The sequence below is a fragment of the Trachypithecus francoisi genome, unplaced genomic scaffold (assembly GCF_009764315.1).
Source record: "Trachypithecus francoisi isolate TF-2019V2 unplaced genomic scaffold, Tfra_2.0 Contig00265, whole genome shotgun sequence".
NCBI classification, from domain to species: domain Eukaryota; kingdom Metazoa; phylum Chordata; class Mammalia; order Primates; family Cercopithecidae; genus Trachypithecus; species Trachypithecus francoisi.
Window position 1 is genome coordinate 28,275 of NW_022680534.1, and position 72,089 is coordinate 100,363.

The following is a 72,089-nucleotide window of genomic DNA, read 5'->3' on the forward strand; positions in this document are numbered from 1 at the left end:
CGGGAGGCTGAGGCAGGAAATCACCAAGAGGCAGAGGTTGTGCGGTGAGCCAAGATCCTGCCACTGCGGCCTGAGCAACAAAGCAAGGTTTCCTTGCTCCCTATTAAAAAAAAAAAAAAAAAAAAAAACAGAAGAAAGAGGAGAAGAAGAAGAAAAAAGTGGGGAAAAAAAGATCAAAGTGAACTGAAAATATATCAACTTTCTGCAGTTCACCTGACAAAAGACAAAAATCCATATACTGATGGAACTTACAATTTGGTTTTAGTAGGAAGTAGTGGCAACAACTATTGACTTTTTTTTTTAAAGCAAGAAGCATAAGGATTGTGGATTCATGTATATGAAGGTGCATAATATAAACTTAAAGGAGATTTGAGCAAATTTTTTGAAATGGCAAAGACAGCAAAATCTCTGAGGTTGTAGTATACACTGGGGTCCTGAACAAGAAAAAGAATGATAGAAGAAGATATGTAAAAGATAATAAGAATAAAGTTATAAATGTATTTTTGTTACATTATAAGGATCATGGTTTTAGCTTAGGAAAGGGGGAGGCTGGGATTGAATGCTAATGGGTAGAGTTTCTTTTTAAGGTGATGGCAATATTCTATGTATAAATAGTGTTGATGGTTCCCATAACTTTGGGAATACCCTGAAAATCACTAAATGTGTACTTCAAAATGGTTAATTTTACAGTATCTGAGATATAACTCACATAGTATAAGAGATAAAAGAGGAAGGTAGAGGATCACTAAAGAGGCTGAGTTGATCTCCTGAAAAATGTGGATGGCCTGCATCTGGGTGATAGCAGGAGGGATAGGGAAAAGTGGTTAGATTCTGCATGTGTCTTAAAAGTAAAACAAGCAGAATTTGAGGATTAATAGAAATTATGCGATGAGAAGAAAAGCATCAAGGATGACTTTAGAGGCCTTAGCAATAGGATGTAATTATTCTCAGGTGAAATGGGAAACATTTGGGGAAAGTTGTTTGGAAAGCGGATCAAAATTCAGTTTGTAGCTTTGAGTTCAAATTGCCTGTTAAACTTGAATATTGTGCAACAGACTCCTGTAAGATGGGGGCGTTGTTAAGAGATTGGCTGGAGATATAAATTTGGGACTTTTAATACCATTTAGAAATCCATTGTATAGGAAGAAATAACTAGGAGATTGAGAGTAAATGCATCAGGAATAATTCAAGTAAGAGGGAGATGAAGAAATAACTGTTTTGATCGGCCAGGTGTGGCGGCTTACACCTCCAATGCCAGCACTTTGGGAGCCTGAGGTGGGCAGAAGGCTTGAGCCCAGGAGCTTGAGACCAGACTGGGCAATATGAAGAGACCTTGTCTCTACAAAAATACCAAAATTAGCTAGGCCTGGTGGCCTGCAGTCACAGTCACCGGAGAGGTGGAAGTGGAAAGATAGCTTGAGCTTGGGAGGTTGAGGCTGCAGTGAGTCCTTGATTGCACCACTATACCCCAGCCTGCACAACAGCCTGCACAAAATATATTGAGATCAGACCCTGTCTCAATAAACAACAATAAGAAATTAAAAAAAAAAATCTTATTTGGCAAACAGGAAGTTAAATATAGTTCTTTTGGTGGACTGTTGGGGATGAAAGCCTGACTGGTTAACATAAGTGGAATTTTCAAATGAGAACATATTAATGTCAAAAATGTTCAACTGAAGTTTAAGGTAATATGACCTTTGAGAAACAACTGATTTCACTCTTGTGGGATAAAACCTGAGAAAGAATAAGAACTGATGGAAAGGAAAGCTAATAGAAATTCTCTGTGGAAATTAAAAGCAGAGAGAAAGCTGAGCACCATAATAGTTTTTGTTTTGAATTGTAAAATATGTTTTTTTTTTATACATGTGTGATAAGGAAATCAGGGCAATGACAAGGAGAATAAAATAAACTATGCTAAAGAAGAAAAGATCCATCACATGTATGGATTGGGTCCAGGAGGACATATTTTAAAATATAATGAAGGTTTTCTCTTTGAATAAATAAGTGCATACAGACAAAGGTGTGATTTAGATCAGAGTAACAAACAAAAGAAGTTGAGGAATTTAATATTCTGCCGCATAAAAGTTAAAGAATTGGAGGAATTATATTTATGATAAATTACGACAATTAAAGGAATGCAAAGAAAGTTCAAGAATTGAACATCTTATCAAATAAAATAGATAACTTCTTGCTTCTTCACTCCCACCTTTTTTAACTGCTACTTTTACTTTTCCCATGAATGTGTTTTTAAAAAACGACCAACATCTTCTGGGGAAATACTGTCCTTGTTTTTGGAAATTTGCATTACTTACTCATTTTATGTGTTTTCATTACATTAACAGCATTTTTAGTCAGAAAAAAGGTTTCTGAAAATATTTCTTTCTAATATTTACTAGATTTAAAAGTAGTGGTGCCTTTTATTTTCCTTCTTATTCATTTTCTTTTATATTGCTTCCCACACATAGTGACTAATTGACGTTCACAATATGTCAGTAATTTTTCTGGCATATCTCGGAGATAGGACTGTCATCTCAGTGTTAAGAGGCAGTTGATTTCTCATGGAAGTTTGATTGCCTACTTCTTTAAAACAATGTTTTCTGAAGAAATAGTATGTCAAGTTAGACATTGTAGTTCAATATTCCCTAAACCAGACATCAGTTTTTCTATTGTGATTAGTGATCCATATTTACCTGTTAATGTTTTCTATGAATAGTGAATTATAGAGAATCTTGTTTTCTTCTGTTTAAATTTGATACCGAACTATACCGGATTCACTGACAAGACAACTTTGAATTAGCAGCACGCTGAGAATGGACCCAGTGCTTGAAGAGACAGATGAAGAAAGCACAGGAGGAGTTTCTTCTTTGGAAGAAGAAATAGTCCTTGGCCAGAGACCTCATATAAGCTTTCCTTTTAGCATTCTCTTCTCAACTGTTCTCTACTGTGGTGAGGTTGCCTCTGCTTTATATATGTTTGAAAGTTATCGAAAAGGTAATGACAGATTCTGGATGTCATTTACCATCATCTTTATTATTGTGGGGGTAACTTTGGATCAAATTACCCTGATGTTTTTCAACAAAGACTTGAGGAGAAATAAGGCTGCATTACTTTTTTGGCACATTCTTCTTTTAGGACCCATTGTGAGGTAAGAGACACAAATATTTCTCATTCACTGCTTCCAACAAGTAAATTGAATATAAATAGATGGCTAACATAATTAAAGATGCCATAATTATCATTTCTCAAATGGAAATAGTTCCATGTTTAGTTTTATTTAGTTTTCACACTTTTGAAACTGTTCCTATTTAATTGTCATCAATTATAATGTAATGATGGTTTTTTAAAAATGCAAATGTGAATAAGTCAGTCATTTCTTCTATTCTTTTTATGCGTGTGTTGTATTCCAGTTGTTAGTATTTTTCTTATTCAGCCTAATGGGCATTTTAAATAGTCATGAGGACTAGAAATATAACCTTATATTAAGGAATGAGAGTAGAGTGAGTGAGAAGAGAGAAAGGCTTGAAAATAATCTCATAAATTTTATTTGTCAACTCAAGCAAATGTAACTTTTCAGTGGTAGATCCTCCAGATATCCTGAAATTTGTCACTGTGACTTGGAATATCAAAATGTAGCTTAGCAATTCATTTCCATATCACTTCATTCTGTTACTACACTGATTTGCATGAGTACTGTAAATTTTGTTATGTTAATCTGTCTTATAGTTCTAAACTGTTAGTTACTGTATATGAATAAACATAAAATCTGACAGGTAAATTCTTTCTTTTAAAACTTGCTTTTCTCTGAGTGTTTTAGGTAAACTCAAGTTTATTTTTCTGTGCGAATTTCAGAGCTAGGTGTTGATAACTTTTATGTTATCAAATTAAACTTATACATTAACTGTAGGAAATACTAACGTGCTATGAAAGAACACGTCTTCATGTTTATGGACTATATAGGAATTAATAATTATTTAAGATTGATGTCTCTTAAGTGTTTCTCTTTTTTTGGTGTGTTTCCTTTACTGAAGTTTTCATATCTTTTAGGATTCTTGCATCATGGATTTACCTTTTAGGTTAATGCTATGTAAAGTATATTTTCATTTTACTTTTTATTATTGTGAACTGTTTTTTTTTATTTTTTATTTATTTTTTATTTTATTATACTTTAAGTTCTAGGGTACATGTGCATAATGTGCAGGTTTGTTACATATGTATACATGTTGTATATGTACGTATGTATACATGTTGTATATGTATACATATGTATACATGTTAGTGTGCTGCACGCATCAACTCGTCAGCACCCATCAATTCATCATTTATATCGTGTATACCTCCCCAATGCAATCCCTCCCTCCTCCCCCCTCCCCATGATAGGCCCCAGTGTGTGATGTTCCCCTTCCCGAGTCCGAGTGATCTCATTGTTCAGTTCCCACCTATGAGTGAGAACATGTGGTGTTTGGTTTTCTCTTCTTGTGATAGTTTGCTAAGAATGATGGTTTCCAGCTGCATCCGTGTCCCTACAAAGATCGCAAACTCATCCTTTTTTATGGTTGCTTAGTATTCCATGGTGTATATGTGCCACATTTTCTTAATCCAGTCTGTCACAGATGGACATTTGGGTTGATTCCAAGTCTTTGCTATTGTGAATAGTGCCGCAATAAGCATACGTGTGCATGTGTCTTGGTAGTAGAGTAATTTATAATCCTTTGGGTATATACCCAGTAGTGGGATGGCTGGGTCATATGGTACATCTAGTTCTAGATCCTTGAGGAATCGCCATACTGTTTTCCATAATGGTTGAACTAGTTTACAATCCCACCAACAGTGTAAAAGTGTTCCTATTTCTCCACATCCTCTCCAACACCTGTTGTTTCCTGACTTTTGAATGATTGCCATTCTAACTGATGTGAGATGGTATCTCATTGTGGTTTTGATTTACATTTCTCTGATGGCAAGTGATGATGAGCATTTTTTCATGTGTCTGTTGGCTGTATGAATGTCTTCTTTTGAGAAATGTCTGTTCATATCCTTTCCCCACTGTTCGACGGGGTTGTTTGTTTTTTTCTTGTATATTTGTGTGAGTTCTTTGTAGATTCTGGATATTAGCCCTTTGTCAGATGAGTAGATTGCAAAAATTTTCTCCCATTCTGTAGCTTGCCTGTTCACTCTGGTGGTAGTTTCTTTTGCTGTGCAGAAGCTCTGTAGTTTAATTAGATCCCATTTGTCAATTTTGGCTTTTGCTGCCGTTGCTTTTGGTGTTTTAGACATGAAGTCCTTGCCCATGCCTATGTCCTGAATGGTACCACCTAGATTTTCTTCTAGGTTTTTATGGTATTAGGTCTAACATTTAAGTCTCTAATCCATCTTGAATTAATCTTCGTATAAGGGGTAAGGAAAGGATCCAGTTTCAGCTTTCTACTTATGGCTAGCCAATTTTCCCAGCACCATTTATTGAATAGGAAATCCTTTCCCCATTTCTTGTTTCTCTCAGGTTTGTCAAAGATCAGATGGCTGTAGATGTGTGGTCCTATCATTGGTAGCTTGATGGGAATGGCATTGAATCTATAAATAACCTTGGGCAGTATGGCCATTTTCACGATATTGATTCTTCCTATCCATGAGCATGGTATGTTCTTCCATTTGTTTGTGTCCTCTTTGATTTCACTGAGCAGTGGTTTGTAGTTCTCCTTGAAGAGGTCCTTTACATCCCTTTGTAAGTTGGATTCCTAGGTATTTTATTCTCTTTGAAGCAATCGTGAATGGAAGTTCATTCCTGATTTGGCTCTCTGCTTGTCTGTTACTGGTGTATAAGAATGCTTGTGATTTTTGCACATTAATTTTGTATCCTGAGACTTTGCTGAAGTTGCATATCAGCTTAAGGAGATTTTGGGCTGAGACGATGGGGTTTTCTAAATATACAATCATGTCATCTGCAAACAGGGACAATTTGACTTCTTCTTTTCCTAACTGGATATCCTTGATTTCTTTCTCTTGCCTGATTGCCCTAGCCAGAAATTCCAACACTATGTTGAATAGGAGTGGTGAGAGAGGGCATCCCTGTCTTGTGCCAGTTTTCAAGGGGAATTTTTCCAGTTTTGGCCCATTCAGTATGATATTAGCTGTGGGTTTGTCATAAAGAGCTCTTATTATTTTGAGGTACGTTCCATCAATACCGAATTGATTGAGCGTTTTTAGCATGAAGGGCTGTTGAATTTTGTCAAAAGCCTTTTCTGCATCTCTTGAGATAATCATGTGGTTCTTGTCTTTGGTTCTGTTTATATGCTGGATTACATTTATTGATTTGTGAATGTTGAACCAGCCTTGCATCCCAGGGATGAAGCCCACTTGATCATGGTGGATAAGCTTTTTGATGTGCTGCTGAATCCGGTTTGCCAGTATTTTATTGAGGATTTTTGCATCGATGTTCATCAGGGATATTGGTCTAAAATTCTCTTTTTTTGTTGTCTCTGCCAGGCTTTGGTATCAGGATGATGTTGGCCTCATAAAATGAGTTAGGGAGGATTCCCTCTTTTTCTATTGATTGGAATAGTTTCAGAAGGACTGGTACCAGCTCCTCCTTGTACCTCTGGTAGAATTCAGCTGTGAATCCATCTGGTCCTGGACTTTTTTTGGTGGGTAGGCTATTAATTGTTGCCTCAATTTCAGAGTCTGCTATTGGTCTATTCAGGGATTCAACTTCTTCCTGGTTTAGTCTTGGGAGAATGTAAGTGTCCAGGAAATTATCCATTTCTTCCAGATTTTCTAGTTGATTTGCGTAGAGGCGTTTATAGTATTCTCTGATGGTTGTTTGTATTTCTGTGGGGTCAGTGGTGATATCCCCTTTATCATTTTTCATTGCATCTATTTGATTCCTCTCTCTTTTCTTCTTTATTAGTCTTGCTAGCGGTCTGTCAATTTTGTTGATCTTTTCAAAAAACCAACTCCTGGATTCATTGATTTTTTGGAGGGTTTTTTGTGTCTCTATCTCCTTCAGTTCTGCTCTGATCTTAGTTATTCCTTGCCTTCTGCTAGCTTTTGAATGTGTTTGCTCTTGCCTCTCTAGTTCTTTTAATTGTGATGTTAGAGTGTCAATGTTAGATCTTTCCAGCTTTCTCTTGTGGGCATTTAGTGCTATAAATTTCCCTCTACACACTGCTTTAAATGTGTCCCAGAGATTCTGGTATGTTGTATCTTTGTTCTCATTGGTTTCCAAGAACATCTTGATTTCTGCTTTCATTTCCTTATGTACCCAGTAGTCATTCAGGAGCAGGTTGTTCAGTTTCCATGTAGTTGAGCGGTTTTGATTGAATTTCTTAGTCCTGAGTTCTAGTTTGATTGCACTGTGGTCTGAGAGACTGTTTGTTATAATTTCTGTCCTTGACATTTGCTGAGGAGTGCTTTACTTCCAATTATGTGGTCAATTTTGGAATAAGTGCGATGTGGTGCTGAGAAGAATGTATATTCTGTTGATTTGGCGTGGAGAGTTCTATAGATGTCTATTAGGTCCGCTTGTGCAGAGATGGGTTCAATTCCTGGATATCCTTGTTAACTTTCTGTCTGGTTGATCTGTCTAATGTTGACAGTGGAATGTTGAAGTCTCCCATTATTATTGTATGGGAGTCTAAGTCTCTTTGTAGGTCTCTAAGGACTTGCTTTATGAATCTGGGTGCTCCTGTATTGGGTGCATATATATTTAGGAGAGTTAGCTCTTCCTGTTGAATTGATCCCTTTACCATTATGTAATGGCCTTCTTTGTCTCTTTTGATCTTTGATGCTTTGAAGTCTGTTTTATCAGAGACTAGGATTGCAACCCCTGCTTTTTTTTGTTCTCCATTTGCTTGGTAGATCTTCCTCCATCCCTTTATTTTGAGCCTATGTATGTCTCTGCATGTGAGATGTGTCTCCTGAATACTGCAGACTGATGGGTCTTGACTCTTTATCCAGTTTGCCAGTCTGTGTCTTTTAATTGGAGCATTTAGTCATTTACATTTAAGGTTAATATTGTTATGTGTGAAATTGATCCTGTCATTGTGATATTAACTGGTTATTTTGCTCGTTAGTTGATGCAGTTTCTTCCTAGCCTCGATGGTCTTTACATTTTGGCATGTTTTTGCAATGGCTGGTACCGGTTGTTCCTTTCCATGTTTAGGTCTTCCTTCAGGGTCTCTTGTAAGGCAGGCCTGGTGGTGACAAAATCTCTAAGCATTTGCTTATCTGTAAAGGATTTTATTTCTCCTTCACTGATGAAACTTAGTTTGGCTGGATAGGAAATTCTGGGTTGAAAATTCTTTTCTTTAAGAACGTTGAATATTGGCCCCCATTCTCTTCTAGCTTGTAGAGTTTCTGCCGAGAGATCTGCTGTTTGTCTGATGGGCTTCCCTTTGTGGGTAACCCGACCTTTCTCTCTGGCTGCCCTGAAGATTTTTTCCTTCATTTCAACTTTGAAATGAATCTGGCAATTATGTGTCTTGGAGTTGCACTTCTGGAGGAGTATCTTTGTGGCGTTCTCTGTATTTCCTGAATTTGAATGTTGGCCTGCCCTACTAGGTTGGGGAAGTTCTCCTGGATGATATCCTGAAGAGTGCTTTCCAACTTGGTTCCATTTTCCCCCTCACTTTCAGGCACCCCAATCAGACGTAGATTTGGTCTTTTTACATAATCCCATACTTCTTGCAGGCTTTGTTCATTTCTTTTTCTTCTTTTTTCTTTTGGTTTCCCTTCTCGCTTCATTTCATTCATTTGGTCCTCAATCGCTGATACTCTTTCTTCCAGTTGATCGAGTCGGTTACTGAAGCTTGTGCATTTGTCACGTATTTCTCGTGTCATGGTTTTCATCTCTGTCATTTCCTTTATGATCTTCTCTGCATTAATTAGTCTAGCTGTCAATTCTTCCACTCTTTTTTCAAGATTTTTAGTTTCTTTGCGCTGGGTACGTAATTCCTCCTTTAGCTCTGAGAGGTTTGATGGACTGAAGCCTTCTTCTCTCATCTCGTCAAAGTCATTCTCTGACCAGCTTTGATCCGTTGCTGGTGATGGGCTGTGCTCCTTTGCAGGGGGAGATGCGCTCTTATTTTTTGAATTTCTAACTTTTCTGCCCTGCTTCTTCCCCATCTTTGTGGTTTTAGCTGTCTCTGGTCTTTGATGATGGTGACGTACTGATGGGGTTTTGGTGTAGGTGTCCTTCCTGTTTGATAGTTTTCCTTCTGACAGTCAAAAGGACTGTCTGTTGGTCTGTTGGAGATTGCTTGAGGTCCACTCCAGACCCTGTATGCCTGGGTATCAGCAGCAGAGGTTGCCGACGATAGAATATTGCTGAACAGCGAGTGTACCTGTCTGATTCTTCCTTTGGAAGCTTCCTCTCAGGGGTGTACTCCACCCTGTGAGGTGTGGGGTGTCAGACGGCCCCTAGTGGGGGATGTCTCCCAGCTAGGCTACTCAGGGGTCAGGGACCCACCTGAGCAGGCAGTCTGTCCGTTCTCAGATCTCAACCTCTGCGTTGGGAGATCCACGGCTCTCCCCAAAGCTGTCAGACAGAGTCGTTCGCGTCTGCACCGGCCCCTGCTGCTTCCCCTATTGGTCTTCAGCTGTGGGCTGTCCCCAGAGGTGGAGTCTACCGAGAGAGGCAGGCTTCCTTGAGCTGCTGTGAGCTCCACCCAGTTCGAGTTTCCCAGCGGCTTTGTTTACCTACTTAAGCCTCAGCAATGGCGGGCGCCCCTCCCCCAGCCTCGCTGCTGCCTTGCGGATAGATCGCCGCAGACTGCTCTGTTAGCAGTGAGGGAGGCTCCGTGGGTGTGGGACCCTCCCAGCCAGGTGTGGGATATATTCTCCTGGTGTGCCTGTTTGCTTAAAGCGCAGTATTGGGGTGGGAGTTACCCGATTTTCCAGGTGTTGTGTGTCTCAGTTCCCCTGGCTAGGAAAACGGATTCCCTTCCCCCTTGCGCTTCCAGGTGAGGCGATGCCTTGCCCTGCTTCAGCTCTCGCTGGTCAGGCTCCAGCAGCTGACCAGTACCGATTGTCCGGTACTCTCTAGTGAGATGACCCCAGTACCTCAGTTGAAAATGCAGAAATCACCAGTCTTCTGTGTCACTCGCGCTGGGAGTTGGAGACTGGAGCTGTTCCTATTCGGTTATCTTGCTCCGCCCCTGTGAACTGTTTTGTTATTGATTTAAAACTTAGCTGTATGCTGGGCGTGGTGACTTACACCTGTAATCCCAGCTCTTTCAGAGGCCAAGGCGGGTGGATCACTTCAAGTCAGGAGTAGTGTTCAGTCTGATCAACATGGTGAAACACTGTCTCTGCTAAATTAAAAAAAAAAAAAAAGCTGGGCATGGTGGTGTATGCCTGTAATCTCAGCTACTTGAGAGGCTGAAAACTGGAGAATCTTTCGAAACCAGGAGGTAGAGGTTGCACTGCAGCCTGGGCAACCGAGCAAAACTCTGTCTAAAAAAAACAAAAAACAAAAACAACCTTAACTATATTCCATCAAAAAATGTGATCTGCATTATAAAATGGAAATATATGCTTACATATGAATTATATAAACATATAAATTAAAAAATAAAAATACATAAAGGGAAACTTAAATTATTACCACATCCGATGTCAGCTGTTATAAAGGTTTTTCACATGAGCTAAATTAGAAAGTATTGCCTAATTGACTCTCTTTTCTTTTCTTTTTTTTTTTTTTTTGAGATGAAGTATCATTCTTTTTCACCCAGGCTGGAGCGCATTGGCACAATCTTGACTCACTGCAACATCTGCCTACAAAGCTCAAGAGATTCTCCTGTCTTAGCCTTCCAAGTAGCTGGAATTATAGGTGCCTGCGACCATGCCCAACTAATTTTTATATTTTCATTAGAGATAGGGTTTTTCAGGTTGGCCAGACCGGTTTCCAACTCCTGACCTCAAGTGAGGAATTGCCAGACTGTCAGACTGACATTTGAGAAACTCTCGGGCTGTTTATGGAAGTAGCTGTACTTTCTTACCCTTACTTCCCACCAGCAATAAGTAGCGGTTCTTATTTTCCACATCCTTCTCCACTCCTGCTATCTTTTTAATCATAGCTCCTATTGTGAATGAATAAAATGTCATTGTGATTTTGGTTTCCATTTCATTTTTGAATGGTCCTGGAAGACTTGCTGAAAATCAACTGACAGTAAATATGAGTGTGTATTTTGGAGTGTCATATCTGTCCCATTGATCTATGTATTAATCCTTATTACCAGACAGTTTGATGAATAATGTTTTGTAGTAAGTTTTTAAGTAGAAAGTATGAACTAACAAATTAATTAAGTTGATATTATTATTTTTGCAAAATTGTTTGGCCATGTGGAGTCCTTTGTATTTCCAAAAAGATCAGTTGTTTGTTTCTGCCAAATATTATTAATGATAATAACAACAATAAAAGGCAATGGATTTTGATATGGAATGAATTGAATCTGTAGATAAGTTTGGGGAGTATTGTCATCTTAACAATATTAAGTTTTCCAACCCATGGTCCTGTGATATATTTCCATTTACTTAGGTCTTTAGCTTCTTTTGCTGATGTTTGCTAGTTTTAAATGTATGGGTCTTGCATTTATTTGTTAAAGTTATTTCTAACTATTTTCTTTGTTAGATTATTATAAATAAGGTTTTTTTAAAGCATCATTCTCAATTGTTCATTGCTAGTATGTAGAAACACAATTTGTTTTTGCATACAGATGTTGCATACTGAAACTATGCTGAAACTATTTGCTAGCTTTAATGTTTTTTGTGTGGATTCCTTCAGATTCTCTAGACACAAATTATGTTATCTTGAATAGAGGTAGTTTCACACCTCCTTTTAAAAATCTGTTTGCCTTTTACTTCTTCCCCGGTAACCCAACAACTAATTATTTTGCTTAGAACCTCCAGTACCATATTGCAAATTAGTTTACATGTTTCACTTCTTTCTGATATAAGGGAGAAAGTTTTCAGTCTTTGGTTGATGAAAAGAGTTAAACTCCATAAGATATTTTGAAGGGATTTATTCTGAGCTAGATATGAGTGACCATGGGCTACGATACAGTTCCCAGGAAGTCCTGAGTACATGTGCCCAGTGTGGTCAGTGTACAGCTTGGTTTTATACATTTTAAGGAGGCATGAGACATCAATCAGATAAATTAAGAAATACATTGGTATGTTCCAGAAAGGCTTGACAGCTCAAAGTAGTGGGGTGGTTGGGTGGATTCTAGGCTGTATGTAAATGTAAACATTTTCTGTTTGACAACTGGGTGAGTTAGTCTAAACAGCTGGGATGATAGAAAGGAAATAGGTTAAGATAAAATAGAGTGGAGACCAAGATTCTTGTGAAGTCTTATAACGGCTGCCCTTAGAGTATATATGACAAATGCATTCTATTCACACCTTTCAAAAGCGCTAGAGTTTCAGTTAATCTCTTCAGGATTTGGAGGATCCAGAAGTAAGAGATCTAGGGAAGTTAACAAAGATTCGGTACAGATCCAAATTTTCCCCCCGCAGGACAGCCTTGTAGGGCCATTTCAAAATATGCAGGTAAAATGTTTTGGGGTAAAATATTATTGCTCTCTTCTTTATTTTGTTTTGTTATGCCTGAGTCAGACTGGAAAGTAAGTCACGATATATAGGGTTAATTAAAACCCATCTGATGAGAATTTATGGTTTGTAGGGCATTAGTACCCAGACCCCTTATATGTGAATTTGGGCAAGATTACAAAATGAGAGCTTAGTCCTCATTTTTGTCATGAAATATTGTACTAACTTCTTTTTTCTTAATTGATGTTCTTTGCTAATCTGAGAGAGTATGGTTTGTTGATTGTTTTTATTGTGAGATGTCTTGGATTTTGCAAAATGATTTTTTTCTGCCTATTGAGATGATCCTGTGATTTTTGTTCATTATTCTGCTAATGTGATATATTTCACTGATTTTTATATGTAGAATCCGTTATAGGAAAGTGAACCTGATCCAGACCCCAAGAGAGGGTTGTTGGATCTTGTGCAAGAACGAATTCAAGGCAAGTCCTCAGCGTGAAGGAAAGCAAGTGTATTAAGAAAGTAAAGGAATGAAAGAATGGCTACTCCATAGACAGAGCAGCCCGAAGGCTGCTGGTTGCCCAGTTGAGGGTTATTTCTTGATGGTATGCTAAACAAAGAGTGGGTTATTCATGCCTCCCGTTTTTAGCCCATAGAGGGTAACTTCCTGATGTGGCCATGGCATTTGTAAACTGTCATGGCACTGGTGGGAATGCAGCAGTGAGGATGACCAGAGGTCACTCTTGTGGCCATTTTGGTTTTCATGCATTTCAGCTGGTTCCTTTGCCGCAACCTGTTTTATTGTCAAGTTCATTATGACCCATAGTTTTCATTACACACATTTTAGAACATATTTGTCATATATTCTCTAAGGGTAGCTGTTTGGACAAACGGAGGCAAGATGGCGCAGTTCCGGGTACTTCACCGTCAACTTTCCTGCACCCGGGAAAGACACGGGTCGACTATGCAGGCGCAACCCCACCTCTGACGGAGAAAAACCGGAACCCGCCTAGCCACGCCTACCGCCCTGCCCCTGACCCGCCCATATCCCGCCCGCTGCCCTCCCACTCCCGGGCCCAGGACATAAAAGCCGCTCCCGGTGGGCGCTCGGTGTGAACTTCCTTGGCCCCTCCTTGTCCGCGGGACCCAGGAACCTCGTCCGAGAACGCCGGCGTGAAGTTCTTCTGCCCCTCCTCCGGCACGGGACCCAGGAACCTTGCCCGAGAATGCCGGTGCGAACTTCCTTGGCCCCTGCTCCTGTGCAGACCTAGGATCCTCGCCCGAGAACGCCAGAGTGACTTCGTCGGCCTCCACCGCCAGAGACCGGTGAACCTCGCTCCCTCCTTCACATTGGCTTGTGGATAAAGTTTTTTGGCCTTGCCTACTTGCCTTTTCTCTGGCATTTGCTCTGGGGGTCGCATTAAAGCAAATCAGCTGGTGCCGAAACCAGGAGGAGACCCCTCCTCAGGCCCCCCAAGGTCCGAGGAGCCTCCTCCTTCCATGCCCCAGGCGGACCAGGACCTGGACATCACTTTCCCCACCTCCAAGTCTCCTACGGGTGAGTACCTTCTGCCTCCCTCTCATATCCCTTGGCCAGGTTCCTGTGCAGGCCCAAGGCTTTTTTTTCCGGTCACCAGGTGACCCAGGGAAGTTCCCAAAGGCAGAGACGTCTGCCCAAAGGAACTCCATTCCGTTCCGTGGGAGACCCATCCAGGACGGAGACGTCCGCCTGGAGGTAATCTCCTTTCCGGCTCCAGGAGCCTCTCACTGGTCTCTGGTGGTTCCAAAGGACGCTTTGTAGCCAGGTAGAGTTCGGTTTCCGTTTCCGCCTATTGGCGAGAGGAAGGCAATGGGAAACCCCCAATCAAAAATACCTAGAGACTCCCCTTTAGAGTGTCTTCTAAAAAACCTCAAAACTTTGCAATTAGAACAAGATCTCGGGCAAAAGCGACTGGTGTTCCTCTCCACTGTGGCGTGGCCACAATATAAATTAGACAATCAGTCTCAATGGCCGCCTGAGGGCACTCTAGACCGTAACATTTTAACCGACCTCAGTACTTTTTGTCAACGCTTAGGCAAGTGGTCCGAAATTAATTATATACAAGGATTTTGGGCCTTGCATTCTCGTACGGACCTGTGTGGCCGGTGTTCCTTGGCTCAAGTCATGTTGGCTAGGGACGCAGGCCTAACAAAGTCTGAAAAAGAGGAGTCATCTTTCCTGTCTGAGTTGCCCGAAGACCTTACTTCCCCTCCCTCCCTTCCACTCCCGCCGTATACCCCACCTCACCCTCCCACTTCAGCCCCACCTCCTCTTTTGGCTCCACCTCCCCCTCCCACTCTCACGGTTGTTCCGCCTCCCTCCTCAGCCCCCCGCCACCATTGTTGAGGCTACACTTCCCTCCGACCCCTCAGCACTTCCGCCTGGTCATCTTAGTTCGCCTATCTCTGCCCATAACCGCTCTAAAGATTGCCTAACTGCCCCTGCTCTTACTCCCACCCTATCCAACCCCCCTGTGGTATTAGCACCCTTGTGTGAGGTGGCCGGAGCAGAGGGCGTAGTTGGAGTTCATGTTCCCTTTTCATTAGCAGATCTTTCAAAGATTGAAAGACGCCTAGGAGATTTTTCTGCCAACCCTACAATTTATACCAAAGAATTTAGATACCTTTGCCAGGCCTACGATTTAACCTGGCATGATCCCCAGGTTATTCTTACCTCTACTCTAAACCCTGAGGAGCGAGAGCGCATCCTAGTGGCCGCCAGGCAGCATGCCAACCAATTACACTTAACAGACCCTGCGTTCCCACTAGGGGAACAAGCAGTCCCCTTTATAGACCCAGACTGGACCTATCAAGTAGGCCAGCCAGGCCGCCGAAGATGAGATATGATGACTCAATGTCTTCCGGCTGGTATGCAGGTGGCCTCAAATAAGGTAGTAAATTTCAATAAACTAAAAGAAATTATTCAAGGTTCAGATGAAAACCCAGCCACATTTTTAAACAGACTAACTGAGGCTTTAATTCAATACGCAAGGTTAGACCCAGCTTCCCCAGCCGGGGCCACTATTCTAGCATCATATTTTATTTCACAATCGGCCTCGGATATTCGGAAAAAACTCCAAAAGGCAGAGGATGGACCTCAAACTCCTATTCAAGACCTAGTCAAGTCGGCCTTCAAGGTCTATAATTCAAGGGAGGAAACGGCAGAGGCCCAACGACAGGCCCGCCTAAAGCAGAAGGTACAGCTCCAGACTCAAGCCTTAGTTGCTGCTTTGCAGCCTAGCCGTAACCGAAAACTGGAGAGCAAAACGCCTGGAGGCTCAAAGACAATAAAAGGGGCTTGCTATAAATGCGGTAACCCAGGGCAATGGGCTAATAGATGTCCCCAGAGTCCCCAACCATCTGAACAGGTGCGGCCATGCTACAAGTGCGGAGCAGCTGGACACTGGGCTAAAAAGTGTCCTAACCCTCGTCTGCCAACAACTCCTTGTCCAGCATGCCATGAAGAAGGACACTGGAAGTCTGACTGCCCCACCCTGAAAACGGGCATGGCGCCTCAACGTGATGTCCCTTCTCAGGACCCTGGGAGCTCCTTCCAGCTCTTACATCTGGAGGACGACTGAAGGTGCCGGGACTCGGGGACCCTCATCACCCTCGCCGAGCCGCGGGTAACTCTCTTGGTAGTGGGTAAGACAATTAATTTTTTAATCGACAGCGAGGCTAACTACTCTGTTTTGCCATCTTTCGAAGGGCCTAGACTTCCCTCCAATATTTCTGTTGTAGGAGTCAATGGCTCCCCGTCCAGCCCTCGATAAACCCCACCCCTTAATTGCTGCCTGGCCAGCAACTATTTTGCACACTCGTTCCTCATTATCCCCTCATGCCCCACTCCCCTCCTGGGCCAAGATGTCTTAAGTCAACTGAAAGCCTGTATCTCCATCCCTACTACCGCCCCCACCCTACCCGCCATCTGCTTGTAGTATTGACTACCTCAAATGACTCCAACAATCCTACTAACCCTTTCCCCAATTTCCCCATTCCTATCGACCCCCAAGTGTGGGACACCTCCACTCCTGTCGTGGCGGAACATCATCCACCAATACTTATAAAACTTAAGAAACCATCTCAGTTTCCAACCCGTCCACAGTTCTTTCTCTCTCCACAGCACTTACGAGGACTAAAACCAATCATTACTAGGTTATTCAGCCAACACATCCTCATCCCCATTCATTCTCCCTGTAACACCCCAATCCTACCTGCAAAGAAGGCAGATGGAACTTTTTGGTTAGTGCAGGATCTTCGTCTTATCAACGAAGCTGTTTGTCCCACCCATCTGGTAGTTCCCAACACCTATACCCTTCTTTCTCTCATTCCACCTAATACAACACACTTTACTGTACTGGATCTAAAAGATGCATTTTTCACTATTCCCCTGCACCCAGATTGTCAGTTTCTTTTTGCTTTTACATGGGAAGACCCAGACACCCATACCTCCACCCAACTGACATGGACAGTGCTTCCCCAAGGGTTCCGAGACAGCCCCTATTTCTTTGGGCAGGCCCTAGCAAAAGACTTAGCCTCCTGTCCTCTTACCAGTAGTAAAATTCTCCAATATGTAGATGACCTTTTACTCTGTAGTCTCACAGAACAGGACTCTCTTTTAGACACTGCGATCCTCCTTAATCATCTAGGATCCAAAGGTTACCGAATATCCAAACACAAAGCTCAACTCGCACAACAATGTGTCATATCTTTAGGTATTGAGGTCACTCCTATGACGCGCTTACTTACTACAGACCGCTTAACTCTAATACAAAATCTTTCTCCTCCTCAAGACGCTAAGGAAATTCAATCCTTCCTAGGCCTAGTAGGATTTTTCAGACACTGGATTCCTAATTTCGGAATCTTGGCTAAGCCTCTATATGCAGCTGTCAAGGAGACTCCCCAAGGACCTTTGTCTAACCCAAAGTTAATCTATAAACATTTCACTCACCTGAAAAACTGCCTTCTCTCACATCCTACTCTCTCACTCCCAGACTTCGAATGCCCCTTCCAGCTTTTCACAGATGAAAGACAAAAAGTTGCAGTGGGTCTTTTAGCCCAATCTATAGGTGCCACCTACCGCCCCATGGCATATCTATCTAAACAATTAGACCCCACCGTACAATGGTGGCAGCGCTGTCTTCAGGCCCTAGCAGCAGCAGCCTGTCTAACCCAAGAAGCAAAGAAACTCATTAGGGTTGGTAACCTAACAGTCTTCTCTACTCACTGCCTTCAAGATCTTATTGCCCACAGAAGTATTAGCCATCTAACCCCATCCAGACTCCAACTCTTTCACCTCCTATTCATAGAGGACTCCACCATTGCCCTAGGAGTCTGTTCCTCTCTGAATCCAGCAACCCTACTTCCTGACCCTCTCAAGCAATCTAGTACTGAACACTCCTGTCCAGAACTTTTAGAAGCCCAACCACCTAGTCACTTACATTTACATGACCAGCCATTGGAAGGCTCACAGTTAACCCTATTTGTAGATGGCAGTTCTTTTATAAATTCTCTAGGAAACAGACAGGCAGGATACGCGGTAGTTACATCTCCTGCTGTCCTAGAAGCTAAGCCTTTACCACAAGGAACAACATCACAGCAGGCAGAACTTATCGCACTAACTAGGGCTCTCCTCCTATCCAGAGGAAAAACGGTAAACATATACACAGACTCCAAGTATGCCTTCTTGATTGCACACACCCACTCTGTCATCTGGAAAGAGAGAGGGTTCCTAACCACCAGTGGTATCCCTATAGTCAACAAAAGACAGATACTCAAACTGCTAGACGCTTTATCAGCACCTTCCAGAGCAGCCGTCATACACTGTAAAGGTCATCAGACTCCATCTAACTCGGTGGCGGCTGGCAATAACTTTGCCGACACTACTGCCAAGTCGGTAGCCGGATTCTCCACTCCCACGCTTCCCTCTATTTCATTTCTCTCTCCTCAATATACCCCTACTTATACCCAAGAGGAAAAGACAAACAATTACAAGATTCAACAGCCAAACTAGCTGCAGACAATTGGATTTACCTCAATAATAAATTAGTTATTCCTGAAATCAACTCCACACCATTCTAAAAGACATACATAATTCCCTACACATAGGACCCAAAGCTTTATATAACCTCCTAAGCCCCCTCATTCACTGCCCCACACTCATGAAACACCTAATTATAATCAACCAACAGTGTTCCACATGTCTCAAGTCAAACCCTCAAGGCGGATTGTGCAACCCCCATCCAAGCCATCAGCTCAGAGGGCACCAACCAGGCGAAGATTGGCAAATTGACTTTACCCACATGCCAAGGCATAAAAAATTCAAATATCTCTTAACCCTCATTGATACTTTTTCAGGATGGATAGAAGCCTATCCTACTACAGGAGAAACCGCCAATATAGTTGCCTCCATACTCACTGAACACATTATTCCTAGGTCTGACCTCCCACTCACTCTTCAGTCTGACAATGGCCCAGCATTCATCTCCAAGGTAGTCCAACAGGTGGCAGCCCTCCTACACATCACCTGGAGACTCCACATCCCTTATAGACTTCAGTCTTCTGGTAAAGTAGAGAAGGCCAACGGGCTCATTAAGCAGCAACTCACCAAACTCTCCTTCGAGACTCAATAATCGTGGGTAACTCTCCTTCCCCTGGCCCTAACCCGGCTGCGAGCAGCCCCACGGAGTCCAACAGGCCTCAGTCCGTTTGAATTAGTTTACAGCCGGCCCCTCACCATCCAGCAGTTGCCCGCCCTTTCTTCCCCACTGGCAACTTATCTCCCATACCTCACCCTCTTGAGACAACTCCTGAGACAACATGCAGAACTAGCACACCCCTCTCCAACAGACACCTATAGCCCACATCTCTCTCTCAGCCCAGGAGACCAAGTATACTTAAAAGATATCCAAGCCAAAGATCTTCAGCCTAGGTGGAAAGGCCCCTATACTGTCCTCCTATCCACATACACAGCAGCCAAACTTCTAGGACACACGCACTGGGTCCATATATCACAATTAAAAAAGGCCCCCACAGAAGACAATCTGTGGACATCTACTAGACTTACCCCTACCCATCTCAAATTCACCAAACTCTCCCAACCACCACACGTTCCCTGACCCCTTGCACTTATCCCGATTTCTCGCCATACTCTATATAAACATAACAGAATTCCAATATCTTACCCCAGATGCCTACTTGCCTCCAGATAATAGCCCATCACAGTGGTTCTCCCGCTTACCTTTATAGAACATCGTCAGTGGCAAGGTGTACCCTGTGATTACACTGAAGATGAAGTACTATTTCATACTTATATTACTACCTTTTTCTTGCATTTCAATCTCTATTACTAACCTAACTTTCATATGGAGATTCTCTATAGTTGAAACTTGGTCACACAAAAATAAACAGCACTCACAGCTACAAGACACTGCTGACTGCCCCTCTTCAGGCTGCCAACCCCATGTTACTATAAATTTCACCGTATCGTGTTGCAGTGCGGCCGGAGCTAAGGCTCTCTGCTTCCTGCATGATCAGACACATTACAATTGTAAGACTTACTGGAAACAAAGGAGATAGGATGCCCTTATATTTATTGTAAGATCCATTATGCAACCTTGAGACAGACGAAACCCACTGCTCTTTTCACCATTGCGAATCAACGAACCCCCCTTCAATACCAATTAAATATCAAAGAACCATGGGACCCCTGATGGGCAGACGGAGTCAAAGGTGGACTCTACACAGGCTACACAATCCTTAGTTCATATCCCATGGCTACTCTCCTGATAAAAAGAACACTTGTCCAGCAAAAATCCATTCCTCAAATCATACAAGCCCTGCAGAATTTAACCTTAGCCATACAAGCACAAGAACAGGCCTTACAAGATCAATTACACTCCTCCAATAAGGACCCCTTCTCATGGTTAAAACTAGTCCATCAAGGGTTAAACCTAACACAGGCAGCCAACCTAACAAATCTCTCCCACTGTTTCCTCTGTGCGGCCCTTGAAAGAGCCCCTTTAGTGGCAGTCCCTTTACTGCTTTCAAGGCTACAACTAACTCCATAGGCACCTCTCAAAAACCGTTCTTACTCCAAGTCCCACTATACCAAAGCCCAGAAAGTCCAATCCTTCCTTTCTGCTACTCTACCCCAAACACCTCCTCATGTAACTATACCCAGCCACCCGCTAAGACCCACACGGCTCCCATCGGAGGTTATTTCTGGTGCAGCAAAACCCTCTTCAAGGTCCTTAAGCACACATCCGTTGGTCAATCCCTTTGTGTCCCAGTGCCCCTAGTACCTAGTTTAACCTTATATAGCAAAGCAGAAGTAGCTGAATTCGTCATATAATTTAACCATCCTCCTAATGATCTCCAAAAATGGGCTGTCTTCCTTCCGCAGTCATCAGAGTCTCCCTGGCTGCCTCCTTAGTGGCATCAGGGCTTGGAACTGGGGCACTTGCCCACTCGGTACAGTCTACCCAATCTCTAGCAGCTCAAATCCGAGAGGCCATAGAGGCTTCAGCTGAAAGCCTGGTCTCTCTGCAGTGTCAAATTACCCCAGTGGCCCAGGTAGCAGCACAAAATAGGTGAGCATTAGATTTACTTACTGCCAAAAAAGGAGGAACATGTCTCTTCTTAGGAGAAGAATGCTGCTATTACGTAAATGAGTCAGGCCTGGTAGACACTAACATCCAAACCCTAAACAGGATTAAAGCAGAATTAGAAACCTACAATACCCCCTTCACCCCTGGACCACCGGTATGGCTGCTGCCCGTAATACAGCAGATGCTCCCGTTCCTAATTCCCATACTAATCCTCTGTTTTGTCTTATGTCTCGCTCCTGTTTTAATCAAATTTCTCCGAGCCAAAGTTCAAGAGATCATGCGCGTCACCTTCAACCAGATGCTTCTTCATCCATACGTCCAAATACCAACCGTAGACCCCAACCTCAATGACGTCCCTTAACAGCAGGAAGTACCAGACAGACCACGGTGCCCCTTATCACTATTATCAATAAAAGGTTGGACTGTTTGGACAAACGGAGGCAAGATGGCGCAGTTCCGGGTACTTCACCGTCAACTTTCCCGTGTCTGGGAAAGATACGGGTCGACTGCACAGGCGCAACCCGACCTCCGACAGAGAAAAACCGGAACTCGCCTAGCCATGCCTACCGCCCCGCCCCCGACCCGCCTATGTCCCGCCCACTGCCCTCCCACTCCCGGGCCCAGGACATAAAAGCCGCTCCCGGCGGGCGCGTGGTGCGAACTTCCTTGGCCCCTCCTCGTCCGCGGGACCCTGGAACCTTGTCCGAGAATGCCGGTGCAAACTTCCTCAGCCCCTCCTCTTGTGCGGGACCCAGGAAGCTCGCCTGAGAACACCGGTGCGAGCTTCCTTGGCCCCTGCTCCTGTGCCGACCTAGGATCCTCGCCCGAGAATGCCGGAGTGACTTCGTCGGCCTCCACCGCCAGAGACCGGTGAACCTCCCTCCCTCCTTCACATTGGCTTGTAAATAAAGTTTTTTGCGTTGCCTACTTGCCTTTTCTCTGGCATTTGCTCTGGGGGGTCGCATTAAAGCAAATCAGTAGCCATTATAAGACCTCCTTTTTATCCTGTAACTTAGAATGCCTTAAATATCTGGGAATGCAGCTCCGTATGTTTCACATTCATTTTTCCTAGCTCCTGTTTAAGATGGAGTTGCTCTAGTTCACATGCCTCTGACAAATCTCTTCTTGTCACGGGAATAAGTCCTATTTAGTTGTTGCGTGTTATTGTTTTTTATATGTTGATGAGTGTGGCTTTCCAGTGTGGTGTTGAGAACGCTTTTGTCTGTGGTTCATGAAGGATATTGGTCTGCAGTTTATTCTAGTTTTTTTCTCATTTTTGACATGCTATAGCATTTTTATTAGATTGTATTATATTTATGCCTTAAGACAACAAAACAAGTATATGCAAAAGTGGAAAGGTAATTTATGAAAATATAATGATTGTTAAATTCCGGTCTACTATAAGAGGAAAATTGTCATGTATATGTCAATTGAGGACACTACCAACCTTAAGATGGATTGACTTGGAAGTCCCTGATTAACATAACTTTACAGCTTAACATCCTCTCGAAGATCTCCACAAGTTTTTAGAAAGTCTTATTTTCATGGTCACCTTTTTAACTTATGTGACTATTTTATTTCAGCAAAGATGTCTTAATGTCTTATTTTAATGTCAAAAAAGTAAAGAAAAGGATGAAGGAAAAATCTTTTTTTGTTTTTCACAAGCATCACCTTTGGTGTCAGTTAATGAGTTTGTAGAAAGACTGGGATGATTGCTGGGTTCAGTGGCTCATGACTATAATCCCAGCACTCTGGGAGTACCAGCCGGGCAGATCACAAAGTCAAGAGATCAAGACCATCCTGGCCAACATGGTGAAAACCTGTCTCTACTAGAAATACAAAAATTAGCTGGGTTTGGTGGCACCCACCTGTAGTCCCAGATACTTGGAAGGCTGAGGCAGGAGAGTCACTTGAACCCAGGAGGGAGAGGTTGCAGCGAGCCAATATCATGCCATTGTACTCCATCCTGGCAACAGAGCAAACTCTTTCTAAGAAAGAAAGAAAGAAAAAGAAAGAAAGAAAGAAAGAAGAAAAAGAAAGAAAGAAGAAAAGAAAAGAAAGAAGAAAGAAAGAAAGAAAGAAAGAAAGAAAGAAAGAAAGAAAGAAAAGAAAGAAAGAAAGAAAGAAAGAAAGAAAGAAAGAAAAGAAAAGAAAAGAAAAGGAAAAAAGAAAGAAAGAAAGACTGGAACGGTTTACATGAATTATCTGTATCTGTTAGGATTAAATAATAGACATTCTACCTATAAATGTTCTTAGTTATCTTCTTTCTTTCTTTTACTCCTTATCTTTTATTTTTCCTTTTTGAAGCTAAGACAATTCAATCAAGCATCTATAAATTTTTCCTTCCCCAAACCCTGATAAAATTCCTCAGATAAGACAATGAAAGATAAGGGATAGCTCGAGAAAAACTGTTTTCTATTTGGTCAGAAGCAAAAATAATGTAGAGATAATAAATGATAGTGATACTTAGAGGCCAAAAGTATCTAAAATGTATAGTGATATGATTTTCTATTTAATTTATCATACATTTCATAATTGCTAAGAAAGAGCTAGCAATTATGTTAATAGGGTCTAATGGAATGCAATGGTCATTGGATTGTGTGTTAAGAGAGAGGTACAATAATAGTAGACAATGACAGAGGAGACTTTGGAGATATTGAAAATATCCTGTTTGTTTAAAGAAAGATGTTACTTAACAATAATGATTTTAAAAAATTTTAACAATGTATGCTTTCTGAAAACTGCCATTTGTATTGTAAGAGAGAAAATGGGATCCAGACCATAAAATTCTATAGTAACATATTTTTCTTTTAGATTTTTGCTAGATTTGTTCATTTTTGCAAGTTATTGGGTGTATAGAAGCTTAAAATTAATACATTTTTTCTGACAAAATATTATTTTGCACTGACCTTTATTATGCTGATGATGCTGTTTTTGCATTGACATGTTTCTTCTGATTTGATAAAAGCACAAACAACCTTTTCTGCCTTTTCTGTTGTTTGTATTATGTTTTGTTTCTTTTTTCATTTTGCTGATTGCTTTTGTTTCTTGTTCTTATGCTTTAACTGTAACTCTCTAACACCTGACAACTTGTAGTTCTGAACACGTAAGTTTAGTCTATTTGCCCGCATTGCGTTATTTTAAAACTTGCACTTACTTATACATTTATTTTTTTGAGATGACATCTTACTGTGTTGTGCAGATTGGAGGGCAGTGGTGTAATCTCAGCTAACTGCAATTTCTGCCACCCAGGCTCAAGCGATGACACTCCTGCCTCAGCAATATCTGGGACTACAAGCATGCACCGCCACTCCAAGCTAATTTTTGTATTTTTTTAGGGGAGACAGTGTTGCACCATGTAGCCCAGGCTGGTCTCCAACTCCTGAGCTCAAGAGATCCACCCCTCCTCGGCCTCCCAAAGTGCTGGGATTCCAGGCATGAGTCACCGAATCTAGCCACACTTATTTAATTTTATTCTTTATAAGTCTTTTCTGCTTAGGATATATAAGACTTCTTTTACCTGAGAATTCACAATTGTAACAATTTGAAATTCTTTTTCTAATCATTATTTTAAAAATACTGCCACTTCCTGTGTTCTTCTAAAATTCTGATCAGAAGTGCAAGCTTTGTCACTCTTAAATGCCCTATAATCTCCATCACATATTAGATGCTTCTTTCTCTCTTTGCTACATTTTTTTGTACTTTTGTTAAAGTATTTATTTTTCAGTTATCTAATTAGCTTTCAACTATTTAATTTACCCAGTGATTTTTATATTTTGTTTTCTAGAGATTTTGTTGGTTCTCTTAAACACTTGTTCATCATTGAGAAGCATTCTTTTTTCATACTTCTGAAGTAATCTAGTATTTCTGCAAAAAGTAAATATTTTTGATTTGGTAAATTTTACATAGGAAATATGTTGGGGTCATTTTTCACTTCTTATTCATGGAATCTTGTTTTTATTCATGTTTTGTGATTTCTTATAAAGATCTGCTTATTTCCCATAGATTTTTACTTGTGGAAGTTCTTTGAGGACTACTTTGAAGTTAAACTCCACTATAGATCATATCTGTGTATGTTTTTGTCACTTACCTGGGACTGCTTTAAGCATTCACTGGGTGTTTTTAGGCTGCTGACTTAAAATCATGCTAAATGAGCTAAATTTCATCACTAGAGAAAAATCATAAACCAAAATATGTTCCAATGGAAATTTGCGGTCCTTTGAGGCAGTTGACATTTGTATAATGGGAAGAACACCTAAAAACACTGATGTCTTTAAAAAGTTGTCAGAAGAGTATGCTTCTGGAGAAATAACTTTTGTATGTGTCAGAATGCAAATGCATCGGAAAAAGTTTTGGATATAATTTAATCAAACTGACCTTGAGAAAGTGAATTGAATTGTGTATGAATGAAGGAGTTTTTACTTTTTCATCTGTTGTTTAAATTTTTTTTTTCAGGCTGCAGTTATACAATATTTCAAGTTGAAAATGAGGAGAAGAACTTCCATAAATAATAAGATTAGAAACTGTTAGAAACTTATTTTTTATCCAGTGTGATTAAGTTAATGTTTGCCATTTGATGGTATCATTTCAAAATTAAGAGTTCCTATACTGATAAACTTTCAAACATTTCTAGGTGTCTGACACCAATAAATGTTAATTTCGGATGTTACTTCATGTTAACAGGTGTTCACAGGCCATTATAAATTACCACAAATTGTTGAAAAATCTTAAACAGGAGAAGGAAGAGAGTCAAGATAGCATCACAAAGAGAAACACGATGCTGGAAAGGGAGATTGCACTCTCAGTCCGGGATAATTTCATGCAGCAGAAGGCTTTCAAGTGCATGTCAGTGATTCAGGCTTTTCTTGGTTCTGCTCCACAATTAATTTTTCAGATATACATCACTCTCACTATAAGAGAATGGCCTTTTGGTAGAGGTAAGTCGAGTTATTTGGTGCTGAAAGACAGACAAAGGACAGTAAGGTGAAATAATACAATAGAATTTGAGAAGTTGAAATACGTAATCCCAAATTACAGTTGCACTCAATTTTTTATAAGACTGAATTTCTATGAATGTATTTGGTTAGCAGCTTATAAAAAGATGCTGTTGGAATCCATAGAAATTTTACATATATAAAAGTTAGCATCAATTTATTTTATTGATCCTGCAGAGTTAAATTAAGCATGATATAATATTTAGATAAGAAGTAGAGGAATAAGTTTCTATCTAAAACATATTTTTGTTATAATCTGCCTTTTATAAACAGCATTGCTTTTTTTTTTTTTTTTTTTTCCCTGCTCACTGTAAGCTCGCCTTCCAGGTTTACACCATTCTCCTGCCCTAGCCTCCGGAGTAGCTGGGACTATAGGCTCCCGCAACCACGCCCAGCTAATTTTTTCGTATTTTTAGTAGAGACGGGGTTTCACTGTGTTAGCCAGGATGGTCTCGATTTCCTGACCTCGTGTAAAAAATCCCAAAGTGCTGGGATTACAGGCATGAGCCACTGCGCCCAGCCAAACAGCTTTGCTTTTAATAGAAATAGCAACTGCATGAAAATTAGAATGTGCCTAAGACCATAAAATTTTATAAAAGTCACCAGGCAAATAGTTCTGTATCTGTTATTTTAAATTTTTACCTTAGATACAGGGAGTATATGTACAGTATATGTACAAGTTTGTTACATGGGAATATTGTGTGAGATGCTGAGGCTTGGAGTGTGGATCACATCACCCATGTAGTAAGCATAGTACACAATAGGGAGTTTGTTTTTTAGCGCACTCGGTCCTTCCCTCCACCCACTAGTGGTCCACAATATCTGTTATTTCCATATTTATGTTCAGGAGTGCTGAATGTTCAGCTTCTGCTTATGAGTAAGCACATCTATTTGCTTTTCTATTTCTGCACTGATTTGCTTAGGACAGTGGCCTCAACCTGCATTTATGTTGATGCAAATGACATGATTTATTTATTTTGTATGGCTGCACGGTATTCCACATACACATACATGGAATACAATGAAACCATCCGAAAAAAATCAATCATTTTCCTTACCCGGTGTACCACTGATGGGCACCTGAGTTGATCCCATGTCTTTGTTATCGTGAATAGTGCAGCAGTGAGCATATGACTGCATGTGCCTTGGACATATAATGATTTATATTCCTTTGGGTACATACACAATAATGGGATTGCTGGGTTGAAATGGTAGCTCTATATTAAGTTCTTTGAGAAACTTCCAGACTGCTTTCCACAGTGGCTGACGTAACTTACACTTCTATCAGCAGTGTGTAAGCATTCCCTTATCTCAGCATCCTTATCCAGCATGTATTGGTTTTTGACATTTTAATAGTAGCCATTTTTGTGGATATGAGATACTGTCTCATTGTGGTTTTGATTTGCATTTCTCTGACGAATACTGATGCTGAATTTGTGGAAGTTTTTGTTGTTGCTGTTTTTTGAGATGGAGTTTCACTCTTGTTGCCAAGGCTGGAGTGCCCTGGCATGATTTTGGCCCACTGCAATCTCCACCTCCCAGATTCAAGTGATTCTCCTGCTTCAGCTTCCCAAGTAGCTGTGATTACAGGCATGTACCAACATGCCCAGCTAATTGTTACATTTGTAGTAGAGACAAGGTTTTGCTATATTGGCCAGGCTGGTCTTGAACTCCTGACCTCAGGTTATCCACCCACCTGGGCCTCCCAAAGTGCCAGGATTACAGGGGTGAGCCACCGTACATGGGCTGATGCTGAACAGCTTTTCATATGCTTGTTGGCCACTTGTACGTCTTCTTTTGTGAAGCGTCTGTTCATTTTCTTTTACCTGTTTTTTTAATAGAGTTATTTGTTTTGTGCTTGTTGGTTTGTTTAGGTTCTTTGTAGATTCTGGATCTTAAGCCTTTGTTGGATGCATAGTTTGAAAATATCTTCTCCCATTGTGTAGGTTGTCCGTTTGCTCTGTTTACAGTTTCTTTTGCTGTGCAGATAACCTTTGGTTAAATTAGGTCCCAATTTTCTATTTTTATTTTTGATGCAAAATTGCATTTGGGGACTTACCTAAATTTTTTTTGCCACTATCGATGTTTGAAAGAATACTTCCTAGGTTGTTTTCCACGATTTTTGTAGTTTGAGGTCTTAGATTTAAACATTTCATCCATTTTGAGTTAATTTTTGTATATGGTGAAAGTTAATTCACCATATATTGGTTCAGTTTAATTCTTCTACCTATGGCTAGCCAGTTATCCTAGAATCATTTATTTAAAAGGGAATCCTTTTCCTATTGCCTGTTTCATTGGCCTTATCAAAGATCAGATGATTGTAGGTATGTGGCTTTATACCCGGGTTCCCTGACCTGTATTCTTGGTCTCTGTGTCTGTTTTGCACCAGTGCCAAGCTGTTTTTGCTACTGCAGCTTTTAAGTGTAGTTTGAAGTCAGATAGTATAACATCACTGTCTTTGCTATTTTTGCTTATGAATGGTTTGACTAATTCAGCTTTTTGTTGTTGCTGTTCTATATGAACTTTATAATAATATTTTTTCTAATTTTGTGAAGAATGGTGCTGACAGTTTGACAGGGATAGCATTAAATAATTTGAGCTTCTGCCCATTCAGTATGATGTTGGCTATGGGTTTGTTAGAGGAGACTTATTATGTTGATGCTTAATCTGTTGAGTTTGTCATGAAGAGATGTTTGATTTTATCAATCCCTTTTTCTGTTTTGGCTTTTACCTTTGATTATGTGGTGATCACATTTATTGATTTGGATATGTTGAGCCATTCCAGGAATAAAGCCTACTGTGATTGTGGTGTACCAGCTTTTTGATGCACTGTGATCCAGGTTGCTGATATTTTGTTGAGGATTTTTGCATCTGTTTTCATGAGGGATATTGGTCAGAAGTTTTCTTGTGTCTCTGCCAGGTTTGGGTATCAGGCTGATGCTGGCCTCATAGAATGAGATGGGTAAAAGGCCCCTCCACCATTTGTTTGAATAATTATAATAGCATTGTTATGAGTTCTTTCTACATCAGGAAAAAATTGGCTATGAATTCATCTGCTCCAGGGATTTTTTAAAAAGTTATTGATAGGTTCTTAATTACCTAAACAACTTAAGGCATAGATATTGGCCTATTCAGAGTTTCAATCTCTTCTTGATCTAGTCTTGGGAGATTAGGTGCTTCCAGGAATTTATCTATTTCCTCCAGATTTTCTGATTTGTGTGCATAGAGTTGTTCATAGTTGTCTCTGAGGATCTTTTGTATTTCTGTGGAATAGGTCATATACTGCCTATGTTGTCTTTATTGTGCGTCTTTGGATTTTGTTGTCCCTTCTTTTTTTTTTTGAGACTGAGTTTTTTCTGTCACCAGGGCTGCAGTTGAGTGGCATGATCTTGGATCACCGACACTTCTGCCTCCCAGGTTCAAGCAATTCTCATGCCTCAGTCTACTGAGTGTGTGGGATTACAGGCATGCACCACCATGCCTGGCTAATTTTCGTATTTTTAGTACAGACAGGGTTTTACCATGTTGGCCAAGCTGGTCTCAAACTCTTCACCTCTGGTGATCCACCCACTTCAACCTCTCAACGTACTGGGATTAGAGGTGAGTGATCATGTGCACCCTGTTGGTTTTTTTGTTTGTTTGTTTGTTTGTCTTGGTTAATTTAGATGGTAGACTATCCATTTATTTATTTATTTTATTTTCAAAGGTCAACTCTTGGTTTGGTTAAGTGATCTTTTATATGTATTTTGCATCTCAGTTTCATTAAGTTCTTTAGTTTTAGTTATTTTCTTCTGGATTCAATGTTTGTTCCCCCTCCCTCCGAGCTCTTTTAGGTGCAAAGTTAGATTGTTAATTTGAGATTTTTCTAACTTTTTGATGAAGACATTTTAGGGCTATAAACTTTCCACTTAACCCTGCTTTGGCTGCATCCCAGAGATGTGGGAAAGTTTTTCCTATTTTCATTTATTTCAAAGAATTATTGTAATTTCTGCCTTAATTTTGATGTTCACATAGGAGTTATTCAGGTGTAAGTTGTTAGATTTCCCTGTATTTGTGTATTTTGAGAGATCTTCTTGGTATTTATTTCTATTTTTATTGCACCGTGGACCAACAGTGTGCTTTGTGTGATTTCTGTTTCTTTTGAATTTAACGAGGCTTGCCTTAGTAAATTGCTCAGAGTCAATCTTAGGCTATGTTCTGTATGCAGATGAGAAGAATGACTATTCTCTGTTTGTTGGGTGGCATGTTCATTTTGTAGATGTGTGTTAGGTCCTATTGGTCAAGTGTTGAGTTGAAGTCCAGAGTTTCTTTGTTAGTCTTTTCATGGGTCAAGAAGAACTAGTTCTGGGGGCAGGGAGCAGTGGCTCAAGCTTGTAATCCCAGCATTTTGGGAGGCCGAGATGGGCAGATCATGAGGTCAGGAGATCGAGACCACCCTGGCTAACATGGTGAAACCCCGTCTCTACTAAAAAATACAAAAAAAAAAACTAGCCAGGAGTAGTGGTGGGTGCCTGTAGTCCCAGCTACTCAGGAGGCTGAGGCAGGAGACTGGTGTAAACCCCGGAGGCGGAGCTTGCAGTGAGCCAAGATCCAGGGCCACTGCACTCCAGCCTGGGCGACAGAGCGAGACTGCGTCTCAAAAAAAAAAAAAAAAAAAAAAAAAAAGGAGAAGTTCTACAAATCAGGGTGTTCCATTTTTGTATGTATGTGTATTTAGTGTCATGCACATCCATGTGAAGAGACCACCAAACAGGCTTTGTGTGAGCAATAAAGCTTTTTAATCACATTTACGTAACGTGCAGGCGGGCTGAGTTTGAAAAGAGAGTCAATGAAGGGAGATAGGAGTGGGGCCATTTTATAGGATTTGGGTAGGTGAAGGAAAATTACAGTCAAAGGGGGTTGTTCTCTGGTGGGCAGAGGTGGGGGGGAGTCGCAAGGTGCTCAGTGGGGGAGCTTTTGAGCCAGGATGAGTCAGGAAAAGGAATTTCACAAGGCAATGTCATCAGTTAAGGCAGTAACAGGCCATTTTCACTTCTTTTGTGGTGGAATGTCATCAGCTAAGGCAGGAATCGGCGGTCTGGATGTGTACGTGTGTACGTGCAGGTCACAGGGGACATGATGGCTTAGCTTTGGCTCAGAGGCCTAACATTTAGGATAGTGTTTGATTGTACCCATTATTATTATGTAGTGACCTTCATTGTCCTTCTCAAATTTCATTGGTTTCACATCTGTTTTCCTCTTCTCTTTGTTTTCCATTAGCATGATGGATCTTACCTGCTCATTTACTTTGAGGGTATGTGTGTCACTGGATGTGAGATGAGTGCCTTGAAGACAACAGATGGGTGGGTTTTATCTTTTTATTCAGCCTACCACTGTGTGTCATTCAAGGTGAGTATTGATATGTGTGATTTTGATCCTGTCATCACGTTGTTAGCTGGTTGTTAGGTAGACTTTGCTGTGTAGCTGCTTTAAAGTGCCTGTGGGCTTGCACTTAAGTGTGCTTTTGTGAGAACAGGTATCATTCTTTGAAATTCATGTTTGGCATTCCCTTGAGGATGTCCTGAAAGCCTACTCTACTTGAAGTGTATGTCTTTAGCATTTGTTTGAGAAGAATTTTCTTTCTTTTTCACTTATGAATCTTAGTTTGGTGGGATATAAAATTCTTGGATTTTTTTTTTTTTAATGTTGAAAATAGGCCCCCAGTCTCCGGTTTCTGCTGAGAGGTCTGCTGCCATCCTGATTGTGTTCTCTTTGTAAGTGACCTGCCACTTCTCTCTAGCTGCATTTATATTTCATTTTTGTTTTCTTTCTTTTGTTTGTTTGTTTCTTTTTGCACTGACCTTGGTGAATCTGATGACTATGTACCTTGGGAATGGTCATCTTACATAGCATTTGGCTAGGTTTCTCCATATTATTTGGATTTGGATGTTGACCTCTCTAGTGTGATGAAGAAGACTTTCATGACTGTCTCCTCAAATATATTTTTCAAGTTGCTTATTCTCTCTCCTTTTCTCTCTGGAATGCTTATGAATCAAGTCATAGATTTGGTCTCTTTACATAACCCCATATTTCTTGGATGTTTTGTTCATTTTGAATTATTTTTCCTTTATTGTTGTCTGACCAAGTTGATATGAAGAACCAATCTTGAAGTTCTGAAATTCTTTCCTCAGCTTGGTCTATTCCCATTAACACTTCCATTTGTATGATAGTGTTCTTATTGTGAAATTTTCAGCTGAAGAATTCAATTTTTGGTCTGTCTTTAAGTGGCTGTTTCATCTTTCAGCTCTTGAATTTCTTTACTTCATTGCTTGGCTTCCTTTGGTTAGTTTGAAATTTTAGTTACTTATAGTAAATGTTGAAAGAGACCCAAAACTACATGCTGACTTTAGATATTCAGAAAATTTGATTCTAAATTCCCAGGTAAGGAATTTTGCCTCTTTGGCAGCCTATTTGATGGTTACTATATGGTCTTTGCTCCCATTTAAATTCATCAGATAAGAAGTTTTGTCTCTGGATGGTCTGTTTTATGGTCGCCAGGTGATATCTGCTCTCCTCAATAACAAGATTGTAGAGGCAGTTACCTGAATCTACACCTAAACAGCATGAAATAGAACCCTCAACACACACACACACACGCGTGCACATGCGTGCGCGCGCGCATATATAGAACCAATGTCAGTTTCCTCTTAACATGTGTACTGGAATTATGAGAAATTATTTAAAATGCAGCCTTTGGGGGAATATGTGTAAATGTACACTGAACATGTCTGCACCGTTTTTGTACCTTCTCATTAACTTGTCATGTCAAATTTAAAAAATAGTCATTACCAGGGCTGGGTGCAGTGGTTCATGCCTATAATCCCAGCAGGTTGGGAGGCCAAGGCCAGCAGATCATCTGAGGTTGGGAGTTTGAGACCAGTATGGCCAACATGGAGAAATCCCGCCTCTACTAATAATACAGAATTAGCTGGGCATGGTGGAGCATGCCTGTAATCCCAGCTACTGGGGAGGCTGAGGCAGGAGAATCACTTGAACCTGGGAGGCGGTGGTTGCCATGAGCTGAGATGGCACCATTGCACTCCAGCCTGGGCAACAAGGCAAATCTACACCTCAAAATAATAAAATAAAATAAAAAATAAAAAATAGTCACTAGGAATGTACACATTTAGATATATGCTCTTCAAATATACATGAAGAGGAAGACAACTAGTTGAACAGACGCATGTTGATTAGCTGCAAAGGTAAAATAAAATCAAAACATTTTTATTTGACATTTAAGAGGGAAGAGCTGATTGCAACATGTAAAAGGAAGGTAATCATTTTTTATTTTCAGAGTTGATAAATACAGACTTGAACAAAACATCACTAAAAGAGATGGAATGTACAGTATTTCATTACAAAGATGTCATTTGATATCAGATGTCTTTTGAAATTCTTTCGTAGCAAGGAAAGTTTGTAGCATATATGTGAACAACAAACTAAGAATAAGAAGTTGTTTGTCAAAGAAACAGACATTTGACAAGTGAGCATTCAAATCAAATGAGAATCAAATTTAGACACATTTTACATGTGTCTAAAATTATTGAATTATATATGATACTCAGCAGTAAAACAAATGATGGCTAAGTAAACCTATAAGTACACAACCATATCCCATTGGATAGGATCTCTAGTTGGAAAATTTTTTACAAAAAGTTCTACTAGCTTCATAGCCTTAGATGCAGTTTTCATTGTACTCACAGATCTCTAGACTGTGTATTTGTGTGTTCACTTGTCCTATTACCACCAATTTTTAAAACAAGATTCATAATTATTTGCTTTCTATTAAATGACAAAATTTAAATGGACACCTATTTATAAACATATGAAAATTGTGTCAGTGTAGGCTGGGCACGGTGACTCACACCTGTAATTCTCGCACTTTGGGAAGCCAAGGTGGGTGGATCACATGAGTTTAGGATTTCAAGACTAGCTTGGCCAACATGGTGAAGCCCTGTCTGTCTCTACTAAAAATACAATAATTAGCTGGACACGGTGGTGGGTGCCTGTAACCTCACTACTCAGGAGGCTGAGGCAAAAGAATGTCTTGAACCCAGCAGGCAGAGGATGCAATGAGCCAAGACAGTGCCATTGCACTCCAGCCTTGGGAGCAAGAGCAAATCTCCGTCCCCTCCAACAACAACAACAACAAACAACAACAACAACAGGAGAAAACAAGAAAAAAAAAACCAAACCAAAACCAACAAACAGAAAAACCCAAGAAAATTGTACCAGTGGTCAGTGTAATGCAGTTTTATGGTGTGGCTGTTTTTCCCCATTAGTTTCAGTCTCTCTTTCTCTCTTTCTCTTGCTTTCTTTCTCTCTCTCCCTCTGCCTCCTTTCTTTCTCTTTTATTTTTTACATCAACAGGTTACATTGTATGTTTTCATTGTGTACAAGTTGATGTTTTAAGTGTATATAACATGGAATAGTTAAATCCAGAGAATTAACAAATGCATTTTCTCACATAGTTATCTCTGTCTTTTTTGTTTTTTGTTTTTTTTTTTTTTTTTTGGTAAGAGCAAATAACATTCATTCTCTGTACATATTTCAAAAATACATCGTCACTAACTGTAGTCAGCCTACTATACAATAGATATCTTTAAATTTATTACTCCTATCTGACTCTAATTATAAATCTTTTGATAAAATTCTCCTCATTCTTTCTTTTCCTGTAACCACTGCAGTCTCTGGTAGCCATTGTTTTGCTCTGTATATCCGTAGAGTCTTTTTTTTTTTTTTCCTTTTAAGCTTTCTGATAAAAGTGAGACTTTTTTTTTTTCACTCAAGGTAATGTCCTCCAAGTTCATCCCTGTTGCTGTAGATGAGAGTATCATTCTTTTTTATAGCTGAATACTATTCCGTTGTGTATATGTACCATATTTTCCTTATGTATTCATTCACTGATGGACACTTGAGGTGATTCGTTATCTTGGCTACTGTGAATAATGCTGGAATAAACATGGGAGTGTGTGTACCTCTTCAACATACTGGATTCAATTCCTTTTGATACATTCTCAAAAGTGGAATTTCTGGATAATGCATTAGTACTAGTTTCTAATTTTTGAGGAAGCTCCAAACTGTTCATGGAATAAAATGGGTTTACTGATGTATAATGAGTGTAATAATTTACATCATCACCCATAGTGTGCAAGGGTTTTCCTTCCTCCACAGTCTTTTGTGTTTTTGTTTCATCTTTTCTTTTTTATTTTTATTCTTTAAATAATGACCATTCCACTCAGGATGAGGTAAAGCCTCATACTGCTTTGATTTGCATGTCTTCTTTTGAAAAATGCCTTTTGAGAAAGGCCTATTAGGAGACCTATTTTTTATACAGAATTGTTTTTTTCTTTCTAATTTTTAAAATTAACTTCTATTTTAGGTTTAGGGCTACCTGTGCAAGTTTGTTATGTAGGTAGACTCGTGTGATGGGGGTTTGTTGTACAAATTATTTCATCACGCAGGTATTAAGCCTAGTGTCCATTAGTTGTTTTCACTGATATTCTCCCTGCTCCCACTCTGTAGCCTCCAATGGGCAACAGTGTGTGTTGCTCCCCTCTATATGTCCGTGTGTAACCATCATTTAGCTCCCAATTATAAGTGAGAACATGTGGTATTTGTTTGTTTATTTTGAAGAAAGCGGGAGAAGCTATCATGTTGTTTTATATTGTTTTATACTCAGTACCTGTTTTAAGAAAAAAACACAGAAGTAAAACCAAAGATAGGCAGCCCGGCGTCACATAAACCAGGGCTGGGCCTGCCTGGTCTAAACCCAGTGTGTAAAAATCAACTCATAACTTAGAAACCAAATGTTATTCATAGATTTCAGACATGGTGTAGAAGAATACTGTGAAACTCCCGGCCCTGTTCTGTTTCTCTCTGGCCACCGGTGCATGCAGCACCTGTCTCATAACCCCTGCTTGCTCAAATTAATCACGATGCTTTCATGTGAAATCTTTGGTGTTGTGAACCCTTAAAAGGGACAGAAATTATGCACTTGGGGAGCTCGGATTTTAAGGCAGCAGCCTTGCCGATGCTCCCAACTGAATACAGCCCTTCCTTCTACAACTCGATGTCTGAGAGGTTTTGCCTGCAGCCCCTCCTGCTACATTTCTTGGTTCCCTGACCATCCACCTGCTCTTTAACAAAAATTATAAAATATTAAAGAGACTCTATAAAATCTTACTTGATGGTCAAACATAAAAAATTAAATATGTCTACAAGGTTTTATTAAAATTAAGATTAATGTTAACACACTAATATAAAGTTAAAATTTAGCTTATCTGGTATAAATATCATATAAAAAGCATTATTAAATATAAAATGGTGTTTAGCTTTTTTTTGGTCTAAAAACTAATAGCAAGAGATGCTAAAAGAAATGTTCATTTTACTAGAGGATCATAGAAGTTAAAGACTTAAAAAAAAACTTAGGCAATTAAGACAGTGTACAAAGATGCAAATGCCTGGTTGAAATGGAGCAAATATTCCATCTGCACATTAAACAAAAGCAATTGTTAGCTTGTGCACATAGCAGGCCAGAGGCCCTGATTGTCCCCCTTCCACTGAGGTGGTCCTCCAGTCAACCAGGTGTGGGCTGCATGGTAGCTCTTTTCCAGGATTCTACACTCTGGAGTAATAAGTCATGCCAAGCTCTCTCTGCTGTATCCCCAAGTCCCTGCGGGTCAGCTCTCGAGGGCCTTCCATCTCCCAACACTAAGTTCACTTCATGTCTCTCATGGCAGGGAAGAGAGTTAGCCTTCCTTGGAGACATGAAGGAACGCAACAAGATTAAGAATTTTCACGAGTTTATCAATTAGTGAGCCCTTGTTCAGCCCTGAGTGGATGTTTGGTGGTATTGTGGTGGACCTTTACTGGGCACTCTGCCAAATAACTATAGAGTGGCACTTGTGCTTTAGTCAAGTTGGCTATCCCTTTCACCCTGGCATTTCATCAACTAGAGAAAATAATAATAATAATAATAATAATAATAATAATAATAAGACATCATAAAGTGAGAGAAGCCCCTTATAAGTCTTTCAACTCTCACATCTATTTAGATGCAATTAGAGCCCCACAAGAAATACCAGATCAATTTAAAGCTTGAAATGAAATAGTTACAGGATTTAAATCAATGTTTTAGTAGATGATAGTCAATAAAAACGTAGATTAAATAAACTACATCTGTTACAGCCAATAGCAATGAGCTTCTCATAGGTTCAAAAGAAAAACTCACGTTGGCCCCAGCCCTGAGGCTACCTGCACTGACAAAACTCTTTACGCTCTGTGTGTCAAAAAAAAAAAAAAAAAGAAAGAAAGAAAGAAAGAAAAAAGAAAAAGACAGTTAGCGTTTTAACCCAGACTGTAGGGCCCTGGCCAAGGCTAGTGGCCCATCTCTCAAAATAAATAGATGGGTTTTCCAAAGACTGGCCCCCATGTTCAAGGGCCCTGGCAGCAATGGCCCTGTTAGCACAAGAAGCAGATAGGCTAACTTTTAGACAAAACCTAAACGTAAAGTCCCCCCATGCTGTGGTAATTTTAATAAATACCAAAGGACACCATTAGTTAATAAATGCTGGACTAACTGGATACCAAAACTTGCTCTGTAAAAAATCCCTGCATAACCATTGAAGTTTGCAACACCCTAAACCTGTCACCTTGCTCCTGGTATGAAAGAGCCCAGTTAAACCTAATTGTGTAAAAGTATTGGACACAGTTTATTCTAGTGGATCTAACCTCCAAGACCATCCTTAAACATCTGTAGACTGGGAGTTGTACATGGATGGAAGCAGCTTCGCTAACCCCTGCAAAGTGACTCTGAAAAAGATGACGAGCCCTGCTCCAGTCATACCCGAAACTGACTGGTCCACGCGTGGCCGAAGCATGAGCAAACTCATTATGGGACTCATTTTCCTTAAAATTTGGATGTGTACAGTAAGGCCTTCAACTGACCTTCCTCAGACTGATGACTGTTCCCAGTGTATGCATCAAGTACCTGAGGTAGGACAAAAGATTGCTACAGTCCTATTATTTTATGGTTATTATAAGTGTACCAGGGCTCTAAAAGAAACTTGTTTGTCAACCCCATCCAAAAGTGGGCAAAGGATATGAACAGACATTTCTCAAAAGAAGACATCCATACAGCCAACAGACACATGAAAAAATGCTCATCATCACTCACCATCAGAGAAATGCAAATCAAAACCACAATGAGACACCATCTCACAACAGTTAGAATGGCAATCATTCAAAAGTCAGGAAACAACAGGTGTTGGAGAGGATGTGGAGAAATAGGAACACGTTTACACTGTTGGTGGGATTGTAAACTAGTTCAACCATTATGGAAAACAGTATGGCAATTCCTCAAGGATCTAGAACTAGATGGACCATATGACCCAGCCATCCCACTACTGGGTATATACCCAAAGGATTCTAAATCATGCTGCTATAAAGACACATGCACACGTATGTTTATTGTGGCACTATTCACAATAGCAAAGACTTGGAATCAACCCAAATGTCCATCTGTGACAGACTGAATTAAGAAAATGTGGCATGTATACACCATGGAATACGATACAGCCATAAAAAAGGATGTTTGCGTCCTTTGTAGGGACATGGATGCAGCTGGAAAGCATCATTCTTAGCAAACTATCACAAGAAGAGAAAACCAAACACCGCATGTTCTCACTCATAGGTGGGAACTGAACAATGAGATCACTTGGACTCGGGAAGGGGAACATCACACACCGGGGCCTATCATGGGGAGTGGGGAGGAGAGAGGGATTGCATTGGGAGTTATACCTGATGTAAATGATGAATTGATGGGTGCTGACGTGTTGATGGGTGCAGCACACCAACATGGCACAAGTATACATATGTAACAAACCTACACGTTATGCACATGTACCCTAGAACTTAAAGTATAATAATAATATAAAAAATTTTTTTTAAAAGAAAGAAACTTGTTTGTATAATGCTATTCTATCCAAGGTGTGTAGCCCAGGAAATAACCAACCTAATGCGTGTTATGACTCCTTTTAAGCCTACCGTGGTCACAGTTTTTAAAATAAAATTAAGGACTGGTCCTTTTCTAAGTGACACAAGTAAAGTAATAGCTAGAACAGAGGAAAGAGAGGTCCCCAAAAATGTAACCTTAAAATTTGACGCCTGTGCCGCTATTAATAGTAAGCAGCATGGGATGGGATGTGGTTCTCTAGATTGAGAGAAAAGTTACACAGCAGAAAATAAGTGTATCTGTCAAGAATCATATTTATGTGAAATGTGTCAAATTCACATAATTGTGTCATTTGGGCTACTTAAAAAAAAAATAAAAAAATAAAAAAGGTCCTGTTTGGCCCCAAAAAGGAAAAGTCAGCCCCTCCTGCATGAGTGGGAGCTGCAACCCTTTAGAATTGGTAATCACAAACCCCTCAGACCCAAAATGGAATAAAGGAAAATACAACCATTAGGCATTGATGAAAAAGGACTAGATCCTAGTGTAAGCATCCTAATGAAAGGAGATATTCAAAGATGTTCCCCAGAACGACTATTTCAGACTTTCTATGATGGATTAAATGTGCCAGTACCTGAGATTCCAGGAAAAACACAAAATTTCCTTTTGCAATTAGCCAAACTTGTAGCCCAGTCTCTAAAATTCACTTCATGTTACGTTTGTAGAGGAACTGAAACAGGAGATCAATGGCCATGGGAAGCCCAAGAATTAGTTTCTACAGACCCAGTTCCTGATGAATTCCCAGCCCGAAAGAACCACTCTGACAATTTTTTGGCTCTAAAAGTCTGAATTATTAGACAGTACTGCATAGCTAGAGAAGAAAAAAAAAATCACTCATCCTGTAGGGCGGCTTAGTTGTCTTGGACAAAAGCTGTATAACAGTACCGCAAAAACAGTTACATGGTGAACTTCCAATTATACAGAAAGAAATCCATTCAGTAAATTTCCAAGGTTGCAGACTGTCTGGGTCCACCCAGAATTCCACCAGAACTAGACTGCCTCCACCGGGTTATACTGGATATGTAGACATAGAGCCTACGCTAAGCTGCCTGACCAGTAGACAGGTGGTTGTGTTATTGGCATTATTAAACCATGTTTCTTCTTACTGCCCATAAAAACAGGTGAACTTTCTGGGCTTCCCTGTCTATGCTTCCTGCAAAAAATGAAGCCTAGCTATAGGTAATTAAAAATATGATAAATAACCTCCTAAAAAATTATACAATACTATAGGCCTACCGCTTAGACACAAGACGGCTCATGGGAATACTGGAGCCCCATTTACATGCTCAATTGAATCATACAGTTACAAGCTGTTTTAGAAATTATTACTAATGAAACTGGTCAAGGTTTGACTATTCTGGCCTGGCAAGAAACTCAGATAAGAAATGCTATCTGTCAAAATAGATTGGCTCTCGACTGCTTGCTAGCAGCTGAAAGAGAGGTCTGTAAGAAATTTAACCTTACTAATTACTGTCTACACATAGACAATCAAAGGCAGGTAGTTAAAGACATAGTCACATGTGCCCTTACAAATGTAGCACGATTTGGACCCTGAAGCCATGTTTAAAAATTAATTGCCAGCACTAGGAGGATTTAAAACTCTTATAATAAAAGTTATAATAATAATAAGAACGTACTGACTGCTCCCTTGTCTGATACCTGTACTTCTTCAAATGATAAAAAGCTTTGTTGCTACTTTAGTTCACCAAAATGCTTTAGCACAAGTGTACTATACGAATCACTATCAATTTATTGCACAAAAAGACATAAGTAGCAAAAATAAGAGTGAGAACTCCTGCTAATAAAAAGTGACAGTCTCAAAAGGGGGGAATGAGGAAAGAGGGACACCCTCTCATGTTGTTTTAGGTTGTTTTATATTCAGTGCCTGTTTTAAGAAAAAAACAAGGAAGTAAAACCAAAGACAGGCAGCCCAGCATCAGGCCCAAAACCAGGCTTAGGACTGCCTGGCCTAAACCCAGTAGTTAAAAATCAACTCATGACTTAGAAACTTATGTTATTCATAGATTCCAGACATTGTATAGAAGAACACTGTGAAACTCTCTGCCCTGTTCTGTTTCTCTCTGACCACTGGTGCATGCAGCCCCTGTCACCTAACCCTTGCTTACTCAAATCAGTCACGACGCTTTCATGTGAAATCTTTAGTGTTGTGAGCTCTTAATAGGGACAGAAATTGTGCACTCGGGGAGCTCAGATTTTAAGGCAGCAGTTTGCCAATGCTCCCAGCTGAATAAGGCCCTTCCTTCTACAACTCGGTGTCTGAGAGGTTTTGTCTGTGGCTCGTCCTGCTACAGTTTTGCTTTTGAATATTTTTTAAGTTCCTTGTATATTTTAATTAACCCCTTGTCTGATGTATAATTTGCGAATATTTGCTCTCATTCTATCATTCTGACTTTTTTTTTTCCTTCTGTATGGAAGCTTTCTAGTAGGAAGAAACCTCATTTGTCTGTTTCTGGTTCTGTTGTTCCTGGTTTTGAGCTCTTATCCAAAAAAAAGTCCTTGCCCAGGCCAAGAACATTAAGTTTGCCCTGTGTTTTATTCTAGCAGTTTGACAGTTTAGGATTTTTATTACGTATTTACTTTTAAACGTTTTTAAAATTGTAATTTTACAGATGAGGTCACACATATTGCTTAGGGTTAGTGCAGTGGCATGCGTGTGGCATGCTACAGCCTTGAACTCCTTGGTTTGGGTGATCCTTCTGACTCAGACCCCTGAGGAACTGGAACTACACGTACATGCCACTGCACTAAGCTTTTTAATGCATTTGAGTTAATTTTTGTATGTGGTAAGAGATAGGGTTCTGATTTTGTTTTTCTGAATGTAGCTCTCTTGTTTTTCCAGCACCACTTATTGAAGAGATTGACATTTCCTCATTTTGCGCTCTTGGCACCTCTGTAGAATATCAGTTGGCTATCCATGTGTGGAATTATTTCTGCTCACTGTGTTCTATTGCTTTGGCTTATAGCATTATGATGCCTCCAGCTCTGGGGTTTCACTTCCCAACCCCACAGACATCTTCAGGATTGCTTTGGCTATTCAGGATTTTTTACTGGTGCGTGTTTCATATTAATTTTGAATTTTTTTCTATTTCTGTGAAAAATGCCATTGGTGTTTTGATAGAGATTGCATTGAATCTGTGGGCCTATTTAAGTCCTATAAACATTTTAACCACATTACTTTTTCCAGTCAATTAACATAGTATCTTTCCACTGATTTACATTATTTTAATTTTTCAGAATGCAGATTTTTTTCTGCCTCCTTGGTAATATTTACTCAAAAGGTTTTTTGTTCGTTCATTTGTTTTCTCATAGCTGTTGTAAATGGAATTGTTTTCTTGGGTTTTTTTTTTTTTTTTAGACATTTTGGTATTTATATATGAAAATGCTACTTAATTTTATATGTTGATTTTGTAAACTGAAACTTTACTGATTTTCTGAATTGGTTCTAACTGCTTTTTAGTGGTGTGTTTAGGGATTTCCAGATTATATCATTAGCAAATATGGACAATTTACTTCTTTCCTGCCAATTTGGGTACCTTTTCTTTGTTTCAGTTGCTCTGGCTAAAGACTTTCAGGGTTATGTTAATATAAGCAGTTTAAGTGAACTTCTTAGTCTCCTTTCAGATCTTCAGAGAAAAGCTTTCAGCTTTGAACTCCCATTGACTGTGATGTTAGCTATGGGTGTGTCATATAAAGCATTATTTGGTTATTCTTGTTTATGTCATTTGTTGTGTTGAGTTACAATTGTTCTATGCATAATTTGTTAAGAGATTTTATTATAAAAAGATGTTGAATTTTGTCAAATGGCTTTTTTTTATTTATTGAAATGACCACCTAGATTTTGTTATTTATTTTGCTGATGTAATATATGACATCTAATTATTCTTACATAGTAAACCATTCCTGCATCCATTCCTGCATCTCACTTGATCATGGAAAATCATGAATGGTTTTCTAAATATGCATAATAATTCCATTTCCAATATTGTGTTGAGGATTTTTACATTATGTTAATCAGGTATATTACCTTGAAGTTTTCTCTTCTTTGTTGAGTCCCTGTCTGGTTTTGTATTGAGCATAATGCTGGCCCCACAGAATGAACTAGAATAGTTCACATACTTTCTTTCTTTCTTTCTTTCTTTTTTTTTTTTTTTCTGCTAGGTTACAAAGAATTTGTAGCAGTTATTTTTTAGGGGTAGGTAGAATTCAATAGTTAATCCATCAGGTCCTGGGCTTTTCTTTAATGAGTTACTTTTTATTGCTGATTTGATTTCTTATCATTAATTTGTTTCTGAGTGTCAGTTATGGTATCTCCTCTTTTGTCTCTGATTATACTTATTGGGGATTCTTTTTACTTTTGATTTTAGCTTTTTGTTCTTCTAATGCTTTGACTTGGTGTATTTGATATCTTCTTTTTGATGAAGGCATTTATTGCCATAACTTTCCCTTTAAAACTGCTTTGGTTGTGTGGCCAGGCGCAGTGGCTCACGTTTGTAATCCCAGCACTTTGGGAGGCTGAGGCGGGTGGATCACATGGTCAGGAGATCGAGACCATCCTGGCTCACACGGTGAAACCCTGTCTCTACTAAAAATACAAAAAATTAGTTGGGCATGGTGGCAGGCACCTGTAGTCCCAGGTACTTGGGAGACTGAGGCAGGAGAGTGGCATGAACCCTGGAGGGAGAGCTTGCAGTGAGCTGAGATTGTGCGCCACTGCACTCCAGCCTGGGTGAGAGAGTGCGACTCCAATTTTAAAACCAAAAAAACAAAAGAAAACAAAACAAAACTGCTTTGGTTGTATCCAGTAGGTTTTGATGTGTTGTGTTTCTATTTTTGTCTCAAGAAATATGGTATTTTCTTTGTAATGTCTTCATTGACTCACTGGTTGTTCAGCAGTATGTTATTTAGTTTTCAAATACTTATGAATTAGTGATAACAGAAGAGATACCTTATATGACTTTGATCTCTTCAAATTCATTAAGATGTGTTTTCTGGCCTAATGTATGACATATCCCAGAAAATGTTCCATGTATGCAGTAGAGAAGAATGTATATCTATAACTCTTGGATGGATAGTTCTGTAACTGTTTTGTCCATTTGCCCTGCAGTGCATTTTGATCCAATGTCTACTTACTGATTTTCTGTCTGCATGATCTATTCATTGCTGAAAGTAACGTGCTGAAGTTTTCTATTAGTACCTTATAGATTTTTCTCCCTTTGTGTCTATTAGTATTTACATTATATATATGCATATATTAAATATATAGGTGTATTCCTGATATGATATTTTCTTTTTTATCCTGCTTAAATTCTGTATGCTCTCTTTGTCTTTGATATTTGTTGGTTTGATTATATTAAGCCATGGGGATATTATTTGGATTTAATCTTATTGGAAGCCTTTTCCTGAATATTCATATTTTTATTTAGGTTTGGAAATTTTTTGTTATTATTTTTCTAAAGAGATTTTTTAATTTTTTTCTACAATATGCCGTTTTTTTTTTTGTTTGTTTGTTTGTTTTTGACTTGGAGTTTTGCTCCTATTGTCCACGCTGGAGTGTGATGGCGTGATCTTGGCTCAATGCAACCTCTGCGTCCTGGGTTCCAGTGATTGTCCTGCCTCAGCCTCCTGAGTAGCTGGGATTACAGACCTCCACCACCACGGCCAACTAATCTTTGTATTTTTAGTAGATACAGTTTCACATGTTGGGCAGTCTGCCCTCAAACTGCTGACCACATGTGATCCACCCACCTCCACCTCCCAAATAGCTGCGATTACAGGCATAAGCCACTGTACCCAGCTTTTCCTTGACACCAGTGACTAATACATTTGTTCTTTGGAGGTTATCCCATAAATCCTATGAATTTTCTAGATTTCTTTTTTTTCTTCTGATTGTATATTTTTAATTGACTTGTCTGAGATTTTCTGCTTGGCCACTTCTGTCAATGCTCTCAATTGCATATTTTTTTATTTTATTGTGTTTTTATCTTCAACATTGTTGTTAGTTTTTTCCTCCCATGATTTGAATCTCTTTGGTAAGTTTCTCCGATAAATTTCTGAATTGTTTGTGCTTTCCTTAAGTCCACTACATTGCCTTAAAACAAGTATTTTGAATTTTTTGCCAAGCTATGTGTCCATGCCCATCTCTTTTGGGTCACTCACAACTGGCACCTTATTTTGTCCACTTGGTGCCATGAGGTTCTCATCATTGATCTTGATCTTTGTGACTATGCATTGGTGTCTGCACAATGATATGGTGCCTGGTTTGGTGTTCATGGTTGGGCTTGGTTTGGAAGCTTCCTTCTACAGTAAGCCTGCCCAGAGATTCAAGGCAAGAAAAAGAAGGAAATTAAGGTCTTTAAGTCTATGAGAGCTTCAGCCGTGGTAGAAATAGGGGGAATCTGAATGCCTATACTTTGATGGCTGAAGTAATTTGACCACCAAAGCTGACTCAGTGCCAGGTTGCACCTGTAGCCCACAGTAGCGCACTGGAGGCACTCAAGGCCTGCAGCTACCATGGTCTTCCCTCTGAGGTTTATTCAGGACCTGAGGCCACTGTAGTCAACCAGTAGGAATATTGACTGGAACTTGACTCCATCGGGCTGTCTGCACAGTTTCCCATCTGTTGCCGGGATGGGTCTAGAAGTTTGCCCCTTGATATCATCCTCCCAAAGTGCTGGGGTAAGGGGACAGACAAACAAAAGTCCCAAGTGAAAGTCATGTTTCCTGGGTTCAAATAATCCTCCCACCACCGCCTCCTGAATAGCTGGGACTACCGGCATGTGCCACCATGCCTGGTTAAATTTGTGTGTGTGTATGTGTGTATGTTTTGTAGAGACAGGTTTTCACCATGTTGCCCAGGTTGGTCTTGAACTCCTGAGCTCTAGTGATCCATTCATCTCAGCCTCCTAAAGGTCAAGGGTTACAGGTATGAGTCACCACACCTGGCCAAATTTTACTTTCTTTTTTTTTTTTTTTTTTTTTTTTTTTTTTTTGAGACGGAGTCTCGCTCTGTCGCCCAGGCTGGAGTGCAGTGGCCGGATCTCAGCTCACGGCAAGCTCCGCCTCCTGGGTTCACGCCATTCTCCTGCCTCAGCCTCCCACGTAGCTGGGACTACAAGCGCCCGCCACCTCGCCCGGCTAGTTTTTTGTATTTTTTAGTAGAGACGGGGTTTCACCGTGTAGCCAGGATGGACTCGATCTCCTGACCTCGTGATCCGCCCGTCTCGGCCTCCCAAAGTGCTGGGATTACAGGCTTGAGCCACCGCGCCCGGCCACTTTCTAAAATTTAATTTTTAGGTCATTTATTATATTCAGTCTCATTTCTCATAAACGCAGTTAAGAATGCTATTGTTTTAGAGTTTCACTTTGAGTATTCCGTAAGGAATAAATGGAGTGTTAATACTTATTTTCTAAATAGTGTCCGAAAGTGAATAATAAATTTAGATGAGGAATGACTATTTTGCTATCCGGCCCCTTCTTGTTTTCTGGCTTAAGTTCATCGTGTATGAAGAGTGTTTTTTTTTTTTTGTTTGTGTTTGTTTTTTGAGATCGAGTCTCACTCTGTCACCCAGGCTGGAGTCCAGTGGCGCTGTCTTGGTTCACTGCAACCTCCACCTCCCAGGTTCAAGTAATTGTCCTGCCTCAGCCTCTCAAGTAGCTGGGTGTATGCCTGGCTCATTTTTTGTATTTTCAGGAGAGGTGGGGTTTCACCATATTAGCCAGAATGGTCTTGATCTCCCGACCTCGTGATACATCCACCTCAGCCTCCCAAAGTGCTCACAGGTGTGCGCCACCACGTCCAGCCAAAGAGTATATTTTTTTAACCTGCATGAATATGTAAAATGAGTTTTTACTCTTTCAACTTAATGTAGTACAAAATTGTTTAAACCGATTATTCATCTACTTCACAATTTTGGTTTTCTTTTGTGTGCTTATTTGTGTAATTATTAAGAGAAAAATGTTGAAATTAATTTTGCTTATGAAAAATTTTCTCATAAAATTGCATGGATACACACAAACACACACATGCACACACACACTTGTTAATTTCTGTAAATTTTTATTTTTTTCTGCTTCTCTATTACCTTGTATTTAGTCACTCAGCAGAATCTGTCAGCTCCACGTCCAGGATTTACTTTAACTCCACAGCCTATTTTTTCTTTTCTGTTATGACCATAATCTAAAACACAATTTATATTACATTAGTCTCTATTTCACAGGCTAACTTCCTACTTGACACTCCTAACTTTCTATAAAGAATGAAACTGTCTTTCCAATGTCTAATTCAGGTACTTTTTAAAAATTGAGACTGCTTTCTATGTGCTGTCACACCTTATAACATCAGATCTGAATGTCTCACTCCCATTTCATCTGTGCCAGTCTTCTCTTTGAGGGAATGTGTATATACATGTCTAAATGTAGGTGTGTATGTATCTGCTTATTATTTGTTTTTCCCAGGTGTAATATATATTTTGCATGCATACACTTACTGTATCCCTGAAAATGGAAGATTAACAAATCTTTCTTTTTATAAGTAAATGATTTTCTAAAGGAGGTGGGTGAGGAAGAATATATCTTAAAATGGCAACTTTAGAAGAGAAAGTGGTCATTACTCATGAAAAATATTCTCTAACATTTTCATGTTTGTCTTTAATAGCATTCCTGATGACATGTTCCCTGTTATCAGTTACTTACGGGGCCATTCACTGCAATATACTGGCCATCCAGATCAGCAATGATGATACTACCATTAAGCTACAGCCGATAGAATTCATCTATGTTATGATATGGCGTTTTCTGGAGGTTATCTCACGTGTAGTGACTCTGGCATTTTTTGCTGCATCTCTGCAACTGAAGAGCCTACCCTTTTTCTTAATCATATATTGTGTACCATTGTTGGCACCGTGGCTGGAGTTTTGGAAAAGTGGAGCTCATCTTCCTAACAACACAGAAAATAGTTCCAATGTGGTGGGTACAGTACTGATGCTTATCTTGATCACACTACTCTATGCTGCAATCAACTTCTCCTGCTGGTCAGCAGTGAAACTGCAGTTGTCGGATGAGAAAATAATTGACAGGAGACAGAGGTGGGGCCATAGATTCCTACACTACAGCTTTCAGTTTTTAGAAAATGTGATAATGATATTGGTATCTAGGTTCATTGGAGGGAAATCTTTGCTGAATTGTTGTGACTCGTTAGTTGTCATGCAGCTCATCATAACCTACCTATTGGCCATTGGCTTTATGCTCCTCTTCTGTCAGTATTTGCACCCCAGGTGGTCAGGTAAAGTGTTGCCAGGACATACTGAAAATCAACCAGAGGCACTGTAATATTATGTAAACATCTAGAGAAAACTCAAAAGAATAAAAATAAGCAGCTGAGGAATTACTACCACCCCTGGAGTAGGGCTGAATATTTTTCAATCAAAAGTATGTCATATTCATAAAATATACATACACACTTTCACAGAACAATGAGTAAAGATGCTGAATGTGACTTTATTTAGAGGCTCTTAAACTAAAATAAGTTATACACAGAAAAATCTTAGAAGTGGTTTCTAATAAAATTCACTTTTCTCCTGTGAATGTGCGGTAGTAATTTTTGTTTTCTTAACTATAATTATATAATTCATTAAATAAAACAAAATAAAAAATCCATCTGGATCCAAAAACTGAGCAGGAAAAATAACCATAATGCATTTTTCACCTACTACATTTTTGGAAATTATGCCTTTAATAAGTATTTGTAGCATATACATTATCAGTGAACATTTTTCCTTCAGAAAGAGTGTTTACCACAGGTTTTATTCTGTACTTAAGGAGAACCTGAAAGACCAGTCTTATGAGTCTGCTCCTATTTATGTTAATTTAGGATAACTAAGGTATTTCTCATTGAACTTTGACTAACAGAAAGCAACTCATATTAATGAATCTTAAAGTACAAAAATTTTTCAATTAAAAATAATCATGTTAATAATTTAAAATACTAATTTACATTCCTACCAACAGTGCACAAGGATTCTCTTTGCTCTACATTCTCAATAGCACTAGTCATCTTTCATCTTTATGGTAATAACTGTTCTGACAGTTTTGAGAAGAGGGTGCCTTGTTGGTTTTAATTTGCATTTCCCTGATGATTGGTGGTGCAAGCATCCTTAAATATACAGTTGTTCAAAAATTGCCCAGGCATAGTAGTGCACAACTGTAATTCCAGCTACTAGGGAGGCTGAGGCAAGAGAATTGCTTGAACCTAGGGGGTGGAGGTTTCAGTGAGCTGAGATCACACCACTGTACTCCAGCCTGGGTGACAAAATGAGACTCTATCTCCAAAAAAAAAAAAAAAAAAGTGAGTACAGCCGGGCACAGTGGCTCATGCCTGTAATCCCAGCATTTTGGGAGGCTGAGATGGGTGGATCACGAGGTCGGGAGATGGAGACCATCCTCACTGATATGATGAAACCCCATCTCTACTAAAGCTACAATAAAAATTAGCCGGGCACGTTGGCACGCGCCTGTAGTTCCAGCTTCCTAGCAGGCTGAGACAGGAAAATTGCTAGAACCTGGGAGGCAGAGTTTGAGGTGAGGTGAGATCGCACCACTGCACTCCAGCCTGGGTGACAGAGTGAGACTCCATCTCAAAATAAATTAAATAAATAAATAAATAAATAAATAAAATTAAACATAGGTAAACATAGACTTGTTGGCCATTTTTATGTCTTTTTTTGAGAAACATAAATTCAGGTCCTTTGCCCATTTTTAATAGGTTTGAGTGTCGTTGTTGTTAAGTGGTGTGAGTTTCTTGTATGTATTTGTTATTCACCCTTTATCATATATATGATTTGCAGACACTTTCTCCCAGTGTGGGGGTTGTCTCTTCACCCTCTCTGCTAATTGTTTCCTTTGCTGTGTAGAAACTTTTTAGTCTGATGTGATGCAATCCAATTGCTGTTTTTCTTGTGCTTTTGTAGCCTGCGCTTCTGGGTGACAGAACTGAGGTTTCAAAAATAAAATGACATTAAAAATAGAATTACCACATGGTCCAGCTACTCTACTTCTGAATATGTACTCAAATGATACAAATTAGTATTTCAGAGAGATGTTTGCAGACCTATATTCATGTCAGCATTATTCACAATAGCCACGACAAGGAAACAACCAAAGTGCTCAACAGATCAACAGATAAAGTGTGTCACATATACACAATGGAATATACTATACAGCCTTTAAAAAAAGGGAGAACATTCTGTTATTTATTTATGATAAAATGAATGGAGTTGGAAAATATTATGCTCAGTGAAATAAGACAGGCACAGAAAAACAAATATAGCATGGTCACAATTATATGTAAAATCTAAAAAAGTTGAACTCATAAAAATAGTGAATATGCTGGGTGTGGTGACTCATGCCTGTATCTCCAGTACTTTGGGAGGATGAGGTGGTTGGATCACTTGAGTTCAGGTGTTTGAGACCACAGTGAGCCATAGTTGTGCCACTGCCCTCCAGCCTGGGCAACACAGCAAGATCCTGACTCTTTATACAAATACACAGAAAGTAGGGAGAGATTGGAATGTGGGGTAGTGATAGGAATACATAGGGAAAGGGACAACATTTGTCAAAGGGTAAAAAATTTCTGTGAGGAAGGAAGAAGTTCTGGTGATCTGTTGCACAGAATGGTGATCACAGTTAAAAAATGTACACATCAAAATTGTTGAAAAAGGCAGACATGGTGCCTCATGCCTGTAATCCCAAGACTTTGGGCAGCCATGGCAGGCAGATCACTAGGCGTCAGCAGTTCAAGACCAGCCTGACCAACATGATGAAGCACTGTCTCTACAGAAAATACAAAGAACTAGCTAGGTTTGGAGGCACACACCTATAGTCACAGCTACTCAGGAAGCTGAGGCAGAAGAATCACTTGAACCCAGACAGTGGAGGTTGCAATGAGCCAAGATTGCACCACTGCACTCCAGCCTGGGCATCAAGAGTGAAACTCCTTCTGAAAAAAAAAATGTTGGAAAAGTAGAATTTAAATATTGTCACCACCAAGAAATGATAAGTGTGTGACGTGATGTATATGTTAATTAGCCCAATTTAATTATTTGGCAGTGTATACATGTATTATAAAATCACTTTGTGTCCCATAAATATTTACAATTGTTAATTGAAAATAAAATTTCCAAAAGAACGAATGAAAGTTAAACTTGGCTTGATACACATAGACAGTAATATAGGCCTATGTGTCCTTCCATTTTGACTATTTTGCTTCCATTATTTCTTGGGGAAACGATCCCCATGAGAAATGATGAAGAACACTAAAGCTTACTATTATATAATTCTCATTATTTTGTTGTTTTTGTTTTTCCTTCTACTTTTTTCTACTAAAACAATGTAGACAATTTTCTTATTCATACTTCCTTTTATGTTTTTTTTTTTTTTCTGATGAGAAATCACCACTGAAAATTAAGCTTATGTGGATTTGTGTAATCTTTTCTGCTCCTACCTACAACCATCTTTACCTTTGCTTTAGATTTCACGGCTTCTTAAAATACCTATTTATTTATTATTTATTGTCTCCTTGTATCATTACTTTTTTTTCTTTCTCTCTCTCTCTTTTTTTTTGAGAAGGAGTTTCACTCTCAATGTCCTGGCTGGAATGCAATGGCGTGATCTAGGTTCACTGCAGCCTCTGCCTCCAAGCTTCCCGGGTTCAAGTGATTCTCTTGCCTCAGCCTCCCAAGTAGCTGGGGTTGCAGGCATGTGCCACCATGCCCAGCTAAGTTTTTGTATTTTTAGTAGACACAGGGTTTCACCCTGTTAGCCAGGATGGCCCTCGCCCTTGCGATCCACCCACCTCGGCCTCCCAAAGGGCTGGGATTACAGGCATGAGCCACTGCGACCAGCCAACTATTTGTTATTACATGAAAGAGAGAATGGCTCTCATAGTAATGATGGAAGCAGCCTTGGATGAAATCTTACTAAACAGGCTGAATGCCGCCTTAACATTAAAAAGCAAGGTAAACTTAAGCAAGTGTATATTTTATGCTGTCATTACATTTAATTGGGTTAAAAGTTAAAAGGGGTATAAGGCAGAGAAAGAAACCTCAGACTTGACTCTTGGAGCTCTGGAGTCTAATAACATAACTCAGGAGAGTGGTTAAGGAAGACCTTACCCCTGAGTTTGGGCAAGACAGTATGTCTTTTTTTCTTCTTTTCCTTCTTTCTTTTTTTCTGAGACAGACTCTCCCTCTGTCACCCATGCTGGAGTGCACTGGCACGATCTCTGCTTACTGCAACCTCTGCCTCCTGGTTTCCAGTTATTCTCCTGCCTCAGCCTCCCAAATAACTGGACTACAGGTGTGTGCCACCATGTCTGGCCAATTTTTTGTATTTTTAGTCGAGATGGGGTTTCACTGCGTTAGCCAGGATGATCTCGGTCTCCTTAACTCAGGATCCACCTGCCTCGGCCTCCCAAAGTGTGGGGATTACCGGCGTAAGCCACCACGCCCAGCCAGTATGTGGTATTTTAACTGTCCATCATCACCCACTCCATGGCTTCATGGCAACAGTGAAGAAAATTAAGTTCTAGGTGCAGCTTTTGATGCATGTGGGAAAAATACAGAGCTTATCTCAAATAATTGTGGTTGTCACGGTGAAACCCTGTCTCTACTAAAAATACAATAATTAGCTGGGCCTGGCAGAAGAAGCACATAGTCTCGCTACTCAGGAGGCTGAGGCAGGAAAATCACTTGAATCTGTGAGGTGGACGTTGCGTTGAACCGAGATCCTCTCGCCGCACTCCAGCCTGTGCAACAGAGCGAGACTCTGTCTCAAATAATGATAATATTAATAGTAATAATAACAGTGGCTTTATGATTTGAACTCTCTGAAGTTCTCTTGAAGATTATTAGCTCAGAGTCTTTAGCCTACCTCATAGCTTTCTTGGTGTCAGAAGTCGACTCCCAAGAGGCATTTGTGGAAGGGAAGTATACTAGTGAGCCACCTGGCAGTCAGGTCAAGCAGCACACAAAGAACATGCCTGGAAGGTAGAGGCTGGGGAAGCTGTGGAAAATCAGCTTTGAAAAACTCTCACAGTTTGTTGTTGTTTGCTTTGCTTTTGTTTTTAAATAGACAGTCTTGCCCTGTGGCCCAGGTTGGAGTCATGTGGCATGATCGTGGCTCACTGCAGTTTCAACCTCCCTGGGCTCAAGTGATCCCACCTCAGTTTCCTCAAGAGCTCAACCTCTCTGGATTCCATGATCCTGCCACCTTAGCCTCCCACAATGCAGGCATGGGTCACCACACACAGCTTATTTTTGTATTTTTTTATAGAGACGAGATCTCGCCATATTGCCAAAACTGGTCTCGAACTTCTGGGCTCAAGCGACTTGTTCACTTCAGCCTCCCAAATTGCTGGGATTACAGGTATGAACCACCATCCCCAGCCTCCTACTGGTATATTTAGAAGGCTATAAATATGTCCAGTATTGGATGTATGCACAGAGAAGCTCCTGAAGCTTTCACTTTTCCTTGACTTTGGGCTAAACACTGGAGTTTCTGAAAGAGTCAATCTGCAAAGTCTGGGCAGTTTTTCTTTTCTTTCTTTTCTCCTTTTCCTTTTCTTTGCTTGGAGTGTTTTCTAAAAATGTGTCAAAAACAGTAGGTGGCAAATAGAGGACAGAACACAGGTTAAGTGTCCATACATGACAAAGAATACAGAGTACAAAAATAGCTTTAGAGGGTTGCAAAACAAGTAAATGAAATGACCCCCAAAACTAAACAATTATGGAGGGCAGGAATCTGTTTTCTGGATATGCTGAATGATATCCAGTGTTGAACAATGAAATACAAGGCATTCAAAGGGAGAAAAAAAATGGCAAACTCAATGGGAAAATAATGAACAGAAACTGTACTTCAGGAATCCCAGGCATGGTATATACTAGGCAAATATTTCAATTTACTTGACTTTAATTATTCTCAAATCCTAAGAGAAGCCAGGACAACAGTGTTTCACAAATGAAAAATACCAGTAAAGGCCTACAAATTATTTTTTTAAATGAAATTAATAATCTGTATTAATTGCATGCATTTAAAAAAATGAAATTAATAACCTGTAATATGCATGAAGAGTAGGCATGAGCATGCAGGAAGGATAATCAAGGAACCTGAAGATGGATTGTTTGATACTCAAGCTCAGGAAGGTACAAGAAGAGAAAAACAAGAAAAAATGAATAAAACTAAGGTAGCCATGGAACAACATCAACTATATCAACATATTCATAATGGGAACCCCATAGGAAAAGGAGAGAGAGAGATAAAAAGGATATTTGAAGCAACAATGGCTGAAACTTCCCAAATGTGCTGATAGATACAAATTTATTTATTCAAGAATCTCAAAAGAAAAAAATACTCAAAGAAGAATGATCTCAAAGATATCTACACTGAAACACATACACTGAAACTGACAAAAGACAAATAGAGAACTTTAAAAGAAGCAAGACAGAAGTAACTGATCACGTGCAAGTTATCCTCAATGACATTAATAGCCAATTTCTCATTAAAATTTATGGAGGAAAGAAGTCAGTGGGGTGACATATTTAGAGTGCTGAAAGAAAACATAAATCAGTCATAAACTCAATATCTGGCAAAAACCAAACTTCAAATTTATGAGTAAATAACATATTTCCAAGCAAACAGAATTAAAGGGAGTACATCACTACTAGATCAGCCTTACAAAATATGATAAAGGAAGTAAGGAATGAAAGAACAATACACAGTAACCCATGTGCAAATAAATAAATAAATAACATCAACAAAGTAATTACACCAGGAAATAGAAAAGCCAGTATTATTGTATTTGGGGTTTCTGTGACTTTATTTTTCTACTAGATTTAAATGACAAGTGGTAAGTAAGGCACAGTATTTCACATCTGTAATCCCAACCAAGGTGGGAGGATTGGTTGAGCCCAGGAGTTTATGACCAGCCAGGGCAACAAAGTATGACCCTGTCTCTACAGAAAATAAACAAAATTAGCCAAGTATGGTGGCATGTACCTCCGGCCCCAGCTACAAGGGGGGTGGTGGTAGGAAGATCCCTTGAGGCCAGGAGCTCGAGGCTGTAGTGAACCACGTTTAGCCTGCATAACTGAAGCTATGTCTCAGTAAAGTAAAATAAAATAAAATAATAAAATAAAGAAATGACATATGTAATAAAACAAGAATTATACATCTGTGGTATTAGTACATATTGTGTAAGAAGCAATTTTTGACCAAAAAAAAGCATAGGAATGGAGCGACAGCAGTATGGGAAAATAATTTTTATACAATGTAAACACTCAGTTGTTATAATGCACACTATATTATTATAAATTTAAGGTATTAGTTATAATACCCTTAATGACCATTAAGAAAATAACTGTTAAAATATACTAAAGGGAAATGAAACAGTCAAAATGGTACCCTAGAAAAACAATAAAATGCAAAAATGAGCAGGTTTTGGAGGAATTGAAGAATAACAATGACAACAACAAACTTGTAGGAAAAAAGGACAAAATAGCAAAAGAAATTCTTTCTTATCAGTAATTACCTTAAATGCAGATAAATTAAACTCCAGTTGAAAGTCAAAGATTGACAGAACAACTTTTTAAATATTTTAAAAGAGAGGAAAAATTAATTCAAACAGTAACCAAAATAGAGCTAGAGGAACTATGCAAATATCAAGAATGTTTAATTCATCAGAAAGACATTATACTTACATATTTACCTAATAAAATATCCTCAGGATATATGAAACAAAAACAAACAGATGTGAAGAGGTAGACAGTTCTGCATTAATAGTTGGGGAGATCAATATCCCGCTTTCAACAATGGATAAAACAACCAAACAGAAGTTCAATAAGAAAACAAATGTCTTGAACAGCATTATAAACCAAAGAAAGCTATTGGACATATACAAAACACTACACTCCACAAACATATTAAACATTCTTCTAACGGGTTTATGGGTCCAGAATAGTCTTTATGGTAGACCACAAAGCAAGTCTCATGTTTAAGATTATTGAAATCACACATAATGCTTTTTCCAACCACAATGGAATAAAACTAGAGACTGCCCCCCTCTTTTTTTGAGATGGGGTTTTGCTATGTCACCCAGGCTGGACTGCTGTGGCACAATCTCGGCTCACTGCAAACTCTGCCTCCCATGTTCAAGTGATTCTACTGCCTCAGTCTCCCAAGCAGCTGAGACTGCAGGTGCACGTCACCACATGTGTCTAATTTTTGTAATTTTAGTAGAGATGGGGTTTCACCATATTGATCAGTCTGTTCTTGAATTCCTGACCTCAGGTGATCCATCCCCCTCAGACTCCCAAAGTGCTGGGATTACACATGTGAGCCACTGTGCCCACCTGGGCCCCATTTTCTAAAAACTGAAAAATGTATATTTGGAAACTAAACAATACACTCTTCAACAACCTATGGCTAACTGAAGAATCTGCAAGGAATTAAGGAATCCTTGCACATAAATGAAAAATTAAAACATACTGAAACTTCTGGAATGTAGCAAAACCAATACTGAGAAATATATAGTTGCAAACACATAGATGAAGAAGAAATGTAAAATTATAACACAAATTTACACGCAAGTAGAAAAAGTGCAAACTAGAGAAGAGTACTCCCACAAAAAAAAAAAAAGAAAACTGACATAGTAAAGGAAGTCGGCATCTTTCTCCCCCAACCCTAACTCCCCCTCCCTCCAAGAACACATACAGGAAACCAAAAACCAATATACAGTGCAGAGGTTATCACCAGCAATACCTCAGAACTCAAATATGAGGATGAGTCACCTCCCTCGGTGACAGAGAAGTGAAGAAACCAGGCTGATGGTAGGAAAGTTTGGCTTTTATATTCATGACATTGTTCCCCTAGTCTGCTGGCAACCAAGTGTGAAAAAAAAAAAAAATCCTCTGTTTCATGGTTACTACACTGGATTAAATAAAGTTCAGGTGGACAACACAAGCCACTTTTGATTTCCTGGCAGGAAACCTGTTCCTGTCTTAACCCACAGGAAGCCTTGTGGATGCCTGAAAGAAGAAAAATTCCTGAGGACAACCAGGGACAAAGCATAAAGGCAGGACTATTACATCCAGCTTTGATATCTCAGTCACAGGATACACCAAACCAGAGTGTCTCTGCAGCAGTATCATGAGGTAGGAGGTATAGTTCATAATTTCCCTAAGCACAAACTCATAGCCAGCCTCCCCTCACTGTTAGCATATCCCCTCTAGGATCTCTCTGATAGGGGACTGGCAGTGATTCTAAACTTGCTAGAGCTAAGGCAAACCTGGGCTTAAGGAACCAACTACTGTCAAAAAAGAGGAACTGACCTAGGCAAAAACAAGCAAGCAAAACCTCTACAATAGGTGTGTCATAAAAAAACCTCAAGGCAAACATACTCAATAAAACACAAAATAATACAGAGAAAAGAATGAACTAAATAACTAGTCCTTCGATAAAAAGATATAGATATATAACCACTAGAAATAACACCAAACAAGGAATCATAATCTTCCCAAATGGACAAAGCACTAAACCACTGACCAGTGCTAACTAATGAGATGGCTATCAGTGAGTTCTCTAATCAAGAATTCAAAATAGCGGTTTTCAGGAAACTCAGATCTCTAAAATGACACAGAAAAGAAACCAACAAACTTCTGAGAGAAAATTTTTAAAAAGAAATAATTTAAAAATTATAAAATCCTGGAACTAAGAAAACATTGGCTGAAGTGAAAAATTCAAGAGACTCTCACCAGCAAAACAGATCAAACAGAATAAAAATCCACTGAGGTCTAAAACAGGTTATTAGGGCCAGGTGTGGTGGCTCATGCCTCTAATCCCTGTATTTTGGGAGGTTGAGGTGGGTGGATCACTTGCAGTTGGGAGTTCAAGACCAGCCTGAACAACATGGTGAAACCACATCTCTACTAAGAATACAAAAAATTAGCTGGGCATAGTGGTGCACACCTGTAATTCCAGCTAGGTATTAGACCTCCTATAGAATTGGTAACCTTGTCTCATCTGCCAGAAGCACAATTTAGATAAAATATAAAATGGATATAAACCTGTGAGTTTTATATTACTCTATTGCCTTATTCATGAGTAAATTTTCTGAGGGCTATAAAATCTGCTTGCCTTTATCTATATGTTTAGCATATAGATTAAGTGTGTGTGATATATTTCTACCTCTGGATGTTATTACCAAGTTAATTTTCAATATAACCTAAAAGGGTGCTATCCAAATTGGCTTAGAGATAAATGAGCACTATTGTGAATTACATACTCCTAAAAATCCTAGAAATAGACATATAAGTTCACATGACTCATGCAAATGTTTAGTAAATGAGATTAGTTTAAAATGCTTTATTGCACACAGTCACATATTACGAGTTTTTGTTATTATTAAGTACAAGAATACATTTGCAGGCCAGACATGGTGGTTTATGTCTGTAATCCCTGCACTTTGGGAAGCCAAGGCAGGTGGATCATCTGAGGTCAGGAGACGAGATCAGCATGGCAAATATGATGAAATCCCATCTCTACCAGAAATACAAAAGTCAGCCAGGAATGGTGGTGCACACCTGCAATCCCAACTACACAGGAGGCTAAGGCGGTACAGTTTCTTGATCCCAGGTGGCAGAGGTTGCAGTGAGCTCAGATCGCAATACTTCAGTGCAGACTGGGTGACAGATGGAGATTCTGTCAGGAAAAAAAAAAAAAAGAGAGAGAGAGAGAGAGATAATACATTTGTATACTTCGTGAATTTTGTAATGTACTAATTGAGCAACGATACACTCACTGGACGTATAAAATTTTATATACATTTTATGGCAATAGAGGCATTTCTGCTGTTTAGTAAAAATGTATTCTACTTTGAATAGAACATAACTGGAAAGTGGTTTTATTACCAAGCTTTGTTTGAAATAGCAAATATGTTTAAGAATTATTTCCATAGAATCTGATATAACCAGGTGGCATTAAGAACTGAAGTTGACCATGGGGACACTACTTATAAAGCCTCTTGGAAAAACCAGCCTGGTAATTGGTTACAGAGTTCGTAACCTACAAGATGAGAAAGGTCACTTCTAGGCAAGCTCTGGAACCTCATGATATTTGAAGGCTTTGAGAGGAGTGGAATTCAACCAAATCTACAGATTCTGACAGTGAAGTCTGGTGGCAAGTTCCTGGCTTGGCTTCTAGTCCTGAGGCTTCAAAAAACATAATCTGAGACTAGTCTCAGTTACTCCAGTGGCTGAGATGGGAGGACCGCTTGAGCCCAGGAGGTTGAGGCTGCAATGAGTCAGACACCCTTTCTAATTTAAAAAGGAATAATGAATACATGAAGAAATAAATAAATAAAGCCCTTTGCGGTCAACGACCACTCTTACTGCATTTAGATAAATAATGACAAAACTAAGACCAGACTTATTTTGTGAATAAGAGACAAGTGAAGTAACTGTAAGAGTCAACAGAGGGGGAGCGGAGCAAGATGGCCGAATAGGAACAGCTCCAGTCTCCAACTCCCAGCGCGAGTGACACAGAAGACCGGTGATTTCTGCATTTTCAACTGAGGTACTGGGGTCATCTCTCTAGGGAGTGCCGGACAATCGGTGCTAGTCAGCTGCTGCAGCCTGACCAGCGTGAGCTGAAGCAGGGCGAGGCATCGCCTCACCTGGAAGCCCAAGGGGGAAGGAAATCCGTTTTCCTAGCCAGGGGAACTGAGACACATAACAACTGGAAAATCGGGTAACTCCCACCCCAATACTGCACTTTAAGGAAACAGGCACACCAGGAGAATATATCCCACACCTGGCCGGGAGGGTCCCACTCCCACGGAGCCTCCCTCACTGCTAACACAGCAGTCTGCGGCGATCTATCCGCAAGGTAGCAGTGAGGCTGGGGGAGGGGCGCCCACCATTGCTGAGGCTTAAGTAGGTAAACAAAGCTGCTGGGAAGCTCGAACTGGGTGGAGCTCACAGCAGCTCAAGGAAACCTGCCTGTCTCTGTAGACTCCACCTCTGGGGACAGCCCACAGCTGAGGTCCAATAGGGAAAGCAGCGGGGGCCGGTGCAGAGGCGAATGACTCTGTCTGACAGCTTTGGGGAGAGCCGTGGATCTCCCAACGTGGAGGTTGAGATCCGAGAACGGACAGACTGCCTGCTCAGGTGGGTCCCTAACACCTGAGTAGCCTAGCTGGGAGACATCCCCCACTAGGGGCAGTCTGACACCCCACACCTCACAGGGTGGAGTCATCCCTGAGAGGAAACTTCCAAAGGAAGAATCAGACAGGTACCCTCGATGTTCAGCAATATTCTATCTTCGGCAACCTCTGCTGCTGGTACCCAGGCAAACAGGGTCTGGAGTGGACCTCAAGCAATCTCCAACAGACCAACAGACAGTCCTTCTGTCAGACAGAAAACTATCAAACAGGAAGGACACCTACACCAAAACCCCATCAGTACGTCACCGTCATCAAAGACCAGAGACAGATAAAACCACAAAGATGGGGAACAAGCAGGGCAGAAAAGCTGGAAATTCAAAAAATAAGAGCGCATCTCCCCCTGCAAAGGAGCACAGCCCATCGCCAGCAATGGATCAAAGCTGGTCAGAGAATGACTTTGACGAGATGAGAGAAGAAGGCTTCAGCCCATCAAACTTCTCAGAGCTAAAGGAGGAATTACGTACCCAGCGCAAAGAAACTAAAAATCTTGAAAAAAGAGTGGAAGAATTGACAGCTAGACTAATTAATGCAGAGAAGATCATAAACGAAATGACAGAGATGAAAACCATGACACGAGAAATACGTGACAAATGCACAAGCTTCAGTAACCGACTCGATCAGGAAGAAAGAGTATCAGCGATTGAGGACCAAATGAATGAAATGAAGCGAGAAGGGAAACCAAAAGAAAAAAGAAGAAAAAGAAATGAACAAAGCCTGCAAGAAGTATGGGATTATGTAAAAAGACCAAATCTACGTCTGACTGGGGTGCCTGAAAGTGAGGGGGAAAATGGAACCAAGTGGAAAGCACTCTTCAGGATATCATCCAGGAGAACTTCCCCAACCTAGGAGGGCAGGCCAACATTCAAATTCAGGAAATACAGAGAACGCCACAAGATACTCCTCCAGAAGTGCAACTCCAAGACACATAATTGCCAGATTCACCAAAGTTGAAATGAAGGAAAAAATCTTCAGGGCAGCCAGAGAGAAAGGTCGGGTTACCCACAAAGGGAAGCCCATCAACTAACAGCAGATCTCTCGGCAGAAACTCTACAAGCCAGAAGAGAGTGGGGGCCAATATTCAACGTTCTTAAAGAAAAGAATTTTCAACCCAGAATTTCATATCCAGCCAAACTAAGTTTCATCAGTGAAGGAGAAATAAAATCCTTTACAGATAAGCAAATGCTTAGAGATTTTGTCACCAACAGGCCTGCCTTACAAGAGACCCTGAAGGAAGACCTAAACATGGAAAGGAACAACCGGTACCAGCCATTGCAAAAACATGCCAAAATGTAAAGACCATTGAGGCTAGGAAGAAACTGCATCAACTAATGAGCAAAATAACCAGTTAATATCATAATGACAGGATCAAGTTCCCACATAACAATATTAACCTTAAATGTAAATGGACTAAATGCTCCAATTAAAAGACACAGACTGGCAAACTGGATAAAGAGTCAAGACCCATCAGTCTGCTGTATTCAGGAGACCCATCTCACATGCAGAGACATACATAGGCTCAAAATAAAGGGATGGAGGAAGATCTACCAAGCAAATGGAGAACAAAAAAAAGCAGGGGTTGCAATCCTAGTCTCTGATAAAACAGACTTCAAAGCATCAAAGATCAAAAGAGACAAAGAAGGCCATTACATAATGGTAAAGGGATCAATTCAACAGGAAGAGCTAACTCTCCTAAATATATATGCACCCAATACAGGAGCACCCAGATTCATAAAGCAAGTCCTTAGAGACCTACAAAGAGACTTAGACTCCCATACAATAATAATGGGAGACTTTAACATTCCACTGTCAACATTAGACAGATCAACGAGACAGAAAGTTAACAAGGATAGCCAGGAATTGAACTCATCTCTTCACCAAGTGGACCTAATAGACATCTATAGAACTCTCCACCCCAACTCAACAGAATATACATTCTTCTCAGCACCACATCACACTTATTCCAAAATTGACCACATAATTGGAAGTAAAGCACTCCTCAGCAAGTACAAAACAGAAATTATAACAAACTGTCTCTCAGACCACAGTGCAATCAAACGAGAACTCAGGACTAAGAAACTTAATCAAAACCGCTCAACTACATGGAAACTGAACAACTGCTCCTGAATGACTACTGGGTACATAACGAAATGAAAGCAGAAATAAAGATGTTCTTTGAAACCAATGAGAACAAAAATACAACATACCAGAATCTCTGGGATACATTTAAAGCAGTGTGTAGAGGGAAATTTATAGCACTAAATGCCCACAAGAGAAAGCAGGAAAGATCTAAAATTGACACTTTAACATCACAATTAAAAGAACTAGAGAGGCAAGAGCAAACACACTCAAAAGCTCGCAGAAGGCAAGAAATAACTAAGATCAGAGCAGAACTGAAAGAGATAGAGTCACAAAAAACCCTCCAAAAGATCAATGAATCCAGGAGTTGGTTTTTTGAAAAGATCAACAAAATTGACAGACCGCTAGCAAGACTAATAAAGAAGAAAAGAGAGGAATCAAATAGATGCAATAAAAAATGATAAAGGGGATATCATCAACGACCCCACAGAAATACACACAACCATCAGAGAATACCATAAATGCCTCTACGCAAATCAACTAGAAAATCTAGAAGAAATGGATAATTTCCTGGACCCTTACACTCTCCCAAGACTGAACCAGGAAGAAGTTGAATCCCTGAATAGACCAATAACAGGCTCTGAAATTGAGGCAACAATTAATAGCCTACCCACCAAAAAAAGTCCAGGACCAGATGGATTCACAGCTGAATTCTACCAGAGGTACAAGGAGGAGCTGGTGCCAGTCCTTCTGAAACTATTCCAATCAATAGAAAAAGAGGGAATCCTCCCTAACTCATTTTATGAGGCCAACATCATCCTGATACCAAAGCCTGGCAGAGACAACAAAAAAAGAGATTTTAGACCAATATCCCTGATGAACATCGATGCAAAAATCCTCAATAAAATACTGGCAAACCGGATTCAGCAGCACATCAAAAAGCTTATCCACCATGATCAAGTGGGCTTCATCCCTGGGATGCAAGGCTGGTTCAACATTCGCAAATCAATAAATGTAATCCAGCATAAAAACAGAACCAAAGACAAGAACCACATGATTATCTCAAGAGATGCAGAAAAGGCTTTGGACAAAATTCAACAGCCCTTTGTGCTAAAAACACTCAATCAATTCGGTATTGATGGAACGTACCTCAAAATAATAAGAGCTATTTACGACAAACCCACAGCTAATATCATACTGAATGGGCCAAAACTGGAAAAATTCCCTTTGAAAACTGGCACAAGACAGGAATGCCCTCTCTCACCACTCCTATTCAACATAGTGTTGGAAGTTCTGGCTAGAGCAATCAGACAAGAGAAAGAAATCAAGGGTATCCAGTTAGGAAAAGAAGAAGTCAAATTGTCCCTGTTTGCAGATGACATGATTGTATATTTAGAAAACCCCATCGTCTCAGCCCAAAATCTCCTTAAGCTGATAAGCAACTTCAGCAAAGTCTCAGGATACAAAATTAAAGTGCAAAAATCCCAAGCATTCTTATACACGAGTAACAGACAAGCAGGGACCAAATCAGGAATGAACTTCCATTCACAATTGCTTCAAAGAGAATAAAATACCTAGGAATCCAGCTTACAAGGGATGTAAGGACCTCTTCAAGGAGAACTACAAACCACTGCTCAGTGAAATCAAAGAGGACACAAACAAATGGAAGAACATACCATGCTCATGGATAGGAAGAATCAATATCGTGAAAATGGCCATACTGCCCAAGGTGATTTATAGATTCAATGCCATCCCCATCAAGCTACCAATGACTTTCCTCACAGAATTGGAAAAAACTGCTTTAAAGTTCATATGGAACCAAAAAAGAGCCCGCATTGCCAAGACAATCCTAGGTCAAAAGGACAAAGCTGGAGGCGTCACGCTACCTGACTTCAAACTATACTACAAGGCTACAGTAACCAAAACAGCATGGTACTGGTACTACAACAGAGAAATAGACCAATGGAACAGAACAGAGCCCTCAGAAATAATACCACACATCTACAGCCATCTGATCTTTGACAAACCTGACAAAAACAAGAAATGGGGAAAGAATTCACTATTTAATAAATGGTGCTGGGAAAATTGGCTAGCCATAAGTAGAAAGCTGAAACTGGATCCTTTCTTACCCCTTATACGAAGATTAATTCAAGATGGATTAGAGACTTAAATGTTAGACCTAATACCATAAAAACCCTAGAAGAAAATCTAGGTAGTACCATTCAGGACATAGGCATGGGCAAGGACTTCATGTCTAAAACACCAAAAGCAACGGCAGCAAAAGCCAAATTGACAAATGGGATCTCATTAAACTAAAGAGCTTTTGCACAGCAAAAGAAACTACCATCACAGTGAACAGGCAACCTACAGAATGGGAGAAAATTTTTGCAATCTACTCATCTGACAAAGGCTAATATCCTGAATCTACAAAGAACTCAAACAAATATACAAGAAAAAAACAAACAACCCCATCAAAAAGTGGGGAAAGGATATGAACAGACATTTCTCAAAAGAAGACATCCATACAGCCAACAGACACATGAAAAAATGCTCATCATCACTCGCCATCAGAGAAATGCAAATCAAAACCACAATGAGATACCATCTCACACCAGTTAGAATGGCAATCATTAAGAAGTCAGGAAACAAAAGATGTTGGAGAGGATGTGGAGAAATAGGAACATTTACACTGTTGGTGGGATTGTAAACTAGTTCAACCATTATGGAAAACAGTATGGCGATTCCTCAAGGGATCTAGAACTAGATGTACCATATGACCCAGCCATCCCACTACTGAGTATATACCCAAAGGATTATAAATTACTCTACTACCAAGACACATGCACACGTATGTTTATTGTGGCACTATTCACAATAGCAAAGACTTGGAATCAACCCAAATGTCCATCTGTGACAGACTGGATTAAGAAAATGTGGCACATATACACCATGGAATACTATGCAGCCATCAAAAAAGATGAGTTTGCGTCTTTTGTACGGACATGGATGCAGCTGGAAACCATCATTCTTAGCAAACTATCACAAGAAGAGAAAACCAAACACCGCATGTTCTCACTCATAAGTGGGAACTGAACAATGAGATCACTTGGACTCGGGAAGGGGAACATCACACACTGGGGCCTATCAGGGGGAGGAGGAAGGAGGGAGGGATTGCATTGGGGTGTTATACATGATATAAACGTTATGCACACGTACCCTAGAACTTAAAGTATAGTAATAAAAAAAAAAGAGTCAACAGAATTGTGTTTCAATGGAAAACTATGGAACATCCACATGAGATATCTTACAAATTGTATTAGTCTACCTTTCAATTCTTGTTTTATTCAATATATTGCTACAGCTCTCCAAACTCAAACTTCAACATTGTGTCCCCTTTTCATGATTTAGCAACACTGAAAACTAAAACTGCCCAATTGTCCGCAAACCTTATAATCTAAAGCTGGATGATTCAGTGTCAACATTTTAAAAAATCATCTTCATGCCGTTAATACCTGATGACAACACTAAAAACAGCAAACCAGGGAATTCGTTCAATCATCACTGCTATCCTCACTCCACCATCTAAAATATATTTTAAGCTCAACACAGAGAAATGTCAAGTGGATGCCCTCTGGAAGGGGAACAGGGCCTTTGATTACAAGTGATCAGGTCAGAAAGACAGCACCCTCAAAAATGTTGTTAGTGCCCTCCTAAAGAAACCCAAGAGTTCCCAATCCCCTTCTACAATGTGTAGTCTCAGCAAGATGGCTGTTTAAAATCTGGGAAGTAGACCTTCACCCAAACAATGTACTTGCTGATGACTTCATCTAGGGCTTCTCAGGCTCTGGCTTTACAGGAAATGTTTGCTATAAAGCACCAAGTCCAGGTATTTTCTCGTGGCAATCCTAGTGACCAAAGATGATAAAATGTATTCTATTATTCATTAAAAAGCATAATTTTCCTATGAATATTAAGGAATGGGGCTTTAGCTCTTGTTATATAAAGGCTTTTCACCGTTTACTCTAACTTGCTGAAACACAGTCCCTATTCCAAGGTTGATAAATTGTATCGTATCTTACGGATTATACCTCTGTTTCCCATGACTTTAAATTATTATGACAGAATGCCTCATGGAGATAATTTGGGTTAAATATGACCAGGATCAGAGTATCATAGACACTTCATCTTTTCGTTTGTTTGTTTGTTTTAATAGGGTCTCACTTTATCACCCAGGTGAAAATGCAACGGAGAAAACAGACTCACTGCAGCCTAGCCCTCATGGCCACAAGTGATCCTCCCTCCTCAGTTTGAAAGAATGGGACTGCACTGATGCAATACCCCATTCAGTAGTTGTTTGTCTATTCTATAGGGACAAGATTTCTCCATGTTGCCAAGGTTTGTCTCAGACTCCTGAGCCAAAGAGATATGCCTGCCTCAGCCTCTGAAAATGCTGGCATTAAAGACCTGAACCATCACACCTTGACAGACACTATTTCTTATGATGCCGCTGTGAAGATAGACAAGACTAGGGAGTTTTATCTTTTCATTTAATCCTCACAGTCCTACATTATAGGTGAAGGAAAACATAACTTCATAACCTAAATAACTTACTTGAAAATCAAAGTTGGTAACTTCTCCTTTAAAATTATTTGCAGGTTTTCCCTTTAAACACTGATGATCTTGTTAACATATTCTCATGAAAATGCTTCCTCCTTGCAGATTACTCCATTAATTGTAAGAATTATGGACTACAAAAAATAGAACTTCATATATTCCATTTCTGTAAGTCTTATGTTCAAGGAAAGTTAATTGGTTTACTTATTTGGTTCCTATTCTTTATATTTTTATCATCAGATACCTTATTAAATCTTTAAGCCATCCCCCATAAGAAATTTTATGCTGTTGTTTTATACACTAAAGTTTCCAAAAAGCATAATGTTTAAAGTATTCCTATTCATATCTTCAATGATATCTGATAGGCTCAGCGTGATGGCTCATGCTTGTAATCTGAGCACTTTGAGAGGCAGAAGAAGGTGGATCAGGATTTTTAGAGAAGCCTGGCCAACATAGTGAAATATTGTCTACACTAAAAATACAAAATTTTAGCAAGCTGTGGTGGCACACACCTTTAATGCCAGTTACTCGGGATGCTGAGAAAGGAGACTAGCTTGAACCCAGAGGGTAGAGGTTGCAGTGAGTCAAGATCCAGTCACTGCACCATGGCTTAGGTGCTAAAGCTAGACTATCTTAAAAAAAAAAAACTGATAAATTCCCAACCCTCCTAGATTATTCCTATTTGTAAAAATATATTGCTAAAACATTGCTTAGAGCATCCATTGCCAAATATTTGAAGACAATATTAATGTACCTCCCAAAACTAAACACTCATTTTTCACTGCGTAAACCAGGACCATTTTATTTCATTAAGCTATGTTCTTAAGAAACTTAGGTGGTTCACTTTTTATTCCAGTGCAAAATGTGTTTTCATTACCATTGTCCTGCTTCAGTCACAGCATGCTTCAAGAAGAATGTTGTGGATGTCTCAAACTCCAGTATCAACCATATCTAATTGTTTCCTTTGACCTTTACTATTCCTCTAAAGGTTACACGTTTTAGGGTGAGGCAGACAGTTTTGTAGTCTTTCTGAAGACTTCTGAAACCTGACTTCTTGATTCGACCAGCTTGGTCCCTAGAAGTGAAGGTCGCCACCTTGCAAGGGAGCCACCTTGCAAGATGACAAGTGAACCACATTTCCCAGCTGAGACTGGTATTTTTTTTTTTAATACAGCCTAATTAGGAAACTTGTGCAGCTTCCAAGGGAGACTTCACATATGCCTACTTTTGTATCTACTTATGTGCAAAGCAACAAAGGCAATTTTCTACAAGCAACACAATTTACTCTCCTATTGAATTTGCTTTTGAGCATGTGTAGCAACAAAATCAGGCATTTTGCATTCCATGTATAAATGTATTCTGATAATTGTACTACAGACACTACACCTAAACAGATCGTTTTCAAATAGCATTAAAGATTATGAAATTACTTTGAAAAAATTCCTTTTCATCTGAATACCTCAAAAAATTCATGGAGGAAGTTAGTATCTACCTCTCCACACAAAACTAACTTATTTCTTCTGGTGGTACTCAGGTAATAATGCAGAAACATTTTTATTGTCAATATGCAAGCAAGGTTTAATATGCAAGAACTATTATTTTAAATATCTGCTTCAGTCTCCTTTTTCCGACTGGATTTCCCTCACACATTTTCTAGAAGCCCCGTTATTTGAGCTACTATATGTTTCACGAGGATCATGGTGCACCTATCCACTGAAGGTGGACACGGTCGTTCCTTTCTGCCACCATGCTCACGACCACTGGAATAGAAATCACCACAGCTCCTTGAGTAACTCTCCCGACTTCTGTCATATATATCTTGTGTATTGTTATAATAACAATTTGTTATTCGTTTTGTGTTTTCATTCCCTGATGTACCACTATCTCTTAGTTCACACGGAGACTTCATTCGACTCTGATGGGTAGCTTATTTTATTGTCTTAGATTGAGAATAGTAATGGCTAATATCCCGTGTTGTACTTTGGTAGAGGCTGAGAGGAAAATCTCCACCATAAATGGCACTGTGCTATTGGTTAGAGGCATATTGAAACTTTTTAATAACAATTTGATGGTGACTGCTTCCATCAAAAGTCATTCGAGGACCTGGTGCAGGTGCTGCACCATGACAGGTCCCTGCAGGGTTGATAAAATAATAGAACTTACGTTGAACTACATTTAAACATTTTTACTGATATCACTAAACCATAAATCAGTTAAAGCACTATTCAGAAATGTCTGCTTTCCTCTGCCTCTGTTGACAGGATATGAATTGGGACTGCAACAGTCAAAATGTTTTATTTAAAAGAAGCATAAGAGTAGTATTTTGATGCTTAAGAAAGTTTATTCTAAAATAAAGGTTGAGTCACATTTTCTGTAACTCAATTGAAGTTCTCATTTTCATATAGATTCCTATGCTTTTTACTGTTAACTTTTCCAAATATTTACACATGTTATTTTTTTCCTTTGTAATTTTCCTTAAAATTTTATTAAAACAATGATCTGGTCTATTAAATGTAATTCTATAATTTACAAATCCATATCTGGACTCTTACTATAACTCTGATATGCATCTCTGTAAGAACTTCCATGGGGATGTCCTGAATGATCACTATATTAAAAAAAAATAAAAACTTTGTTAGTGTCGAAATGAACAATTTAAGACATATATTGGACAACATCAGAATATGTTACAGTACCTGTATCCTCTAGAGGAATGTTCACCAAAGTGAGAAACATCGTATTCATGCCATGCATACTCTTAATATGGTGGAGTATAATCCCCACTGTCTCAGGAACTTCGACAATTTCTGCTTGCATTAGTTAAAGCAATAAATTTTAAATGATCAACTTCTAGTATCCAAAACATAACCTATTTACAACTAAAAAAAATAAACAAATAAAGGGCCAGACATCTAAACAGACATTTCTCCAAATACAATATATGCAAATATCCAAAAAGCACATGGAACTGATACTCATAATTAGGGATTCAGAAAATGCATTTGTAAACCAAAATGTGATATCATCCTTCACACATAGTAGAATGCCTATAAATTGTAAAAAGCTAGAAATACAGAGGGGCAGAGCAAGATGGCCGAATAGGAACAGCTCCAGTCTCCAACTCCCAGCGCGAGTGACACAGAAGACCGGTGATTTCTGCATTTTCAACTGAGGTACTGGGGTCATCTCTCTAGGGAGTGCCGGACAATCGGTGCTGGTCAGCTGCTGCAGCCTGACCAGCGAGAGCTGAAGCAGGGCGAGGCATCGCCTCACCTGGAAGCCCAAGAGGGAAGGAAATCTGTTTTCCTAGCCAGGGGAACTGAGACACACAACACCTGGAAAATTGGGTAACTCCCACACCAATACTGTGCTTTAAGGAAATAGGCACACGAGGAGAATATATCCCACACCTGGCCGGGAGGGTCCCACGCCCACAGAGCCTCCCTCACTGCTAACTCAGCAGTCTGCAGCGATCTATCCGCAAGGCAGCAGTGAGGCTGGGGAAGGGGCGCCCGCCATTGCTGAGGCTTAAGTAGGTAAACAAAGCCGCTGGGAAGCTCGAACTGGGTGGAGCTCACAGCAGCTCAAGGAAGCCTGCCTGTCTCTGTAGACTCACTGTCAACATTAGACAGATCAACCAGACAGAAAGTTAACAAGGATATCCCGGAATTGAACTCATCTCTGCACCAAGCGGACCTAATAGACATCTATAGAACTCTCCATCCCAACTCAACAGAATATACATTCTTCTCAGCACCACATCGCACTTATTCCAAAATTGACCACATAATTGGAAGTAAAGCACTCCTCAGCAAATGTCAAAGAACAGAAATTATAACAAACTGTCTCTCAGATCACAGTGCAATCAAACTAGAACTCAGGACTAAGAAACTCAATCAAAACCGCTCATCTACATGGAAACTGAACAACCTGCTCCTGAATGACTACTGGGTACATAAGGAAATGAAAGCAGAAATCAAGATGTTCTTTGAAACCAATGAGAACAAAGATACAACATACCAGAATCTCTGGGACACATTTAAAGCAGTGTGTAGAGGGAAATTTATAGCACTAAATGCCCACAAGAGAAAGCTGGAAAGATCTAACATTGACACTCTAACATCACAATTAAAAGAACTAGAGAGGCAAGAGCAAACACATTCAAAAGCTAGCAGAAGGCAAGAAATAACTAAGATCAGAGCAGAACTGAAGGAGATAGAGACACAAAAAACCCTCCAAAAAATCAATGAATCCAGGAGTTGGTTTTTTGAAAAGATCAACAAAATTGACAGACCGCTAGCAAGACTAATAAAGAAGAAAAGAGAGAGGAATCAAATAGATGCAATGAAAAATGATAAAGGGGATATCACCTCTGACCCCACAGAAATACAAACAACCATCAGAGAATACTATAAACACCTCTATGGAAATCAACTAGAAAATCTAGAAGAAATGGATAATTTCCTGGACCCTTACACTCTCCCAAGACTAAACCAGGAAGAAGTTGAATCCCTGAATAGACCAATAGCAGGCTCTGAAACTGAGGCAACAATTAATAGCCTACCCACCAAAAAAAGTCCAGGACCAGATGGATTCACAGCTGAATTCTACCAGAGGTACAAGGAGGAGCTGGTACCAGTCCTTCTGAAACTATTCCAATCAATAGAAAAAGAGGGAATCCTCCCTAACTCATTTTATGAGGCCAACATCATCCTGATACCAAAGCCTGGCAGAGACACAACAAAAAAAGAGAATTTTAGACCAATATCCCTGATGAACATCGATGCAAAAATCCTCAATAAAACACTGGCAAACCGGATTCAGCAGCACATCAAAAAGCTTATCCACCATGATCAAGTGGGCTTCATCCCTGGGATGCAAGG

At 39.8% G+C, this 72,089-nt stretch overlaps 1 protein-coding gene across 1 annotated transcript; it reads left to right on the forward strand.

Moving 5' to 3' along the window:
• The first annotated feature begins 2,719 nt into the window (after positions 1-2,719).
• Positions 2,720-48,830, forward strand: XKR3 (XK related 3). The gene is made up of 3 exons (XM_033210037.1): positions 2,720-3,145; positions 25,866-26,119; positions 47,902-48,830. Exons 1-3 carry the CDS (start codon positions 2,811-2,813, stop codon positions 48,573-48,575), a joined length of 1,263 nt encoding a protein of 420 aa, XP_033065928.1. The 5' UTR covers positions 2,720-2,810; the 3' UTR covers positions 48,576-48,830.
• Positions 48,831-72,089: the final 23,259 nt, after the last annotated feature.

What these genes read in the sequence shown, in the direction of transcription:
- XKR3 (XM_033210037.1), top strand. Translation starts at nt 2,811, where the DNA reads ATGGACCCAGTGCTTGAAGAGACAGATGAAGAAAGCACAGGAGGAGTT. An exon ending in CTTTTAGGACCCATTGTGAG is followed by an intron (nt 3,146 to 25,865) that starts GTAAGAGACACA and finishes TCATGTTAACAG; the next exon opens with GTGTTCACAGGCCATTATAA. An exon ending in AGAATGGCCTTTTGGTAGAG is followed by an intron (nt 26,120 to 47,901) that starts GTAAGTCGAGTT and finishes TGTCTTTAATAG; the next exon opens with CATTCCTGATGACATGTTCC.